The sequence below is a fragment of the Molossus molossus genome, unplaced genomic scaffold (genome assembly GCF_014108415.1).
Source record: "Molossus molossus isolate mMolMol1 unplaced genomic scaffold, mMolMol1.p scaffold_m16_p_8, whole genome shotgun sequence".
Taxonomy (NCBI): Eukaryota; Metazoa; Chordata; class Mammalia; order Chiroptera; family Molossidae; genus Molossus; species Molossus molossus.
In genome coordinates, this window is record NW_023425402.1 from 14,013,563 (window position 1) to 14,064,139 (window position 50,577).

The following is a 50,577-nucleotide window of genomic DNA, read 5'->3' on the forward strand; positions in this document are numbered from 1 at the left end:
GGCAAAAAGGGGGGAAAATGGGTAACATGGTTACAGGCAAGGGGGGAGGTATGTGGGCTGGGGGTTACAGGGGCCAGTCGCCAGCGAGTCAGTCACCGGTTCAGTGTTCTGATAATCAGACTGTTCATTTTTCCATGATGTCAGGTCGTCCCCCTTGTCCTCAGATTGGGAGAATGGACAGCATTCCTGAGGTCAGCTCCCAAGGTGCACACCTCCCAGCCAGGTCAGAGTACGCTTTTCTTTAATCAGAACAAAGCAGCCATTGCTTAACATTGCAAAGGATGATTAAGATTTCTTATAATTGCCCAGCTGGTGTGGCTCAGTGGTTGAGAATCAACCCTTTCACTAAGAGGTTGCCAGTTCGATTCCCGGTCAGCACACATGCCCAGCTTGTGGGGCTGATCCCCAGTGGGGGGCATGCAGGAGGCAGCCAATCGATGTTCTCTCTCATCGATGCTTCTCTCTCTCTCTCCCTATCCCTTCCTCTCTCTAAAATCAATAAAGAAAAAAAAATGTGTTAAGGTTTCTTATAATTATGGCCAGTACAGCGTTATGTCTAGTTCTCTACTATTATTCTCTCCCACCCCTTTTTTTTTTTATCCTCACCCAAGGACATTTTCCCATTTTTTTGTTCAGAGTGGGTGGGGGGAGAGAAACATTGATGTGAAAGGTACACATCGAACCCGCACAACCCAACCAGGGCAGGACACAAACTGCAACCAAGGTATGGGCCCTTAGCGGGAACCGAACCTGGGTCTCTCTAGACCGCAGGCCGACGCTCTAACCGCTGAACCAAACCGGCCAGGGCTCCCGCCTCTTTCAAATATACTGTGCTAGACACTTGGTGATGCCTGGAGACATTTTTGTCACAACTGGTGTGAGGGTGCTACTGGCTTATAGCAGGTAGAGGTTTGGGATGCTGCTAAACATCCTACAGTGCACAGCCCCCATAACAGAATTACCTGGCTCAAAATGCCAATAGTGCCAAGATTAAGAAACTGTTCTAAAATGAAAAAGAAAGGGAGGGAGGGAGGGGGAGAGAGAGAGAGGAAGGAAGGAAGGAAGGAAGGAAAAGGAAGGAAGGAAGGAAGGAAGGAAGGAAGGGAGGGAGGAAGGAAGAAGGGAGAGAGGGAGGGAGGGAGGAAGGAAGGGAGGGAGGGGAAACCTGTACTAGACCCTTTGGATCAGAGATGAACAAGGTCAGCATGGTCCCTGCCCTCCTAGTATCATGGGAAAGAAATGTAAAAAAAAAAAAAAAAAAAAAAGGCAAGCCCTGGCCGGTTTGGCTCAGTGGTTAGAGCGTCCGCCTGCGGTCCGGAGAGACCCGGGTTCGGTTCCCGCTAAGGGCATGTACCTCGTTGCAGTTTGTCCCCGGCCCTGGTTGGTCGTGCGGGTGGCAGCCACTCGATGTGTCCCTTTCACATCAATGTTTCTCTCTCTCTCTCTCTCCCTCCCACTCTATCTGAACAAAATATCAAAAAATGTCCTCGGGTGAGGATTAAAAATAATAGTAATAATAATAATAAATTATGCTGAAGGAATTCAGAGAAAGAGCCTAAGGTAGAGCCTTGCTAGCCCAGTTTAGTCCCTACATCGGAAGCATCCGCATCGCTTTGGAGCATTAAAAATGCCACTATCAACCCTAAGCCCCCTCCCCGTCCTGCATAAAAATCTGCATTTTAACCAGATCCTCAGGGGGCTCCTATGCGCATTAATGCTTGAGACGCGACGTTCTCTGAAGGTTTTCAGAACAGACGGGACGCGATTTTCCATTGCTTTATTAAGGCCAGGAGAGAGGGCAGCCCATTCCAGATGCTAAGAGGGAATGCTCTCCGATGAGAAATTTCTAGTTTTCGGTCCCACACTAATAATTGACTGCTTACGTCACTCTGTGCCAAGCGCTTTACATGGAGTAGCTCATCTAATCCTCCTAAGCCTATTAGGCAAGGTCCATTATTACACTTACTTTATGGGTAAAGGTAACCTCGGTACAGTCGAGGGCCCACTGATAGGGCTGGGCAGACGGAATCAGAGCCGCATGTTTACCATCCTACGTGGTCCACACCTCTGCTCACACGTGAGAGCCGAAGCCACAGCGCCCGGCTCTCTCCCCAAGCAGCTAAACAGGTATCGCGAAACTGCCCGTCTTCCCTTCCGCAGTCGGGCGGAAGCCGGAGGCGCGGCGCCCGCCCCCACCGGAAGTCGTAGGTGCATTGTGGGAAGAGTTTCATTGTTTATAGCCCAACCCTATGAGAATATAGCTTAAATGAAAAGGGCTGGGTTTTGAAGCTCACAGGGTTCTAAAACCCTTGGAAGCGGTGTAAATAAAGCTTTATGCGACTTCCGGCTGGAATCGGGGTTAGCAAGACCTCAGTGGTTCCCGGCTTCTAAGAGGACGCTCGCTACCCGTGTGGTGAGCTGGAGGACACGTCTCCACGGTCGAGTGAACGTGGAGCGGTTCCTCTCTCTCCCACGTGGTAGGACTGCGCCTGAGCAGTAGCCGCAGCGTTGGAAAGATGGCGGAGGAAGAGTGAGTATTTGCGACTTTGAACCTCTGAGTGGTTCCTAGAGCATCCGGTGCCATCCACGGGTTGGCGGAAAATAAGGATACTTGTAGACTGAAGGAAGAGAATAGAAAAGGCTCCAGATGACAGAGGATGGGGGTGTGAAGAGTGAGGAGCCGTAGGGTTCGGGATGGCCGGCGGGCGGAGGGGGCCGTGGTCAATTTCGGGTTACATGGAGGGGTGAGCATTGACTTTCAGGCCGCCGGCTGGAGAGTGTTGGAGTTGGGTTCACCCAGCCTGACTTCGGTGTTCCCTGATGCAGATGATCTGCACGCGCCCCAACCCCACAGGGTTTTACTACGATGCCATCGCTGCTAGTGTCTATAAAAGGCTGTAACGTTAAAAGCTGAGTTGACATTACGAGCAACAGCGGCCAAAGGGTTCATGACTTTTTTATGGCTTCCGGGGGAGGGAATCGTTGAGGCCCATTTTGAGGACTGGAGTCAGAAACCACGGGTTTCAGGGGAGTCTCAGTTCTTAGGATTTTGGAGACAGTAATGGTTCCCCAAGCCCAGGAAATGGTTTGGAAACCCATTGAAGATTAGTTCCTAAATATTGTCCCTGATCTCAATTTTCTGTATCAGGCAAAGAAAAAAGATCCCTTTGGTTCCAGAAAATCTCCTGAAAAAGAGGAAGGCTTATCAGGCCCTCAAAGCCACCCAGGCAAAGCAGGCACTTTTGGAAAAGAAGGAGGTAATGGTGGGGAACCAGGACGGTGGAATTAGAATTTGTATCTGGTAATTTTCATCTACATTTGGTATCCCTCCCCATTCCCCTAGCCCCTATCGGTTTGATTGTACCAGGTTGTGGTTTATGTCTTCACTCAGCTTATACCATCTGGGTTCATTCCAGGTGATTTTAGAGACCAGACGTGCTTGTGTACCTGGAAGAAAAATGTGTTTTCTTTACTATGCCAACTTTGCTATTTGCTAAACGTTTGGGGGTAAACACATATTTTGGAGGTAAAGAACAAAAGAGACTCATGCTTGTTTTGTACTTTATGATGCTTAAATGTTAGGTTCCATAAACGCTTGTTGGTAAACATTGGCTAACAGCATGTGAATGAATTTATCAGGGACTTTTCCAAGTAGTTCCCACGTTTTTCAACTACACTTTTACTTGTGTATCTCACTATATATATATATATATACACACACATATATATATACATACATACACACACATATATACATATATATATGAATAAAAGAGGTGATTTGCTCCCCTTTGCAGAACATAGGGGAATAAGCCCTGACTAATGCAGTACATTTTTGGAAGTACAAACGACTGGAGACACAGCATGGTGATGATGGTCTTCTTTCTTCTCTGTAGCAGAGAAAAGGCAAAGATCTCAAGTTTAAGCGACTGGAATGGTTCCTACACGATGCCTGGCGGCAACAACGTGACAAGGTGCGCCTCAGACGGCTAAAAGTGAAGCCTCACGGTTTGGAAGTGCCAGATGAACATTCCTTGGCCTTTGTTGTACGCATCCAAAGGTAAGCAACTTGCCAAATTACATGAGGCTGGGCCAAACTGTTGATTCAGCTTTAGACCCCTTTCTAGGGAGATGAGATAATAGGCCTTAAGGCAAGTTTTGCTAGGAAGTCAGAGTTGAGCACAGCAAATGTTTTGTCTTCGAGGTTAACGAAATTGATCTTAGGCAAATAGACATGAAAAGATAGTAAGTGCACCTGGCTGGTGTGGCTCAGTGGTTGAGCATCGACCCATGCACCAAGAGGTCACTGGTTTGATTCCTGGTGAGGGCACACGCCGAGGTTGTGGGCCCGATCCCCAGTGTGGGGCATGCAGGAGGCGACCAATTGATGTTCTCGCTCATCAATGTTTCTCTTTCTCCCCCCCCCCCCTCAAAATCAATAAAGGGAGAAGTTTTTCGGTACATGCCCCTAGCGGGAACCAAACCCAGGACTCTCTGGTCCGCAGGCCAATGCTCCAATCGCTGAGCCAAACTGGCCAGGGCAGAAAAAATAATTTTGAAAGACAGTAAGTGCTATGAGGGTCAGGTGCTGGATTATGGGCGGACACTGTGTGTGCTTGTTGAGGACAATCTTCTAAATCAGGAATTTGAAGCTGAGGCCTGCAAACATTAAGGAGTTCACCAGGGTTAGGGAAAGTTACAACCTAAATGCAAAAAGTCCTGAAGTGGGGGAATCAAGGTATCTTTCTAGGAACGGAACCAAGGATGAAGCGTAGTGCTAGAGCGAGTGAAATAAAAGCTTTTGCACATCTGGTGGTATTTTCCTTACCCATCCCTACCTGCACATAGAATTCTGCCTCTTCCTGGTTCCCCTAACCAGTCACCCAAACCAGAAACCGGTGGGTTTCAAGTGTTTATGAGCCCTACTACCATCGTCAGTAGTCTCCTTCCTGGACTGTCACCTTAGCTTCCTAACTTAGTTTCCTGCCTCTGGTGTCACATTCTCAGGTCTGTCCTCTGTACCCAAAAATAAAGCTGATCTTGTCTTCTTAAATGGTTTCCATAGCTTTTCTGCCCACAGAAGCAAGTCCAGCTCCCTCAGCTTGGTATACAGAGCCCTACACCCCACACAGACACCCCACAAATCAGGGACCACCTCTGTTCTCGGCGCCGCAGGCATCACTCCGTGTTATGTGGAAGGTCTACTGACGTAGCTGCCTCCTGGACTGCTGAGCCCTAAGGCACAGTCTGTCTAACTCAGGGGGGGGGGGGCAGTGGTGGCACACAGCTCATGGGTACTTGCTGGGCTGATATAAAGGGAACAGAGCCTGACTTCCTCTGCTGTTCATTTCAGGATCAAAGGAGTGAGTTCAGTGGTACAGAGGACCATCGCAAGGCTTCGCCTGAAGAAGATTTTCAGTGGTGTCTTTGTCAAAGTGACCCCCCAAACCATAAAAACACTGCGGATAGTCGAACCTTATGTGACCTGGGGGTAAGTAAGGCTTTGTGTGTGTGTGTGGATTCATATTAGATTGTATTTGAGCATGTTGAGAACGTTGGGATTCACGGGGTACTGTTCTTTTTTTTTTTTTTTAATTCCTCACGTGAGGATATTTTTCTATTTATCATCAGGTAGAGTGGGAGGGAGGGAGGGAGGGAGAGAGAGACAGAGAAACATCGATGTGATAGAGCCACATTGACTGGTTGCCTCTTGCACGACCCGACCAGGGTTGGGGACTGAACGGCAGCCGAAGCACATGCCCTTGACCGGAATGGAACCAGAGACTCACTGGTGCTCACTGGGCTGACGCTCTAACCACTAAGCCCAACCGGCCAGGGCCACAGGGTACTGTTCTTCAAGGCTCCTGTTGTTGTGTTGAAAGAACATTTTGCTGTGACCACAGTCACCAGAAATCAGTGGCCAGCCGTAAGAACCTTGGAATATGGGGCAGGTCGAATAGGAGATATCATTGCTGCTCGTCATGTGCCATGCACAGTACCATGAGGGCTTGTTCCTTTGCAGGCTATGGCTGAGTTAGGTAGAGCAGAAACTAATTTTTGGAGCAGTTGCTTGTATAAGAACATTTCTTCAACCATTAAAACTCAGCAAAGGCTTGGATTTAATTTCAAACTCTTGTACCTTCTTCAGTAAGGCCAAAGTCCTAGGCTGTAAGCCAAGACTTATTTTATTTTTGCCTAGGAAATAAATGTTTTTGCCTGGTAACATTTATATCCATAAATTTTAATTTCTAACTACTTAGGGCCATGCTGGTTTTTTACCCACTTTTTCCCTGTGTATGCCCTATGCCCTAGCATCCCGGCTGCGGAGTGATTGCGGGACCCTGTGGTGAGGAGCAGGGATAGTCAGAATCTCCCCTCAGCCAGGCTGCGGGACTGAGTGGCCAGTACAGTGCAGTGTGCCGGGGGATAGCCAGGTCTGTACTTTCTTCTGCCCCACATAGATTTCCAAATCTGAAGTCTGTCCGGGAACTCATCTTGAAACGTGGACAAGCCAAAGTTAAGAATAAAATCATCCCTTTGACAGACAACACAGTGATTGAGGAGCACCTGGGTGAGTATTGCATCTTAGGGGTCAGTTTTGGCAAAATGCAAGGGTCTTTGGTGGTCCTGGTTGGGATCTAGCTTATATTCTTGAGGCCCCAAGAACCTGCCAGAGTGCCCAGCTCTGGCACAGGAGAGCCTCTCGGTCTGTGCTGGGGAAATGTGGAATAAAGGAAACTGCCCTTGTGTTTCTTAGGGAAGTTTGGTGTCATTTGCTTGGAAGACCTCATTCATGAAATTGCCTTCCCGGGGAAGAATTTCCAGGTGATCTCAGGGTTCTTGTGCCCTTTCCATCTCTCAGTGGCTCGTCATGCCAGCAAGAATAGAGTAGGCTTCCTCAAGGAGGTGGGCTCACCTGGCTATCGAGGGGAACGCATCAATCAGCTCATCCGGCAGCTGAACTGAATCCAGGTAAGACAAGGCTGAGGGCTGCCCTTGGGCTGACTTTTTATGAGCTGTATGCCTTGCCACTTAAAAATTCTTTTTGCATTTACCAGTATTTGAGAGGAACTTTGGCAATGGGGGAGGGGGGTGCGAGAGGAGGCTGGTTTTTACAAGTCTAATGGATGGAGAGACATTCTTGGAAGGGTGAATGCCTGATTAGGGCTTGGGACTGTGTGTTCCAAGAGTTACAGGCTAGGAAATATTGGCGGGGGGGGGGGGGGGATCTCTGTATTGGTGTGGTTATTAATCTGGAAGTGGGGAGAGAATAATATTAAAAACTAAATTAGCATCAGCCTGTGCAGTTTTGATTCCAGGTCAAGGGGCACATACCTGGGTTGCAGGTTCTATCTCTGGCCACTGTCAGGCATGCGGGAGGCAGCCAATCGATATGTCTCTCCCCCCACTTCCTCCTTCCACTCTAATCAATGGGAAAAATATTCTCAGGTGAGGATTAACAACACCCCCCTCTCCCCCAAAGAAGTAAATTAGAAAAGATTTGAAGATCCAAACAGTATGTTTTGTTGAAGGAACCTTAACTCTGAAATTGCTCTTTTTTGTCCTTACTACATTTCTCTCAGGTGCCAAGTCACAGTCAATTTGTATTAATGAAATTGTGGGGTTTTTTCTTCCAGAATATCTGAAAGCACAGTGCATCAGAAGCATGTGTTTTTGTTTTTGGAATCATCCAGTATCTTCAAAGAAGATTATTTTTTGCTATATTTCCAGAAACTGGAGGGGAAGGGTCAGGGAAAAGATGGAGATGTTCCTGGCAGGCACTTCTCATCACAGCCCAGTTCCAAAGGAGAAGTCCAGTGTGTTCTCCGTGTTGGCCACTGCTGCCTCCTCTGAAATCAAGAGGACTCATGCTATCCAGGGGTGTAATATTAATGAATGGATACCCAAGCACGAATACAAGATGGCAGTGGACCAAGCCCAGGGGCATACTTGAACCTGGGGGTTCCTAAAGCTTGTTTTGGAAAGAACTTGAAATAACATTTCAAAGAACACAGAATGCTCACTTGTCTGTTGTGAGTCCATGTTCCAACTTCAGTGACAGCTTTGCAAGCTCTCGGGCTTAGCTGGCTCTATGTTTCTGGTGGCCTCCTTACCCCAGCTCAGGATTTTAACATATTCTTGGACCTTTGAGAAGGGAAGGACCATTTCCCCAAGAAAAGATGCTTACACTCCAATATTTACTTGGAAGTTCAGGGTGTTCATAGACTCTTCTCAGGGACCCATGCACCTAACGTGAGAAAGTCCTGCACTGTCAGGATTGGTTACCCAGGTCCTGACCTTGCTAATCTGGTTCCATGTCCTGTGGAAGACCAGCATTTACCAAGACGGCTTTTTCCCTTCAAGCCAATGGGTGTTTCCTATTAACAGTGGTACTGGTGTGGCTCAGTAGATTGTTGTCCCATCGACTGAGAGGCCCCAGTCAGGCCTCTCAGTCCCAATTGGGGCACATGCCCAGATTGTGGGCTTAATCCCCAGTAGGGGATGTGCAGGAGGCAAGCTGATTGATGTTTTCTATCCCTTCTCATCTCTCTAAAAATATCAATAAAAGCATATAAAACCCCAAATCAGTTAAGAATGAGCCGTTTTCTTGGTTTGGTGTGGATGATATTGGTACTATTTCGTCCTTTAGGCCTTGGGCGAGTGTAGTTAGACCCTTTCCTTGCACATTCTAGACTGCAGGCTCCTCCAAAAGTACTGCTCTCACCTGCTGGTGATGTAGGTGACCCAGCACTGGAACGGTAGGGCTCCAGGGATGTTACACTTGAAAAGGGGCTTGTGTTGTCAGTGTCCACCCCTGAGTCTTCCCTCTGTTCTGTTACTTGGTTGCCTCAGCCTGACATCTAAGCAGTTGGTGAGGGTGTGCCAGGCCCAGGTGAAGACTTGAAAATACGCTTAGTAATTGTGTCGCCTAGTCCCTTAAGGTCAGCTTTGCTGCAGTTTTGGCTCATGGAGCCCTCCAACATAGCTGTGAGATTAAGTTAGTATAAGTGCCTTAAAATGTGCCAGGTTATGAGATAATTAGGGTGGTTGGCTCAGGAGTTAACCTGCCAGGAATAGAGGTTACTCTTCCAACATACAGCATTGTGAAATCAGATTAAAAGTGATGTATCAAGAAGTCATGGGAAAAGCTGTTGTGTGGAAATCCAGGGTTTCTATCTCAGACCTGCCTTACACTAAATATGGAAATGATGTCTCCACTCTTTCCTAAAAAATGGGGCTATTACAGTCTAGCCTGCCTGCCACACATGGTTGTTAAAAGGATTAAGCAAAGGAATGGGTTTTCATTTAGAATTCTATATAAGAGATTATAGAAATTATGAATTTCTATATCATGTACCATGGTTTATCATTCCCTGAACAAGTGGGACTAGCTGTATTTTGGGGGAAAGCAAAGGAAGAGTAGATGCAGGGATCCCGTGGCCTGTTTTATTTTTTGGTATGTGCTCCTAGTGGGAACGGAACCCGGGACTCTGGTCCTCAGGCCAACACTCCCATCCCTGAGCCAAACTGGCCAGGGCCCTGTGGCCTGTTCCAACACTGCCTGTAGCCAGGTCCACCATGGAGTCTAGGGTTTGGTTGATTGGCTAATTCTTTTAATGCGTTTGGGATTTTATTAAATGTTTTGGGTTTTTTTTATCCTCACCCTAGGAAACTCATTTTGTTCAGATAGAGTGGGAGGGAGAGAGGAAGAGACAGAAACATCAACATCAACCGGAAAGGGACACATCAGTGGTTGCCACCCACACGACCAACCAGGACCAACCAGGGCCGAGGCCAAACTGCAACTGAGGTACCCGCCCTTAGCGGGAACGACGCCTTAACCGCTGGGCAAAACCGGCCAGGGCTGTTTAATGTATTTTTTAAAAAGTCAATCTGAGGCCAAGTTTGATCATCAAACCTTTTATTAACTAGAGAATGGCTATCTAAAATCAAAATGCCACGTGAATCCCAAATTCACTTGCACAAACATCAGAATAAGCCGAAGCAGGAGATAAACACACGTCTCAACCTTTCAAAGAAGTCCCCAGTGGGTCAGGCCCCAGTGTGTCCCAAGTTGCATTTTCAAAGTGAAAACACCTATGCATGGCAGATGGTATGAGATTTGTTTCAATTACACTTACGGCCTTTTAACATTTTTCATGAGTATCATGGTACGGAAATACCGACACAAAGCCACCGAAAGGTTAAATCCAGTTGAGACAGGTCAGGGCGAAAGTACAAAAGATGAGGAACTGGTCAGTCCTCCGTTTTCAGTCCGAGTTTCTGCGGGGCAGTCAAGCCCCCGGCACAGCCGCAAAGGGTGTCGAGACGCCGGCGCCCGCTCCCCCATTGCGGAAGGCGCAGTCCCGGTCCGCCGAGCCAGGCTCCCGCACGTGCTTCCTCTTTCCGTCGGCGGCGAGGGTGGGCGGGGCTGCGGCCCGGGCTAGGGCTGCGGCGCGCGGGCCTCGGCCGAGCCCGCGGCCTCCCAAGGCTTGGGTCTCCGCGGGAGCTGGGACGCCGTGGGTTCGTCGTGGGTCGCCGCGATCTGAAGCCTTTCGAGGCCCGGGAGCTGCCGGCCCCGCCGGACCAGCTGCAGGAGCTGCGCCAGGGTCATCACAGCCGGGGCTGAGCCCGCGGGCCTGCTGCTCGGACTGCCGGCCGCGTCCATGTCCGAGAGCGCAGCCCACCGGCGTGTGAGGCAAACATTTCCCGGAAGTATGGGTGCAACCACCATCGGAGGGTCCACAGACCATACCAAGCCGGCCCAGAAAGGGGGGGCACTGAGAACCATGACCGGCTCAGCGCAGGAACGCTTGACACGCGCGTACACAACGTAACCCACCCCAGAGCCTCCAAAGTGGAAGGCTAGAGGACACGGGAAGGCTTGCACTGGTCTGAACGTGCATGCGGACACGCGGGTGCGGGCCCAAAGACCCACGTTTGCGCGCGTACCTCCTTCCCTGCACACGCACAGAAGTGCGCGCGTCCAGGGAGGGACACACGCTCGGGGATCTTCTCCGCCCTGGGCTCCACGGCGCCGGACAGAAGGTAGCGGTGGAGCCATCACCAGGGGCCTGGGGAGAACTGGGACACCCCTGCGGAGCCTGGCCGCTCCCTTCCCGTTTCCTGTCGTCAGGACTCCCTGGTGTTCCCAAACCGGATGAGAAAAGTCGAAGCCAGGCCAGGTGTGCCACTAAGCCCCTGGCTGCTTAGAGAGCCAGGGCCAATAATTCTCAGGTTTCTAAGTTTATCGAAAGATGAAGGCGTCTGGCTCAGCGGTTAGAGCGTTGGCCTGCGCTCCAGAGAGACCCGGGTTTGATTCCCGCTAAGGGCGTGTACCTTGGTTGCAGTTGGTCCCTGGTTGGTCGTGTGGGAGGCAGCCACTCGATGTGTCCCTTTCATGTCAATGTTTCTCTCCTTCTCTTCCTCCCACTCTGTCTGAACAAAAAATGGAAAAATGTCCTAAAAATGTCCTGGTGTGAGGATTAAAAAAAAAAAGAAAAGATAAAGTCGTTCTGGCAAACACCACCTTAACAACGTAATCAAAGTTTAATTACTATTAACAAGACAAATAGCACCTTGTGTCTCCCGATGTGATGCACAGAGAAGGACACTGCAGAGGTAGGCATCTCTTCTGTCTGTCCCTGCCAAAAATGTTTACTCTGAATCTAATCTTGAGGAAATGAACAGACAAACCAAAGTGAGACTGGCCTGGACACTTTATAAATGTTAATGTCATGGGAGATAATTCTGGATCATCTGGGTGGGCCAGATACCATCACACTGGTCCCTAGAAGAAGGAGGAAGGAGGAGATGCCATGATGGAAACTGAGTTAGCCGGATTGAAGATATGTGCTGCCAGCGTCGAAGCTGGAGGAAGGAGCCGTGAACCGGGGAATACAAGAGGCCTCTGGAAGCTGGGACATGCAAGGAAACAGAAGGAATGCAGCCCTACCTCCCACCCCCTTGATTTTAGCCCAGTTTCACTTTAGCCCAATTCAGACTTCTGACCTCCATATTGTGAGATTACAAATTGGTGGTGTTTTTACATTTTTTTGAATGCCATATAAAAGAAAGAAAAGGGAAAGACTGAAGAACTGTGTCAGATGAAAGGAAATATGAAAAATGCAGTGTGATCCTGGATTGGATCCAAGGTGAGGAAAAAATCAGTCATAAAGACATTTTACCCTTGGGAGAATTTGAATATGATAGCTATATTAGATCCTAGTGTGACAGTGGCCCCCCTTATCTGCAGGTGGATGCCTGAAACCTTGGAAAGTATTGAACCCTATACATACTATGTTTGTCCCATACATACATACATACATACCTCTATACCTCTGATAAAAGTTTAATTTATAAATTAGTCACAGTAAGAGATTAACAATAATAACTAATAATAAAACAATGATAACAACATATTATAATAGCCCTGGCCGTTTTGGCTCAGTGGTTAGAATGTCAACCTGCAGACCAGAGAGGCCCGGGTTCGGTTCCCACTAAGGGCACATACCTCGGTTGCAGTTTGTCCCCAGCCCCGGTTGGGGTCATATGGGTGGCAACCACTTGATGTGTCTCTCACGTCGATGTTTCTCTCTGTCTCTTCCTCCCTCTCTCCCTCCTGCTCTATCTGAAGATAAATGCAAAAATGTCCTCGGGTGAGGATTTTAAAAAGCCCAATATACTGCCCTAGCGGTTATAGCGTTGGCCTGCGGTCCGGAGAGACCCGGGTTCGGTTCCCGCTAAGGGCACGTGCCTCAGTTGCGGTTTGTCCCTGGCCCTGGTTGGTCGTGCGGGTGGCGGCCGCTTGGTGTGTCCCTTTCACATCGATGTTTCTCTCTCTCTCTTCCTCTCTCTCCCTCCCACTCTATCTGAACAAAAAATGGAAAAATGTCCTCGGGTGGGGATAAAAAAAAAAAAGCCCAATATACTGTAATAAAAGCTATATTAATGTGGCCTCTCTTTATCCGATAACCCATCTGACAAATGAGACAGCTACTGAGTGACTAATAGGCGGGTAGCAGATCCAGTGTGGATACACTGGAAAGAATGACTTACATCCTGGGTGGGTTGGCCCAAGACAACTGGAGATTTTATCACAGCTACAGCTGGTGATTTAAAACTTGTCTCTGGAATTTTCCATTTAATATTTTTGGACGCTGGTTGACATCTAGTAACTGCGACCACAGAAAAGGAAGGGGGGACTACTGTATAGCGATGCTAAATTTGAGTGCAGTCACTGTGCCTTGGTTATATGGGAGAATGACCTTGTGTATACAAAATACATGCTGACGTATTTAGGGGTAAAATGTCATGATGAGAGAGAGAGAACAAATTGTGGTAAAATTGCCACAAATAGATTCACCATTGGTGAATCTAAATGGTTTGAAACTTGTCAAAATAAACAGCTGGAGGGGGCCCTGGCTGGTTTGGCTCAGCAGTTAGAGCATCAGCCTGTGGACCGAAAGGTCGACCCCTTTGAGGGTCAAACCACCCTTTCACAGGGGTCGCCTAAGACATAACAGAAGCAAAATTACAGTTATGAAGTAGCAATGAAAATAATTTTATAGTTGGGGGTCACCACAACTAGAGGACCTGTATCAAAGGGTCGCGGCATTAGGAAGCTTAAGAACCATTGGCTAGGCTTTGATTCCCTGTCAAGGGCATGTTCCTGGGTTGCAGAGTCGATCCCTGGCCCCTGTTGGGTCACATTGATGTTTTGTTTTGTTTTGTTTTGTTTTGTTTTGTTTCCTCTCTCTCTCTCTCTTCCCTTCCCTCCCTTCCACTCTATCTCAAAAAAAGAAATCTGGAAAAATATCCTCCAGTGAGGATTAACCAAAAACAAAAGCTGGAGGGAGAGGGATTTGAGAAGCCATTCTGGAGGAAACTGATGACATTGTTATATTAGAAAGAATTTGACTGACCATTGCCCCTTGTTCCTGGGAGGGAGGCTAAATCCTTGGAATTTCCCAAGTATTAGGAATGATATCCATGGTGGGCCTTGATAGTTTATGCCAATAATGTGATTCATGGTGGCCCCTAAAAAGTTTCGGGTCTGAGGCTGGCCATGCCAGAAAAACCAACCACGTGATTAGAGGGTTGGAGCTTTGGGCCTGGTGAGGTCTAGGGAGAAGAGGGAGCCTGGAGATGGAGTTCAATCGCCAGCCAATAATTTAGTCAAGCATGCCTATGTAATGAAACCCCAATAAAAACTCTGGAAGCAAAACTCAGTGGTGCTTTCTAATTGGTGAAACCTGGTGGTGTCGGGAGGGTGACATGTGATGATTCCACAAGGAGAAGGCACAGAAGCTGTGCGTTCAGGACCCTCCCAACCTTGCCCTATGCGCCTCTTCGTTTGGCTGGTCCTGCTGATTTATGTCCTCTCTAATAAAATTAATCATAAGAATGGCACTTTCCTGCCTGGACCGTGTGGCTCAGTGGGTTGAGCATCACCCCATGCACCAGGAGGTTGCCAGTTCGATTCCCCGTCAGAGCACATGCCTGGGTTGTGGGTTCGATCTCCGGTAGGGGGTGCGCAGGAGGCAGCCGGTGGATGTTTCTCTCTCATTGATGTCTCTATCTTTTTCTCCTTTCCCTTTCTCTCTCTGAAATCAATAAAAACATGGGGAAAAAAAAAAAAAAGAAGCCCTGGCCGGTTTGGCTCGTGGTTAGAGAGTCCCGGGTTCGGTTCCCACTAAGGGCACGTACCTCAGTTGCAGTTTGTCCCCGCCCTGGTTGGGGTCGTGTGGATGGCAGCCACTCAATGTGTCTCTCTCACATCAATGTTTCTCTCTCTTTCTTCCCTCCTCTCTCCCTCCCACTCTGTCTGAAGATAAATGCAAAAATGTCCTCGGGTGAGGATAAAAAAATAAAAGTCTCCCTCAGCCCACGACTCTTTCCTCACCTCACTATCCGCACGTTGTGTACAGATTAGACCGCGAGTCGCCCTCATCGAGCGTCCTGTGTGCCTACCCTCCCATCCGCACGGACCTGTGGTGCTCAGAGAATGTCGGCTGGGCGACTGACGACCGAAGGAACGAAAGGCTGAGTGCAACTCCACGCAGGCACCGACTCGCAGCCTGCTCGGGCGCGCACAGCCGAGTGCCTGGCACGCAGATCCCGGTCCTCAGGGGGCCCAGGGACAACGTCCCAGAAGTACATTATTATAATTATGGTATAGATACTTATATGCTATAGATAAATCATAAAATGTACTATGTAAATAATATAGTGTGGTGCCTGATGTGGTTATGGGCCATGTGAAATAAGCGGCCTACACATTATACTGGTTTTTATTTTATTTTATTTGTTTTGTTTTGTTTTGTTTATTTTACACTGTACTTCCCCCTTCAGTCCTCACAGCCCACAGGTGAAGAGGCTGGGCAACGGTTTGAGGCTGCAGTTCACTCTGGCATGGGTCACTGTGAGGCCCACAGAGAGGCGCCCACCATGGACCCATTGCCATGCTCTACCTGGTTTTTGTTTTGTTTTTTTCTTTATTGATTTTTATTTATTTATTTATTTTTTTGTCCTCACCCGAGGACATTTTTCCATTTTTTGTTCAGATTTTTAGAGATAAAGGAAGGGAGAGGGAGAGAGAGATAGGAACACCGATGAAGAGAACATTGACTGGCTGCCTTCTGCATGTCCCCCACTGGGGATCAGGCCCACAACCTGGGCATGTGCCCTGACCAGAAGTCGAACCGGCGACCTCTTGGTGCCTGGAACGACATTTAACACTGAGCCACACCGGCGGGCCCTCTACCTGGTTTTGAAATGTATTTGATCTTGGCACACACGTGTATGAGCTGCTCTTGTGGTCAAGTTGTCAGCCTGCAGGAGCCCTGGCTCTGGAGCCCAGGTCCTAGTCCCACCTCTGCCACTTACGAGCCATGGGACTTTGGAGCAAGTGATTTCCCTTATCTGCGCTTGACTTCCTGCCTTCAAGTAGTGGCCGTGCCGCCTCATAGGACTGTCCAACAGATTCAATGCGAAAACGAGCGCTGCCCACAGGCGTTGTTAATATTCATCAGCCGAGTGGCATGCCGGGTCTCTTCTGCTGGCCCCTCCAGGTCCTTCCTCTCGCTACCCTTGTCCACCAGCCTCCTGGACAGAGACATCCACAGATGCCTTCAACAGGCTCCCTTACCTTCTGGCTTTTGGGTTTGGACAGTGGGAGGCCCAGCGGAAGCAAGGGGAAGGAGGAGGTCAGGGTACTTACTCCTCAGTTCCTCTCCCTACAGAACCACCACTGGCTGCCCGGCCCTGCACACAGCTGTCTGCCGTGGCGCCCCCCCCGGCCCGTTAGTGCCAGCTACCTCGCTGTCCCTTGAAGTTTCCCTTCATGATGCCACACCTCTGGAAATAGTTCTGTTATGAAATTCTCCTCCAATTACCCAATGGAAGCGTGTCATCTATTGCCTGACTGCTCAGCAATACAGGAACTGGCTCCAGGAGCAGCCTCAGGACACTGAGATGGGATAGATCATAAATTCGACGGGTACAGGGGAAGCCTCCTTGCAGGGGGGATGCACCTAGTGATCCACCACATGCGGAGGCATCACCATGACTCACGTCATCACGGAGGGTGGCATGGGATGAAGTGTCGCGTCCTGCACTGCTGGGGTGGCGAGCTGGGAGGTGGGATGGCTGTGGCTCTTCTTCACTAGGGCACAGAGTCACCTGGCTTTTGGTGGCCACAAGAACATGTGCAGGGGAAAGGAGAACGGGAGTCTTCGGTGTCCGATGGGAAGTGTGGGTGAGCAATCAGCACATCTTGATGGCACCTGAAGGAGTCTCTGATCCCTATGGGCAGAGCGGGCTCACCCCTGAGGACTGGCCCCAGAATGTCATTGTGAGAGTTGCCAAGTTGCAGAGCTGGCCAAATGCTTGGCCCTCTAAGTCTCTTACACTAAGATAAGGGCATCGGTGGGGAATGGGTGAGACACTGAGATGGGATGGGGACATCTGGGCAGACATGGATGAGCCTGAGAACTCTGAATCTCCGAATTCTCCTGAAACGGTCTTGTCTGTGGAGACATCCTCCGTAGGGCTCCCAGGACTTCAGCCGCGGAACCCTTCCCGCCTCACCCCTCCTTGGCCCCAGGCCGTTGGTGAGCTAGATCCCAGCACAGTCCGCACAGGGCCCGCGCTCAGAGGAGACCCAGACAGAAGAGTTACAGGCCCTGCCAAACTGCCTTGGCAGGAGCCACCGGGACGTGTGTGGGAAATAGACCCAGGAGGGTGGAATGTAAGGCTCAGCTTGGCCAAACTCATGGCCATGGATGTTCATCAGCATTTGGGGTTTAATATATTGGCTCGAGCACCTGGGAGAGGCATTAATAATCTGCTGCGTTGCTTAATTAAAGCCTGAACATAATATTAGCTTGTAGTTAATAAACTTGAAATGCCAGCATTTTCCTGGCATACTATGGATCAGAGGTTCTCAACCTGTGAGTCGCGACCCCTTTGGGGGGGGTCAGACGACTCTTTCACAGGGGTCGCCTAAGACATAACAGTAGCAAAATTACAGTTATGAAGCAGCAATGAAAATAATTTGATGGCTAGGGGTCACCACAACATGAGGAACTGTATTAAAGGGTCGCGGCATCAGGAAGGTTGAGAATCACTGCTATAGAAGAAGGAGTGTAAAATCTTAAAGAGATGGGAACATTGGAGTGGATTTGTTACATGCACTCTGCTTAGCCCACCTGTAGCCACTTAGTTTAAGGGGGTCAGCAAAACACTCCCTTTACCAAAGCATTAAGCAACGCATCGGCGAGGGCACCAGCATTCTGGACTTGCTCGGACGGCTGTCCTCTTAGGCTGGAGACGCTAGCGGGGGTGGGGGGCAGAAGGATCACTGGAACTGGATTCCCTGATCTCAGCGAGAATAATGGTATCCTGGGGGTGTAAAGGCCAGGGGGTGAAGTTTAACAGTCAAAGGTAATGACATGATCCACAATAAAGTGTGGGAAAGAATGGTCATCGGGTGGACACGATGACAGCTCTGTTGACCATGGTCAGCCTCCTTCCCCAGGCACTCCAGGGCTTGTTCTGTCCACCACGGGGGCAGGGACGGAAGCTACGCTTTGTCTCCGTGACAGTCTTCCCCTCTCTGGGGCTATTCTGGCTGTAGCCAGTGCTGAGTGTCCTTCCTACTTACAGCCCAGTGCTGAGTCCCTGACTGGGCACCAAGCTCACCCGGGTGTAGGTTGATTTGATCGGGCCCTGCTAGCACGGAAGGGCTGTGCTTTATCTTTGCCAGAACAGACACGTTCAGGTATGCACTCACCTCTGCCTACTTTGCTTCTGTCAGCACCACTATTCATGGCCCTACAGAACACCTCATCCATCACCACGCATGCCACTTAACATCTCCAACCAGGGCGTATGTTTTATAGCCAAGGAAATGTACAAATGAGCTCATGCCCAAAGCATTTACTGGTCTTACCGTGTGCCATGACCCAGAAGCAGCCGGCTTGATGGAACGCTGGACTGGCCAGCTGAAGGCTCAGCGCAGAGCTGAGAACCTGCCCCCGCCAGGTGAAGGTGCCACCCTACAGGATGCAGAGGAGTCTTTCACCCAAAACCATAATCAAAATTACATGCAACCAAGAGGTTGGGGTAGCAGCAGCCTTCTCACTATTATACCAAAAGTCTATAATTTTTGCTACCCATTTCCATAACCTTGGACTCCGGAAGTTTGGGAGAAAAATTTCCACCATGGGACAGTCATAGTATAGATGACTTGGAAGCTGAGAGGTCCCCTGGTCATTTTCATTTCTCATACTACTGAACCAACAGGCAGAGAAAGGGGTCACTGTAATGTCTGGGTTGATTAATCCCAAGTGCCAGAGGTTAGGTTGCTACTGCACAGCGGAGGTCGGCACTAGATCTGCAACCCAGGGGCCTCTTAACAGTCCTCTGCTCAGGAGTCCTGGGTAACAGAAAACTTCAGCAACCCAACAAAGTCAAGGCCACCGAGGACTCAGACCCTATAGGAATAAAGGTTTGAGTCACCCTCCAACTAAAGAACCCTGTCCAACCAAGGTGCTGGCAAAGGATGAGGAGACTGTGTCCTTGGGGTGCAAGCAGGTGGATACGATGATCAATTCTGGCCTCATAACCCCACCTCCGCCTGCCGACTTCTGTGAAGAACTCTGGTGGCAGCCAGGTTTCAGCAGGAAGAGTGCCCGGTTGGCATCCCCTCCCAATGACATGGTAGCTGCTGGGACACTGTGTTGCTTCTGTGCTGGAGACAGAGATTGTTTTTATCTGGACCAAGGATAAGAGGAGCTTCCCTGCCCAGCCAGTGTGGCTCAGTAGTTGAGCATTGACCCACGCACCAAGAGGTCACTGGTTCAATTCCTGGTCAGGGCGCATGCCCAGGTTGTGGGCCCGATCCCAGTGGGGGGCATGCAGGAGGCAGCCAATCGATGTTCTCTCTCATCGATGTTTCTATCTCTCTCTCCTTCTCCCTTCCTCTCTCTAAAATCAATAAAGAGCCCTGGCCAGTTTGGCTCAGCGGTTAGAGCATTGGCCTGCGGTCCAGAGAGACCCGGGTTCGGTTCCCGCTAAGGGCACGTACCTCGGTTGCGGTTTGTCCCCAGCCCTGGCTGGATCCTGTGGGTGGCAGCTACTCGATGTGTCCCTTTCACATCGATGTCTCTCTCTCTCTATCTCTTCCTCTCCCTCCCTCCCACTCTATCTGAACAAAAAATGGAAAGATGTCCTCAGGTGAGGATAAAAATAATAATAATAAAATAAAATCAATAAAGAAAAAAATTTTTTTAACAAGGAGCTTCCCTGCAACCCTCTAGATTCCCCCTCCTCCGCCCCGACCCCAGAGGCCCTGCGCCCTGGTGACCGCCTCAGGGTCTCACCACCACCTGGACTCACCAGTGGGGACTCCAGCAGGATCGGAAGATGGGAGGATGGTGAAGTCAGGAGATGTGTTCTCCTTTTTCTCTCCCTGCAGGGTCAACGCTGACTATGTCCACTGACTGCCGGTCACGGCTACTGTCAGGCCACCTCTCCACACAGCTCTCTCCGGCTCTGGGTTCCCGTAAGTGCTCCCTCCCCTCCCCTGTCAGACCGAAGGTACGGACACCCCACTACTACTAGCCTGGGTGCTGGAGCAGCCGCGGTTTCTCTGCGCCCTGCCCACACCTTCCTAAGCAGTGGCTTATTCAGCTCTCTTCCACTCACCCAGCTGTGCTCCTGCTAAGACCCTGCAACATGCAGTATGTGTTTTAGTCAGGATTCACTTAGGAAGGGAGAACAGGAAGGTCGAAATAACAATAGCACACACACGATAAAAGCTCGGCTTTCTTCTATCAATTAAACTTGGTGTTCAGAAACCCCAAAGCCGGTGAGTCAGCTCCATGAACATACTACATATGTATACTACATGTACTTTTTTCACCCTTTTTGAATGAACATCATAAACGCTTTCCAACATCATTACGAACTCTTCAGAAAGAATCAAGACTTCCCCACTTCTAGGAATATACCCGAAGAAGCCTAAAACACCAATTAGAAAGAACATATGTACCCTCATGTTTTTAGCAGCACTATTTATAATAGCTAAGATCTGGAAACAGCCCAAGTGTTCATCAGTAGACGAATGGATAAAAAAGCTGTGGTACATATACACAATGGAGTACTATGCAGCTGTAAGAAAGAAAGATCTCTTATCCTTTGAGATGACATAGAGGGACCTGGAAAGTATTATCCTAAGTGAAACAAGCCAAGCAGAAAAAGACAAATACCACATGGTCTCACTTATTTGTGGAATATAAGGAACATAATAGTCTGAGGAATAGGGTAGACCCAGAAACATGGAAGTAGGGTACAGACTGACAACCTTCAGATGAGGGGGTGGTGGGGGAAGGGAAGAGATAAACCACAGAACTTATATGCATGTATGCATGACCAATGGACATGGACAACAAAGCTGGGACAAGCTGAGGAGGGAGGAGGAGGGAAAATCAGTGGGGGGAAAAGGAGAAACATCTGTAACAAAAATTAATTAATTAATTTAAAAAAAAATCAAGACTTGGCTCAAGTCTCATCTTCCAAAGCACTTCCTGCTGCTCACTCCAGCTCTGGAAGAATAATCTCCTCCCAGGACCCCACTCTCTACCCCTACACACACACACACACACACACACACACACACCACCCCACCCAGCCCTGGCATCTCTCACAGTCCAAGTGCCTTACCTGTTTATGCGTCTGTGTCCTTCTTTGACTACAGGAAGCATCTCTTTTTGTCTTATCCTCAGCCCCAATTCCTGTCACAAAACAGACACCAGTGAATGGGTTTGAATGAAAGCACATTTTAAGGCCCACTTTCTTTGTAATTGATTTTTTTTTTTTATTCTCACCCAAGGACATTTTTGCATTTATCCTCAGACAGAGCAGGAGGGGGAGAGAGAGGAAGAGAGAGAGAGAAACATCGACGTGAGAGAGACACATCCAGTGGTTGCCACCCACATGACCCCACCTGGGGCCTGGGATAAACTACAAGTACATGCCCTTAGTGGGAACTGAACCTGGGACTCTCTGGTTCACGGCTATCTAACCACTGAGTCAAACCAGCCAGGGCTGTAACTGATTGTTTTAGAGAGAGAGAGAGAAATGTCAATTTGTTGTTCCACTTATTTATGCATTCCTTGGTTGATTCTTGTATGTGCCCTGCTGGGGATCGAACCCGAAACCTTGGCGTATCCGGATGGTGCTCTAACTAACTGAGCCACCCAGCCAGGGCTGGGCCCACATATTTTATCACGCAGATACACCCTAGTTTATTTAGCTATTTCCTTATTTAACATTGAGGTGATCTTTGTTTTTTATTATAAATATTTTATAAACACATTTTATTTGACCAATAAATAGGTGCCCCCGTCGGTGTCCCTGGAAGAGACTTCTTGGTAATTTAGCACACACACTTGCTGACCCCTGTTTGCCCCTCTGGTTACAGCCTTCTAATTGGAAATGTTGGATGTAATATCCACGACCTTCTCTAATAAGTACTGCTACTTTTCCTTCATTTTCTTTTTCACATCTTATGTGGCTCATCTCACTTTAACAAGGGCCCTCGGTTTTCTACCTGTGCAGATAAAAAAAAAAGGAGGGAGGGCATCAATAATCTGCCAGGCAGTCAGATGGGCATTCATATTTAATTTAATTCTCCCCAAAATCACATGAAAAGAGCGTTGGAGAGAGACAGACCAGTGAACACATCCCAACTCCACCTCTGGCCTGTTGGAGAATCTTCAGGATGTAGCCTGAGCCTCACTTTCTCCGCCTGTAGAACGGGTGAGAAGCCCAGATGACGGTGGCTGTGAGGATTAAATGGGTGTCTGTGAGCAGGCCTGGCTCTTGGTAGCGGGTAGCGGGTCGCAAGTGGCAGGTTCAGCCCGAGCTCAGCGAAGGGATTCAGCTTGGGGATCTCAGGCCACCGTATCACGGCATCCTCACTGCCCTGGGCAAGGGTATCTTTAGGACCAGGACCAGACGGAGGGAGGGAAGCCGCGTGGGAGCAGACGAAGAAAGCTCCCAGCACACCTGTGCCGGGGGCTGGAGTGGGCCAGCGGCTGGGTAGCTGCAGGGCGCGAGGTGGCCCAGCGAGCAGTGGGGTCTCCACCTTCTCCCTGGGAAGGTCTTGAAACCCAAAAGAGGCCAGAAGGCTCTTCCCCATCTGTAATGTGGTAACGGGGCCGGGGCCAGCACCCCCCCAGGCTGGAAGGCGGGAGAGTCGTTAGGGACACCTGCCTCCCTCCCTCCCCCTCCCGGCGGGAACCCGCGGTGACTGCGCACCTGCGCGCGGCCGCGCCTGGGAACACGTGGCGCCCCAGGCTTCCAGGCTGCCCTGCGGGGAAGGGGCGGCAGTGAAGCCCCGGCTGGAGGGGGTTCCCTCAGGACATTAGCGAGGGATTATTAAAGTAATCAAAGGGAAATGGGGTGAAGCTGGCACCGAAATAAATCAGAGCCGGAAAGACATAAACCCGTCAACATAAAAGACGTTAACGTAATAAAAAACATTTCCCAAATAATGGGGACAGGAAGGATTATTCAATTAATAATCCTGGGATAATTGGTAAGCTCTTTTTTGGGGAAAAAAAATAGGTGCCTATCTCCTATCATACACCAAAAATAATTCCTGATGGAGTTAAATGGGGGCGGGGGGGGGGGTGCCAAGAACAGGGATTAAACTACACAGGCACAAAGGGCAACAGAAGTGACTGCGCCCTGGCTGGTGGCTCGGTTGGTAAGAGGTGGTCCTGATGCGTCAAGGTTGTGATTGGATCCCTGGTCAGTGCACATACAAGAAACAACCAGTGGGTGCATGAATTAGTGGAACAACAGATGGATGTTTCTCTCCTGTCTTTTCTCTCTAAAATCAATTACATATAAAAAGAAGAAGTGAGACTATATTGGTTCTCTAGAGGGAAGAGGATTTTCTAGGCTTAAAAGGCATGAGCTAAATCCCAATAGGGAAGGTGAATATGTTGGTTCATACAAAACAAAAAAATGCAGGTTTAAAAAACAAAGTGAAATGAAAAGTAGACAGTGAATTGGGAAATGGTCCAGCCAAGGCAATATACAAAAGGTTGGTATCTTTTCTTTTAAATATGTTTTTATTGATTTTAGAGAGAGAAGAAGGGAGAGAGAGAGAAACATCCACGGGAAATTGACTGCCTCCTGCATGCCCCCCACTGAGGATGGAACCCTGGAAACCCAGGTGTGTGGCCTGGCCCCGAATCCAACCAGTGACCTTTGGTGCATGAGACGATGCTTGATGAACTGAGCCATACTGGCCAGGGCCAAGTGTTGGTATCTTTATTTTATTTTTCTTTATTAATTTTAGAGAGAGAGGAAAAGAGAAGGAGAGAGAGATAGAAACATTGATGAGAGAGAACATCGATTGGCCGCCTCCTGCAGGCCCCCCACTGGGGATTTGGCCCACAACCTGGGCATGTGCCCTGACCAGGAATCGAATCGGCAACCTCTTGGTTCATGGGTCGAAGCTCAACCACTGAGCCACACCAGCCGGGCAAGGGTTGGTATCTTTAACACATGAAAGCTCTTACAAAGACAGGGACTACAGGATCATAAACAGACAATATAATGAAGGAAACAATTAAGTGGGGAAATAGTGTTGTGATCAGAGAAGTGAGAGACTCTTTTTAACTGATTAAATTGGGATTTTTTATTTTTTCAAGAAATGCCATCTGCTGACGGGGATGAGATGGGCCTTTCATGGTGGTGGAGTATAAATTAGTATAGCAGATGTGTCAGGGAGCTTTAAAATGCAGAGGCCTGGTGCTGCACCAATGATTAGGGAAATGCAAATTGAAACCATTAGGGTGGCCGTGATCACATTAAAATTAAAAATAAAATTACCAAATGATCTAGCAATTCCACTTGTGGGTATATACACAAAGAATGGAAAGCAGGGTCGCAACCACTGAGGAATGTCCATTGAGAGATGAATAGATAAGAAGCAAAATGTAGTATGTACACACAATGGCATATTATTCAGTATTAAAAAAGGAAGGAAATTCCGACACATGCTACAACATAGATAATGACCCTTGAGGACATTATGCTAAGTGAAATAAGCCAGGCACAAAAAGACAAATTCTGTATAATTCCACTTTCATGAGGTCGTCAAATTCACAGAAACAGAAAGTAGAATGCCAGTTGCCAGGGGCTGGGGGAAGAAGGAATGAAGAGGTAGAGTGTTCAGTGAGGACAGAGTTTCAGTTTTGTAAGATGAGAAGATTTCTGGAGCTGGATATGGTGATGGTTGCACAATAAGGTGAATGTACTTAATACACTCAACTGTGCACTTAAAAATGGTTCAGATGGGTTGCAGTTTGTCCCCGGCCCTGGTTGAGGTCGTGTGGGTGGCAACCACTCGATGTGTCTCTCTCACATTGATGTTTCTCTCTCTGTCTTCCTCCCTCTCTCCCTCCCGCTCTGTCTGAAGATGAATGCAAAAAAAAAAAAAAAATGCCCTCAGGTGATAGTTTCTACTTAGATTTGTATCCTGTTTGTCTAAACTTTCTGTGTATGTAACTATGTATATACACATACATAGAAAGAAAGAGAGAACAGCCCCGGAGTTGGAGTATCCTCCTGTACACCAAAAGGAGGTGGGTTCAATTCCTGGTCAGGGCACATACCTGAGTTGTGGGTTTGATATCTGGTCGAGAGACATGGAAGGCAACCAATCGATGTTTCTGTCTCTCTCCCTTCCTCTCTCTAAGCATGTCCTCAGTGAGAATTTTTTAAAAATGAAAGAGAGAACATTTATGACTTCTTCCTATGACCAGTAAGTCTTCAACGTCAATTGGTTCTTGGAAACTATGACTTTAAGCAAAAAGATGTATAAGGAAACTAATTTTTACCACAGGCTAATTGATATAAACAAGAGTTATGTTCTTACAACATATTTCTGGTCACAAAAACATCACGAAACTTTTAAGACACAAAACACTTCTAATATTAAACATAGAAATAAATGCGAACTATGCATACATTTTTAAAAGATTAATAAAAACAAATAAGATAATTAATTTCCAACGTGCTCATTCCAGTTCAGGGTCACAGGTGGCCGGAGCCCATCCCAGTGGCCCAGGGCACCAGGAGGGCACCCACCCTCGACAGGATGCTCTTCTGTCACAGGGCACATCTCACACAGCCACCTCACTCAGAGTGGGACAATGCAGACACCTAATTCCCCTCATCTTTGTCTGCGAGGAAACGGAGTCCCTGGAGAAAACCCAGGGAGAGGTGGGGAGAGCCTGCAAACTCCACGCAGACAGCGGCCCCGCCAGGCATCGATTTTCTTTCCCCTTCAATGTTATAAGGAAAAAACATTAAATAAAACTACATTATTCAAAGATTAGCTGCATAAAGCATGGTGCTGACCCTGCTTCGTGGTTTACCTTGTTTCCGTATCACAGGACCCTGTTGTGGTGTTATGATTCTCCCTGTCCCTGAGGAAATCGAGAATTAGGGAAGGAAGAAATTCATGGAAGTCACACACTCCTGAATGACCTAGTCGGGCTTGAAAACCTGGCCTTCTGCCTTCACAGCCCACTCTCGGAACCGAACCCTGGTCTGTACCCCGTGTCATTGAACATTCCTTAAAAACATCACTTGGAGATCTGCTGCGTAATGTTCACTAACACAACGCACCACATGAATGCATTTAACCCTCTCCCTAGCACTGACAATTAGGTTGTTTCCTACTGTTATTGTCTTGTAGGTGTAAGACCTCACAGAACATTTGTGTGCATAAACCCTTTTCTTACAACGACTCTCTTACTATTGCATTAGTGTATACACCTAGATGGGAAGTTTCAGGGTGCAAATGGCACCTAGCTAAAATTTAGTGGAGTCACGAAAAATGGCATTTATAAAAAGTTGGGTTTTTTAAATTAATTAATTTTTTAAAATCGTCATCCAAGGATATTTTCCCATTTATTTTCAGACAGAGTGGGAGGGAGGGAGAGAGAGAGAGAGAAAGATTGATGTGAGAGAGACACATCGATTGGTTGCCTCCCACATGACCCCGACCAGGACCAGGGACCAAATTGCAACCGAGGTACGTGTCCTTGACCAGAATCAAACCCACAACTCTTTGGTCTGTGGGCCGATGCTCTAACCACTGAGCTAAACTGGCCAGGACAAGTTGGTTTTCTTTAAAGGGGGTTTTATGTGACAGTGCAGGGAATATATGGGAAATCTTTGAACCTTCTGTTCACTTTTGCTGTGAACTTGAAACTGCTCTAAAAAAACTAATTCTATTTAAAGGGGCAGTGTAACCACACGGAAATAAGTTTATCGGGCGTTTTGGGTACAGTAAGAGCAGCTATCAGGAAACAGTTCAAGCCCTACCTCTGCTGCCTGCCAGCTGCGTGGCCTTGGGCAGGCCACTCGATCTCTCGGAGCCTCTCGCCTCACCTGTGAGATGGAGCCCCCGCGGTTATGGGTGGACTGAAACGCTGTGCATTGAGCCCTTGCCATACCGCCTCGTGCTCTGTAGCCTGTGGATGGACGGCAGGGCCAGTGACTGTGAGGTGCTCTTCAGACGGGAGGAGTGTGGGCACCCAGCTCCTGCTGTGGGCGTGGCCCCCTGAGTCCTTGGTCCCAAGACAAAGGATCGGGTTTGGGAGCCAGAGTGGAGTGGGCGGGGCCCCTCACGAGGGAAACGGCTCCGTGGTGGAGCAGCTGAGGTGCAGCTGGGCCTGTGGCCTGGGAGGCAGTCTTGTGGGTGCCTGCTCCCCAGCCCACACCTCAGGTCTGCAGCTGTGTCCTGCCTCCTCTCAGCTGGGCCATGGCCGGGACGTGGCTGCTGCTTCTCTTGGCCCTCGGGTGTCCGGCCCTGCCCACAGGTGAGTCCCCACCCTGCTTCCCTCTCTGTGCCCCTTTAGCCTGCCCCAAACCACTCTCCCTCTGGGCCCCCGGGGGTGGGTGAGAGGCGAGAGGCAAAACACAGGCATTTGGGCCCCCTGGGAGGATCTCATCAGAAGCCCACCTTCCCCTCCCATGGACTCTACCTCCCAGCTCCCTTGCTCTGGGTCCAAGTCCTGGTCCCCTGGAGCCCACAGTGTTGGGAGGGAGAGCAGCCACCTCTTGGAGGTATAGAGGAACGAAGCAAGCTGGCTGGTGTCCACAGGGGTTGGGGTGGGGTAGCCAGGGCTGTAGTATGTAATATGGGGTGATGGGACACGGGTAACATGGTGAGGACTTTGCCTGTCCAGGTCTCCTACCTCAGGGCGCCCTATTCCAACATGGCTCAGAGTGTCTCGTGTTCACTCCCAGCTCCCCCTTCTCAATGGGCTCTCAGAAGAAGTCCCAAGGCCCCAGTTACTTCCCTGGTGTATTTAGCTCCAGTCTTCCAAAGATCAAGGCTGGAGCCAAAGGAGTTGAATTTTGAGAATTCCAGCTTCATCTAGAAGCATGTGCATACGGCCCTAGCGGCCCTGGCTGGTTCTGCTCAGTGGTTAGAGCGTCAGCCCGCGGACCAGAGAGTCCCAGGTTTGGTTCCTGCTAAAGGCACATACCTCGGTTGCGGTTTGTCCCCCGCCCCAGCTGGGGTTGTGTGGGTGGCAACCACTCGATGTGTCCCTCTCACATTGATGTTTCTCTCTCTACCTCCCTTTCTCCCTCCTGCTCTATCTGAAGATAAATGCAAAAATGTCCTCAGGGGAGGATGAAAAAAAAAAGCATGTGCATACGTATTTGCGTGTGTGTGTGTGGGGGGGGGAGTCCTTGACCTTTGAATCAGGACATCTCCTTGAGTTAAGCTGGCCCCAGTGCATCACAGCTCTGCCTCCTAAGGAGGTAAACTAGACCCATGTGGATGGAGCAGGGCGTGCCCATGGTAGGAGGCTGAGCTCTGGAAGGAAGCCGCCAGGGTGAGGAGGAGCAATCCCGGGAGGTTTGTGAGGGAGGGAGATACTTAACCTTGGAGAGTCTCTGTCTGTACAGCTGAAAAGGCTCAGGAGGCTGTGGTTCCTGCAGCTCACCCCCAGCCTTCTCTGCTCCCTTTGTTTGTGATACCTTATTAATATCAGTATTGATAATAATACTGATACTCATCTGCCACAGTGTTTTACATTCATGAACTTTATTCCTCACAATTTTGTGGGGCAGGTGTTATTAACCCCATTATATTGATGGGACAATTGAGACTCAGTATATTATTATTATTATTATTATTATTATTATTTTTTATCCTCACCCGAGGAGATTTCTCCATTTTTTGTACAGATAGAGTGGGAGGGAGAGAGAGGAAGGGAGAGAGAGAGAAACTTCGACGTGAAGGGACACATCGAGTGGCTGCCACCCGCACGACCAACCAGGGCCGGGGACAAACTGCAACCGAAGTACGCGCCCTTAGCGGGAACTGAACCCGGGTCCCTCCGGACCGCAGGCCGACGCTCTAACCACTGAGCCAAACTGGCCAGGGTGAGACTCAGTATATTAAGTGAATGAGACAAACCAACTGTGTCTGAGGCGACATCCCAGGCTTAGTCCATTGTGTCACATAGTAAAATCTTAGTCATCCTTCCAAGTGGGGTGATATGTCGGATTTAGAGTCACAGAGATCTGAGTTCAAATCCTGAGTGGGCTACTTACCATCCACGTGCTACAGGTCAGTTATTTTACCTTTAAGAAATCTTACATGAGCATCCCCCACCCCTACATCCCCACAAAATACCCTGGCATCCTTCCCTGCACCCTGGGCAATTTTTTGGCCTGGCTGCACTTAACTTAGTTTTAATTTGTTTGGAGGTTTTAACCTTTGAGATTTTACTTATATTAACAAATATCTAACTATTCGAAAATAACATTTTGTTGTATATTAAATGAGTCATCTTAACTGAAAAGAATAAGTTTGTAGAAAATTAGGACTATTCTGAAAAATATAGGACAGATGTTTGCATGTGACTTATTTTTATTTTGTTTTTAATTATGAAATAATATAGGCATACACTTTAAATAGGTGACTTATATGGTACATGAATTATATCTAAACAAAACTGTTAAAATAAACCACTACAGACTTATAGAAAAGAATCTAGTATAATACAACAAACACCTGTGCATTTTCCACTCAGATTAACAAATGGTTAAAATCTTGCCATATTTGAATTAGATTTTCAAAGAAACAAAAAGTTACAGATACATTTGAATACCCTTTAATTTCATTCCAGATCATATTTCCTTCCCTCCCTCCTCAGAGGCAACCACTCTCCTGAGGCTGACACCACAAGGTATTATAAGTGTTTGTTTACGAATCTGCTGTCTTTCCCAAGAGACTGACATCTTTGAAAGCAGGGACAATATCTTAATTAATGTTGTATTCCCAGTGCTTTGCACAGAAAGGTTCAGATATGAGAGGTGATGAAAAGACGGATGGATGGATGGATGGATGGATGGATGGATGGATGGATGGATGGAAGGATGGATGGAAGGATGGATGGATGAATGGGTGGGTGGATGGATGGATGGATGGATGGATAGATGGACATAAAGATGGGAAGTAGAGAGAATAGATGTAGGAAACGTGGATGATGGAAGAAAGGATGGGTGAATCAAAGGATGGAGGGGAAGAAGGGTGTTTAGATGGGTAAATGCAAGGAGAGAGGGACGGCTGAGAGGATAGGAGGATAGATGGATGGTGAAAGGACAGATGGAAGCATAGAAGCCTACAATGAGACGCTGCTCTGGGAGGGCACAGACAGATCTAGTCCCCCACAGGTGTATACTCTCTTACAGGTGTGGGCGGCACACCCTTCCCTTCTCTGGCCCCACCAATCACACTGCTGGTGGATGGGAAGCAGCAGATGCTGGTGATCTGCCTGGTTCTTGATGTTGCACCCCCCGGCCTTGAGAGCCCCATCTGGTTCTCAGCCGGCAATGGCAGTGCACTGGATGCCTTCATCTATGGCCCTTCCCCAGCTGCAGACGGCACCTGGACTAGCTTGGCTCAGCTATCCCTGACCTCTGAGGAGCTGGCAGCCTGGGAAACCTTGGTCTGCCACACTGGACCCAGGGCTGGGGACCATAGCCAGAGCACACAGCCCCTACAGCTGTCAGGTGGGGATGGAGCCTGGGGCCTTATGGATGCTCCCTGCCCCTTTCACACACCCTGGAACCAGGATATGGTGGGAGGGAAGGCAAGCCCAGACCACGAGGGCATGAAGGGTTTCCAAGTGCTGACATCTAGGTGAGGTGATGCCTGGGCTCAGAGCAGGGTCACTGCAGGGCCCTGAGTCCTGGGATTTGCAACTGTGATATCTCATTCAAATCCAGGCTCTGATGCATGACTTCTAAGAGGTAATAATGCTTCCTCCCTCCTAGGATTGAGATATATATATATGTATATCCCATTACCTAGGGTTAATATCTATATATACCTAGGGTTAATATCTGTATATCACCCTGTAAATGACACCCTACCTATTAGAACCAAACAATAATTAAATAATAAATTGCTGTCACTTATTTATTCAGTGTTTACCCTGTGCCAGGCACTATTTTAAAGACTTCACATTTATGAAGTAGGTCCTATAATTTTCCTCATTTTACAGGCACAGAGAAGTTAAGTAATATGTCCAAAGCCAGTTATTAGTATTACTTTATTAATAACTAGATGACTTACTTTCTCTTTTGGGATCATGTTAGTTTTGTCACCTTCCAAATGGGAATGCTTGTTGAATAAACACCCTGCCTTCCAAAGAAGGCTGTTGAGAAAATCGAGTCCTTGTCTAAAAGTGCTTAGGCACCTCAGACTCCCCAGGACAAAGAACAGGGGACAGCAGGGAGTGAGGGACATCTGGGCCCCTAGGAGGACTTGCAGCAAATGGGCTCAGGGTTCCCACTGTTGGTTCATTTGCCCATTTATCCAACATGCCATGAACAGCTGCCCTGTGTCAGGACCTGGGCATAGCACTGGGGTGGAGGGCAGGGTCCAACCCAAGTCTCACTTCCTTCTCCTTGGCTGGCAGGAGAGCCGTCCTCTGCTAGGACCTGCCTCTGGGGACCTCTTCGGGGTGAGTACTGGGGACCAGGATCTTAGGCTCTGTTGGGCTCCAGCCTGATGGGTCCTACTGAGGGTTGGTAGGTGTTCCCGGAGGACGCCGCCTTGCTGGGTTGGTGCACTGGACAGCCTGGTTCTCTGTCTACCAGTGGGTAATATCCTCTGACCCCAGCCCAATTCCTGGACACCAGTTGAGAAGCACAGGTGAGAGCTAACAGAAGGGTCCTTGAAGCTCTCCTTGGGCAGCCCAGATGAACCGTCTCAGCATCAGAGCCTTGAAAGACTCTTGGAGTCTTGGGAGATTGTCTGGGTGGTGGAAAGTTCCACCACCCGCGGGACAGTGGGTCACCAGTCGGGTTCTCTTCCTGACCAAGTAGAGACCTTGAGCTGGTTTCTCTCTGCATTTGATTCCTGCCTGGTTTACATCCCTGGTTTTGGGGGAATAAAATAAAATGAAAGCTAGGCAGGTATTTGTTATTACCAGTAAGAGTTGAGGTTAGACACAGGAAGGACTTCCCCCGAATTTGGCGGACGACATGGAGGAGGAATGGCTAGGGCAGAGGACAAGGCCCCTTTTCTCGGGTGAACCTTCGACAGCGGGGGGGGGGGGGGGGGGGCCGGATGGGCCTCCGGGCCCCCAGCCTGCTCCTTCTCCCTCCGCAGGGACGCCGGGCCAGGCGCTGCGGCTGGGGGCGCTGCGGCTGCTGCTCTTCAAGCTGCTGCTGTTTGACGTGCTCCTGACCTGCAGCCGCCTCCGCGCCCCGCCCGCCGCGCGGGGGGACCCGGCCGCGGAGACCCGGCCGCTGGACGCCAGGCTCCCTGCGCCGGCCACGGGCCCGCAGCCTCGGCCGGTAGGAGAGCCGTCCGCCGCTACCGACTGCAGTCGCCGCAGTGAGAGGCCAAGGGCTCGGACGGTCTGCCCCGCCGGTATTGCAGCCCCGGGCCGGCCGCGGGGTTCACACCCGCCCTCCGGGTCCCGATCCCAGAGGGAGCCCAGTCTGGGAGGAGGGGACGCCCTCTACCCACCCAGCTTGGGCCCGGGGCTCAGGACCCGCCCTCAGTATCCCGGCCTCCAGCCTTGGAGGATGTGTCTGTGACCTGCCTCCTCCTGCGGACGCGGGCTTCCTGGAGGCAGGGTTGTCTCCCCCTTCGACTGAGGCTGTTCTAAGGGGCAAGGCTGCGCCTCCCCCGTCAGTCTGGGAGACCCTTGCGGGTGGTGATTGACCCAGGCACTGGGACATTTGAGGTGCAGAAAACTGAGGACAATTAAAGGAGAACTTAAATGACACAAGCAAATGAAAATTGTTTTAATTCATGTCTCCTCTGGGAGGAGGGAATTTGGCAGATTTAGAAGAGGCAGAAATCTGGGAGGGCTGCAGTGAAGAAGAGGGCTTCCTGAGGGCAAGACCCTGGGACTTGCCCAATGGGTCTGGGGCTGAGGAGGACACAGTCTCACAGGCTCACCTGTCTCCATAACCCACAGCCAGGCATGGGGCAAGGATCCTCTTCTATCTCCTCACCCTGGCCCAACCTCTGAGGTCAGGGCACCGAGCCCAGGAACCCAGGAAGGTGGGGTGCTGGGCCTGATGTGAAGTCTTGTACAGACTCGACAGAAGTGAACAGGGTCAGGATCCCAGAGAAGCAGGAGCATGTCCAATGCCAAAAGCACTGATGGTAATTCCAAACTTACACTTATTAATAAATTAAGGGTCATTATTCATTTCACAAACATTCACTGAGCATCAACTTTGAGCCAGGCACTAAAGAGGTTTTTGTTTTGTTTTGTTTTGTTTCCTGAAAAGGGTTCTTGCACAGATAGACAATGAGGCTCCCATGATGGAGTGTAGCATACACTACAAAGAAAATTAATGCATGAACTTTTTAGTCTGCTGGATAAGCTTCAATTTCATTAACCTTTTTGAACTTTCCAGCAACAGGCAAGCCTCGAATGGCCTCTAGAAAGGTCAGTTAGTATCATACAGCTGGAATCTGAGGCTCAGATAGGAAGGAATGTGTTCTAGTTCTCACTGGGATAAATCTAGGGTCCCTGGGAACGAAGAAAACTGTTTAAAGACTGGGGACTGTTTGACTTGTCCTGGTCTCACCCAGAGCGCCTACTATAGTGGCTGGCAACAACAACAACAATAAAAATTAAAAACAGGTGCTCAGGCCCAGCTGGTGTGGCTCAGTGGATGGAGCATCCTCCCATGGACTGACAGGTCCTGGTTTCATTCCTGCCCTGGCCCGGGTTGCGGGCTCCATCCCTAGTCGGGGGTCGCAGGGGAGGCAGCCGATATATGTTTCTCTCTCATCGATGTTTCTCTCTCTCTCTCCGTTCTTCTCTCTTTAAAAAACATTTTAAAAAATAAATAAAAACAGGTGCTCAGTAAGAGCTCCCTGCATTATGACCCCAGGAGGGAAGTGACGTAAAGGAGGCGGAGAAGGCAGTGAAGACGGCCTTTCCCACATCTTCTGGGACCAGCGTGCCGCACCCCCTCTGACTTGGCCCAGCCGCTGCCTCCCCCACCCCCAAACCCCCTGTGCCCTCGTCCTCCCGCCCCTCCCAGGGGTGGGAAAAGATGTGACCATTGGTCACTGAGGACACCATCCTCTCTCTCATTGGCCCAAACAGAAAAAAGATCATCCTCCCACTTGCTGGAGGGCGAACCCCGAAAAGCCCATTGGCTGCGCCGTCCGCGGGCCCTGGTCGGCTCGGGGCGGGCCGAGGCGGCCGGAGGAGCGAGCGGGCGGGGGTTCGCTGGGGCCGGGTACGCCGAGGCACGTGCAGTCCAGGAAGCAGCGCGGAGGAGCTGCCCAGCGCGCGCACTCGGGGAAGCGCAGCCCGCCGGCTCGGGGCCGCTGGGCCATGGAGCCACTGCCTGGGCCCGCGCCGCGGCCTGGGACCCGCTGGCTTCTGCTTCTCCCCCTGCTGCTGCTACTGCCCCCGGAGCTGGGCCCGAGCCAGGCCCGAGCCGAGGAGTCGGACTGGGTTCGCCTGCCCAGCAAATGCGAAGGTGAGGGGGCGGGGCCCACGGGGGTTCCTGCTGGAGGGGCCGGGCTTGCGGAGAAGGCTCGGGGTGGAAGGTCCTGGCTCCTGAGCGGGACGCTGGGACACGGGGGCGGGCGAGGGATCGGGTCTCGGTGCACCTGGAGCTCACGAATCGGTAAAAACAAGCAGTTATCAGGGTAGCAGATGCCGTGATAGACGAAGTGCAGGGTTTGGGGGTGCGGGGCGGAGCAGCTAGTCTCCCAGGGAGACGGGACAGGCTGGGCGTAGAGGGAAGTCAGGAAAGGCTTCGTATAGGAAGCAGAAGAGTAGGTACTTGTTGGCCGGGTGAAGAGAAGTACAGAGAGGGTCCCACTCAGAAACCACAAATGCAAAGGCCAAGTTTGAGGAACTGAAAAGATTCGTATGTCTGGTCCGAGGGGAAGAAGAACCTGAGACTCAGCTCTTTGTGCCCTCACTGCAACCTACTTTGTGTAATTGGCTGTCTCCCTCACTAGCTGCGAGCTCTCTGAGGACAGAGACCGTCTCTCAGATATTTTTGGAATAAATATAAATAAACGGGGGCTGTGGGTGTGTGTGGAGGAAGGAGGAGGGTCTGAGACTTACCGGCTCACTTTGGGAGAAGAATGAAGCCTGGGAGAACTTCGTGAGGGAGGAAGATTTTAGGAATATGGAAAAGAGAGCATCCCAAACATAAGGGCTCACCTTTTCTTCCTCCCCTTCATTTCTCCTCAGGCCTTTACTCCTTCCTTCCCACCTCCCTTACCCCAGGCCACCTGGAAAGTTGGCTGTAAATCTGTTTCATCCCAATTCAAAGCCTACAGTAGGCCAGATGTTCCCTAAACCCTGGGAAGTGGGGGTGGGGTGGTTTAGAACACACAGTCCTTCCCTTTGAGAGATTAAAGGTGAGATGCTTCAGAGATGGGCCTACTCACTGGTGGGTCTCCCATTATGCAGCCCAGCCTGTAGCTTTTCCCTCTCCCTTGAATAGACAGAGGGTTGTGATACTTTCCCTTCACTCTTCCTTTAGTCCTAACCAACATCCTTTGGGGGTTTCACTTCCTCTTCTGTTTTCTATTCTGATACCAAAAAGTCCCTACTGTTTCTCTTATTATTCTCATAGCTTAAGAAGCTCACATTTCTTTTCCTTAGCGGCATTCACAGACTCATAGAAGCATAGGACTGGCAAAGGATCTTTGAAATCATTCCAGTCCAACCTTATTTTGTACGTAACTAATACAGATTACTTTATTTTTTTATCCTCACCCAAAGACATTTTTGCATTTATCTTCAGATAGAGCAGGAGGAAGAGAGAGAGAAACATCGATGTGAAAGAGACACATCGAGTGGTTGCCATCCATACGACCCCGACCGGGGCCAGGGACAAACTGCAGCGGAGGCACGTGCCCTTAGCAGGAACCGAACCCGGGGCTCTCTGGTCCATGGGCCGACGCTCTAACTGCTGAGTCAAACTGGCCAGGGCTAAGGATTACTTTAAAAGGATTTTCAGTCATAGGATGGGTTGGTGAACTCCAACTCTTGGGTTCCTCTTAATAGTGTATTTCCTTTTATTTGTCACTGTTACACCTTTGTTATTAAATGCTGACTGTGTCTAGCCCACAAAACCTGCCTCCTGGCTCAGTAGCCTGAGTAGAACAGGGTTTGGCACAGAAGAAGGAGAACTTGCCCAGAAAAAGAGTAGGTGGGTGTCCATGAGGTCTAGGGTCTGTGCCTGTGTCTCATCCAAGTCTGGTTGTGGGTGGGTGGGATCCCTAGAGGGGCTTTTGAAATGCTAAGGTTTGGAAGAGTTGAGAAGCAAGGTTTTGGCTGATGAGTATCAGAGAGATGGGTTGATGGGTTCCAGCCTCCTGGGCCTGGAGTACTACACATTGAGAGCAAGGGAGATGGGGGCAGAGGAGCCAGAAGAATGTGACCTTGCACAGAGTACAGGACAGAAAAGGGGAGAGAGCCCAGATGGGCCTGGATGGAGAGCCAGGGAGATGAGACGCCCTCGATTCATTGCAGTCTGAGATCACCAGCTTATATTTTGGAATTTTTGTGTGTTCCAAGCCCTCCAAGCCATCTAGTAATGTATTTGTTATAAAATTTCACCAAGCAGGCCTCCAGGGATGTATTTGTTTTGGTGGTAATCAGTTTTCTACCAAACTCTGCTGTCAGTGTTATAGCAACGCTGATGGCATGTAGCCTGCAAACCATATTCTATTCAAAGGCATCAGAAGCTGCTCAACCAGAAACACAGTCTCCTCAGCAATATTTATCATGTATCCAACACATGCCGAATTCCAGACTACAGGAATACAGGAAAAAATCCAGGACATGAACTCAATTTGGGTAGTCTTGTAGTCTAAATGGCCCTTAGAGCACGGATCCTGCACAGTCCAGGATGAAATCAAGAGCAGGTGGGATTAGCCCTGGCCAGGAGGCTCAAGTAGCTGGAGTATCGTCCTGTACCCCAAAAGGGGGTGGTTTTGATTCCTGGTCAGGGCACATACGTAGATTGTGGGTTTGATTCCCTGGTTGGGGTGGGTATGGGAGGCAACCAATCAATGTTTCTCTCTCTCCCCTTTCCGCTCTCTAAAAATAAAAAAAAATAAAAATAAACAAAGAACAAACCATATTCTCAAGTGAGGATTAAAAGAAAAGCAGGTGGGATTAGTCTAGAAAGGCTTCCTGGGGGAGGAGGCTTTTTTTTTTTTTTATCCTCACCTGAGGACATTTTTCCATTTTTTGTTCAGATAGAGTGGGAGGGAGAGAGAAGAAGAGAGAGAGAGAAACATCGCCGTGAAAGGGACACATCAAGTGGCTGCCTCTCACAAGACCCAACCAGGGCCAGGGACAAACTGCAACCCAAGTACGTGCCCTTAGTGGGAACCAAACCCGGGTCTGTCTGGACCGCAGGCCGATGCTCTAACCTTGAGCCAAACCGGCCAGGGCAGAGGAGGCTTTTTTGTTGTTGTTGTTAATTCTCACCCAAGCCCTGATCAGTTTGGCTCAGCGGTTAGAGCTTCAGATCTGCGGTCCAGAGAGACCCGGGTTTGGTTCCTGCTAAGGATATGTATCTCGGTTGCAGTTTGTCCCCAGCCCTGGTTGGGTTGTGCAGGAGGCAGCCACTTGATGTGTCCCTTTCATGTCAATGTTTCTCTCTCTCTCTTCCTCCCACACTATCTGAACAAAAAATGGAAAAATGTCCTCAGGTGAGGATAAAAAAAAAAGTCATTAAAAAAAATTCTCACCCAAGGATATTTTTTTAATTGATTTTTAGAAAGAGTGGAAGGGAGGAAGGGGGAAAAAGAGAAAGAGAAAGAGAAACATCAATGTGAGAGAGACACATGGATTGGTTGCCTCCCACACATGCCCCAACCAGGGCTAGGGATAGAACCTGCAACCCAGGTACATGCCATGCTGGCCAGGGCAGGAGGAGGCTTTTATGGTGAGGTTGGGGAATGGTCAGAAAACCCCCAAAGACCCTTGAAGGCAATAAGCACTTTTCTAAAGCCTGAGGCATTTCACACCTAATTGGTAGCACCCCTTATGCAGTGAGAATTATTTATACTTCTTTCTGCACCATTAGACTATCTGGAAGGGAGGAACCTTGTTTTTATTTCTGTATCCCAGGAAGTGCTCGACACATAGGAGTTGTTGATAACTATTTGAGGAAGAGTAACGGGAAATGAGGAAATAAATGTATGGGAACAGTAGAAACAAGGCCTCTGGAGAAGACTGAGGAAATTAACTTTGCAGGAATATGTTTGGCACAGCATATGAAATCCAGTGATGAAATGGTTATAAAAAACATTTGGGGGACAATTGGGGAAATTTGAATATGGACTAAGTATTATTAGCATCAGAATTTTTTTACAGTTAGGTAGGAGAAGGTCCTTGTTGTCAGGAGATGTGTGATGACATTTTTAGGGGTGAAAGATCATAATGTCTGCAACTTACTTTCAAAATGGCTTAGCAAAAACAATGTATACCAAAAAAACACACCAATATATACCGGTGGGGGCAAAAGTAGGTTTACAGTTGCAAAACACAGTTTATTCTTGTATTATTTATTAATTAATGTATTATTTGTTTGCAATGACTGTAAACCTACTTTTGCCCACTCTAAATTGTTGAGATATGGTATCACATTGTTTTATGTCATGGAGAGAGCTGTTGGTGAATCATTAACCACTGTTGAACGTGTATGGAAGGTGTATATTCATTGTACTCTTTCAGCTTTTCTATCTGTTTGAAAATTTTAGGAGTAAAATGATTGTGGGGGGGGCAGGGGGACAGGAAGGAGCTGGGAGAAGTGAAGTCAGTGGGATAAGGGCCAAGAGTGGACACAGGGCAGTTGATCTTGGAGCCAAGTGTTACCCAGTGAACTCCATTCAGTGCTCTGGTGCTGACTCCTCCTCTGCCCCGAGCATTGACTCGCCCGGTCTGGAACGTGGATGGACTTGAGTCTGATTGGCTGGGAGCTGGCTCCCAGCAGACAGGTGCACTCAGTGGGCTGTGCTTTGTCTTCCTCCCCCAGTATGTAAATATGTCGCAGTGGAGCTGAAGTCAGCCTTTGAGGAAACTGGCAAGACCAAGGAGGTCATTGACACAGGCTATGGCATCCTGGACCGGAAGGCCTCCGGAGTCAAATACACCAAGTCGTAAGTGAATGGGGACCCACTGGCCTGGCCTGCTTCGTTCCTCAAGGCTTCAGCACCTGGAGTTCCCTTCTCCCTTCTAGAGCCAGGCAAACCCACCAAAGGGAGGTAGCTCTAGCTGAGACCTCAATTTGCCCACTGGTTCTACCCTCAACTAATTGGGTGGCCTTCCTGAATCCCTTAACTGCTCTGGTTCGTCTGTAAAAGCTAGACTGTGATTTCCAGACACTGGGATTTCATGGACCAATGCCATTTTAAAAATACTGGTAACATATGATTACCAGCTTTTAATTTTGCCAGGTATAAATTTTTTTTTTTAAATACAACAAAAAACCTCCCAACTTTTTGATCGTCCTTTCAAAATGAAATATTTTAACATCAAAATTTTAAACATTTTGCTTTATAAAAAAATCTGAATCATTGAACTTTATTAAAAAGTTCCTTCCCGTAGAGCTGTTAAAATTTTGTCTCTCTGGTCTGTGTTCCAGCATTTCAGAGCACCCAGACCAGATGACCTATCTTCCTTCCAGCCCTGACTTCCCGTTGGTGAGATGCGCAGGTGTCGGGTAGCAGGGCTGGAGGGACGGACTACTTACTGAGCCACTGGGGCTGGGCAGGGAACTCAGCCCCTATCTTGCTGCTGTCTCGGCAGGGACTTACGGTTAATCGAAGTCACTGAGACCATTTGCAAGAGGCTCCTGGACTATAGCCTGCACAAGGAGAGGACAGGCAGCAACCGGTTTGCCAAGGTGGGACTGTGCTTGTCCTTCCTCCCTGCTGGGGCCGGGCCTGCGTGTGGCTAAGTGTGTCTGCCGGTGTGCATGTGATTTGAAGATACTGCCCTAAGAGCTTCCCTCTTCCCATTCTTCATGGACTGCTGTTTGCCCTCCTCTCCTGGGTGGCCTGACTCTTCCATGGCAATAGACACATTCATAATGGCGGGGCCTGCCCATCAGGGTCCTGCCTCGGTCTGACAGGCAGAAATGCTCCAGGGCACAGCCCCCAGGGGGGCCTAAAGCACTTGTGCAGGGAGAAGTCAGGATGTCAGGCTTAGAGGCCATGTCAGAGACTTTCAGGGAGTGGTGATGACCCTGTCCCTCCTCTGGGCCCACAGGGCACCTATCTTGGCCTCCATCAGGGTGCCTCTGTGACATTAAAGGCACTTAGGACAGCACAAAATACTTTTCTCCCTGGAAAAGGAGCTTTTTACAAAAAGACCCACATTTCTTTGTCTCTATGTCTTCAGCACTTGGCAAGTTGCTCACCGAAGTCACCTTCCAGCAAAGAAGATAGTCAGTACCCCCTGGGCAACCTAGAGGGCTGGTGGCAATCCGCAGAAGTCTCAGGTTTTATCTTTAAAACTTGTATGAATTTTGTACTCCAGTTGGTAATAAATTCATGTTTGGTTTAATGTAAAAACGTTAAAAGTTATTTTCCGTAACAAGAAAATTAGAAACAACCTAACCATTCACTAGTAGGAGCATGGCCAATACAGGGATTGGCTCTTCCGTGGACTGTCACACAACTAAAAAACCAAGAATGAGGCAGCTCTTCACGAATTGAACTAAAATTATTTCTAAAGTGTATTACTATATAAAATAGACCAGGTGCAGAATAGTGTGTGTGATATTACTGCTTGTGTAAAAAGTGGGGGTGGAGGAGAGGAGGATTGTTTGTGTGTTTGCTTGCATTTGTATGCATTTTTCTGGGTGGGTATGTTAGCTCTGTATAGATAGTCTGTTAGCTCTAGGGAGAAACCTAGGTAGCTGGTGGAAATATTTGTTATAAAACAGAGTCTTCCCTGCCTTGCCTATGCCCTCTTCCCACCAAGGAAAGACACAAGCCCAAGGAAGAACCCGAGGCAGGGACTGGCCCTGGCTGCCGGGGAGTGAGTGTGCCCAGCAGCAGTGCTGGGGCAGAGCCAAGATGGACTTACTTCCTGGGAGAGGAGTGTATGTTCAAAGGGCCTGAGGCAACAGCAGACCTTTTGGAAAGGACGAGGTGTGGGGAGGTAGGATGGTGTGTGTGAGGTAGGCCTAAAAGAGGGAAAAGGAGGGTGAGGTCAAGTGTGAGAATCCTTAGAGGGTCTTGGCCCCTCAGAGCTAGGTCCTTGGGCCTCCAGCACCACCTGGAGAGGAGGCAGGAGGAAGAGAAGGGACGCGTCCTCTCACGCCTGGTTGCCTCTTCCAGGGCATGTCAGAGACTTTTGAGACACTACACAACCTGGTACACAAAGGGGTCAAGGTGGTGATGGACATCCCCTACGAGCTGTGGAACGAGACCTCGGCAGAGGTGGCTGACCTCAAAAAGCAGGTAGGGGCCCTTCAGCTCTCAGAGGCCGCTGTGCCCCCCGGGGTTGGGGATGGTTCTGCTGCCGAGGAAGGCCACCAAGAGTCGAGGGACTTCGGCCCTCACCTGTCTGGCTTCAGTTTGCTCAGGAGAGTCCCAGCCACCCGCCTGTCTTGCGGTGGGCTGTGAGGTTCTACCGAGCTCCGCGAAGTGAGCCAGTGCCAGGGCTTTGCCAACGCGAGGCGTTGTGATTAACAGTGCGACGTGCTGGTGGAAGAGTTTGAGGAGGTGATCGAGGACTGGTACAGAAACCACCAGGAGGAGGACCTGACTCAGTTCCTCTGCGCCAACCACGTACTGAAGGGCAAGGACACCAGTGAGTCTGAAGGAGGGGGAGGCAGGGCGGGTTGGCCCTCAATTTTGTTTGCGCCCCCTCATGGAGAGGTGGGGAGGGAGACCATGGAAAAGAAATAAAAAATAGAGGGTGTCGTAGGATCTTTGCCCTCAGGGAGTTTGATGTGACTGGGCAGGGTGAGAGGCACCAACCCAGGTGCCGAGAACTCAGACGCCCCCGGAGCGGCCTGGGGGCCACAGCGAGGCGGCAGACCAGGGCTTCGAAGTGAGGCACCGATTCCAGTTGCTACTCCCAGCGGCTCCCCAGGCCGTGCTCCTCACCCAGCAGACCAGCCCACTGAGGGTGTCTCTCCTCCTCACCCAGGTTGCTTAGCAGAGCGGTGGTCTGGCAAGAAGGGGGACACAGCTGCCCTGGGGGGGAAGAAGTCCAAGAAGAAGAGCAGCAGGGCCAAGGCGTCCAGTGGCAGCGGCAGCAAACAGAGGAAGGAGCTGGGTGGCCTTGAGGGAGACCCCAGCCCCGAGGAGGAGGAGGGCATCCAGAAGGCATCTCCCCTCACGCACAGCCCCCCTGATGAGCTTTGAGCCTAAGCCAGCATCCCCTGAGCCGAGACCCATGCCGTGGAGGTTGAAGAATCTGTGGCCTGGCTCTGGCAGGCAAAGACAGCTCTCCTGGCCTCGGGTCACCTGCCTCGGCCGTGGCCTCTTCCTGTTGGGGAAAGACACCGGATCAGCTGCAGTGAGCCCGTGCGGCCTTTTCCCGGTGCCAGGCATTTCCCTCCTGGCAGGGCTCAGGCAGGCCCTGCGACCCGGGCTGCCGAGAACCTCAGTGTGAACTCAGGAGCAGCAGGTGTCGCTGGGCCCCAGGACTGGAGTCCCTGTGGGGAGGGCACACCTGGCCTTCATATCCCCTCACTCCTGCCCCCACGGGGAAGCAAGACTACAGGCCCCAGCTGCTCCTCTCACCCTCCTGCGGACACCTTGTGCTCTGCCTAGCCCTCTCCGGGGTTCACCGAGTAAAAACCTTTTGGCCTTTTTTATTCTGATTTCTGAGTCAGCTTCAGCCCCTCAGAGGGGCCTGGTGTCCTTGTTGCTTTTCCCAGCCCTTCACCTTCCAACCTTGGGGACTGAGGGTGGGGGGACCCAGGCTGTTTGAGGGTACAGGGTGGACGTGGCATGGGGAGGCCCAGCCCGGTGCTCTGGCCCCTCCCCTCAGCTGCCCTTGGTCTCCCTGAGCTCCCCAGGCTGGGAGGGGCCTCATCTGTGCCCTGAACACCTGGCTGCCCTCATTCCCTTCCTCCCACCTCCTCTTTCCTGCAAGGCCTTCCCATTTGTGTAGTTTACTGGTGACTCCGCCAACCCCTGCCCCTGCCCCTCATTCCACCTCCGTCAGGCCCTGCCTGTTGGTCTTGAACCTTGTTCCCTGATTGATCACTGCTCTAGCTGTTGTCCCTGGAGCCTGAAGGGGAGGACACCCCAGTCCCTCAAATGACAACTGGTTACATCATGTTCTCTGGGAGCAAGGGAGGAATGGGATGGCTGGCTCCTGGGAGAAGGGGTGCGGTTCAGGCACCTGCCCAACCTGTCCGAAGGGCAGGGATCAGGGTGGTCAGTAGCAGCAGAGATGACAACTGCACTATTCAAAGTGCTTTGCTTTGTGGACTGGGTGCTGTTAACCTCATTTTGTCGAAAAGGAGACTGAGGCTCGAGTCACGTGACATGCCCAAAGTCCTACTGTTATTAAGTGGACAGCTGGTGCTCCGACTGGCGTGCAGCCGCCGTATTTCCGCTATCCCACAGCTGCCAGGGCCCCGTGCCCCTACGCCTGGCACGGGCAGTGTGGTTCATATTGAACTCTTTGGTTTGGTTTCTTGGCCTTAACCCACCTCCACCAACAAGCCTCTTTTAAAAGGAAAATAGGAAATCAGCTGTTGCTTCTTAGGAGAGAATGGTGGGAGGTCCTGCCAGCGCTGCACCCTCACCAGGGCCCCCGTGAGCACCCACACTGACTCCCTCGCTCTCCCGGGGCCGGGCCACGGCAGGAGGGGATGCACTGCTGAAGTGCCCCAGATTCTTCAGCTTCTGGTGAAGAGGTTCTGGGGTCTGAACTGAGGTTGAGGAGCCCCCTCATAGCCTGGGCTCAGTCCCTCTTCTCCTTTCCCAAAGCCAAGGTCATAGAGAGTAGAACAGAATAGGATGTTATTCCTCTGTGCAGTGAGGCTTAGAACAGGTCCTTGAAGGATGATGCTTTTTCGGTCTAGCCCCCCACTGCCCCATCTCCAGGACTGATACTGTTCCCTGTTAAAGGGGCTGTGTGATTCCAGCCTACACTCAAGTTCCACCCTCAGCTTTGAGCATAAGAAATGACGGGTTGGGTTGGGGCCAGCCTCTGATTCCCCCATTCTGTCACTAACCCGAACCCACAGCACTTCAGTGCCTGGCTTACGTCTGTCCCCAAAGCTTTATTGATCCTTAGGGTAGGATGAGCTAAAGATTTATCCTCTTATTGGGGTGTTGGCCCAAAGGCCCAATCCCAGGCCAGGCCCAGATCAGAGGGCAGACAGCTCTGTGACTGCTTTGCTCTTTGACCTGTGGCTGCCCTCTCCTTCCCCTGCCCCCACAGGGTAGGCATACTGCCCACTCACCAGCACCCTAGCAGGCAGCTTCTCCCCAGACCCAGCCTAGAAAAGGCAGAAGGCTGCCCTGGCCAGGTAGCTTAGATATGCCAAGGTTGCAGGTTCAATCCCCGGTCAGGGCAAATACAGGAAGCAACCAATGAATGCTAAGTAAGTGGGAAAACAAATCTGTTTTTCTCTCTTTCACTTCCTCACTCTCTCTAAAATCAATTTTAAAAAAAAGAAGGTAAGCGCTAGCTTCCCAGGTTTTGTTTTTAATCCTCACCTGAGGATATTTTTCCATTTATCATCAGGTAGAGTAGGAGGGAGGGAGACAAATCGACTGGTGGCCTTCAGCATGACCTAACAGAGCCGGGGACTGAACTGCAACTGAGGTACATGCCCTTGACTGGAATCGAACCCACGACTCATTGGTCCACGGGCCAAAGCTCTAACTGCTGAGCCAAACCAGCCAGGGCATCCAGCTTCCCAGGTTTTACTTTTCCTCTCCCCACCACAAATAAAAGCCCATATAAGCCTTTTTGTTTTGTTTAATCCTCTCCGGAAGACATTTTTCTTTTTTTGTTGTTCAGAGTGGGAGGGAGAGAAAGGAAAAAAGAGAAACATTGATGTGAAAGGGACACATTGAATGGTTGCTTCCCACACGACCCCAACCAGAGCTGGGGACGAACTACAACTGAGGTACGTGCCCTTAGCAGGAACCGAACCCAGGACTCTCTCTGGTCTGCAGACCGATGCTCTAACCACTGAGCCAAACCAGCCAGGGCCATATAGCCTTTTTGAACTTAAATACTGCCTCCCACTTTCTCTCCAGAAGGTGAAGGAACTGCCTGCTCAACTTAACCTGGTTTCAGCCCTTATTAGAAACCCTATTAGAATAGGGTTCCCTACACTCAGCTGGACATGAAAGTCACCTGGAATTGCTTGTTAAACACAGATGTCTGGGCCCACCTCAGATTTGCTGGTTTGGAGACCTAGGAGCCTGCATGCTTAACAAATACAATATGGTTCTTAAGATGAAGCCAGCTAGAACCCACTTCACCAGGAGAAACTCAGGGTTTTATGTTAAGAGGAAGCAGGGCTTCAATGAAGTCACACTGTCAGGGTCTTATTCTCAGAAACATGACTTGTCAGAACCCGAGAGGATCTGTCTCTGTTGATGATTTCCATCATCCAGAATCACAAAGGCTGATGGACAAAACCTGAGGCCAGTTTATTCCAATTCAATGATTAAAGAACCATAGGGCCCTGGCCGGTTGTTCAGTGGTTAGAGCGTCGGCACATGGACCAGAGAGACCAGGGTTCGGTTCCCGCTAAGGGCATGTACCTCAGTTGCAGTTTGTCCCTGGCCCGGTTGGGGTTGTGTGGGTGGCAACCAGTCGATGTGTCTCTCTCACATCGATGTTTCTCTCTCGCTTCCCCTCTCTCTCCATCTGAAGATGAATGCAAAAATGTCCTCAGGTGAGAATTAAAAAAAAAAAAAAGAACCATAGGCCCAGGTAGTGGAGTCTCAGTAGTTGGGCCTCTGTGTATTCATTTTAAAGGGCAGCCCCAGAAGGCAGACTCCTCCCTTCACTTCTAAGTCCTAATACCCTGGGTAGTATTTCCATGCAGCATCCTTTTGCAAGTTAGAAAATGGTGCTCTTCACACATTTGACTTTTGTCAGAAAGTTGTTTTAATAAAAATTTTGTTAGAATTAAACACTTGATCACCAGAATTTCGGCCAGAAAATCATAATACACAAACCCATGAGGTTTATGATATGAATGCCAGCCCCTTAAATATGGAGCCCTTGTGCAGTGCACAACCTATCCAAATGTAGACAGCAGCTCTACGTCACTTAGTTTGCAAGTGCTAACAGAATTTCTCTTATTTTTTATCTTTAAAAAAGAAAGCACATTTTTCATGACAGAGGCACGAGCCATGCCTAACCGGTTTATGGGAGAGCTCTGGGAACTAATCTTAGTGGCAGAGCCAGCTGAATCTCTTGAACATCCCCTGATGGCCTAGTTTGCTTTATTAAAGGCGTTTCACTGGATTAATAGTAGCCACTTTCTTTGAGCGCTATGTGGCAAGCACACAGCTCTGCATGCTTTACTTAACTCATTTAATAAAGCTGTGATTGCCACAGGACATAGATTTTCTAAAATATTGGAAACACATATATAGAAAAGTGCACATAAATGTACACAGCTCAATAAAATTTTAAGAACACCACCCAAGCCCTGGCTGGTTTGGCTCAGTGGTTAGGGCGTCAGCCTGCAGACCAGAATTCCAGGTTGGGTTCCTGCTAAGGGCACATACCTCCCTTGCAGTTTGTCCCCAGCCCCGCTTGGGGTTGTGTGGGTGGCAACCAGTCAGTGTGTCTCTCTCACATCGATGTTTCTCTCTCTCTCTTCCCCCCTCTCTCCCTCCAGCTCTATCTGAAGATAAATGCAAAAATATTGTGTGAGGATAAAAAAAAACCCCACCAGTACCCAGATCATGAAACATTATTACCATCAACCCGAAACATCACCCCCCCCACACACACACTCCACAAAAAGAACAAGGATTTTAGTCTATTTTGTTCCCTGTTGTATCCCAGCACTTGGTACAATGCCTGGCACAGAGTAGCTGCTAAATAAATACCTGCTGAATGAATGAAGCACAGAAAGGTTAAATAACTTGTCCAAGGTCACACATTTAGTAAGTGGCTCAACCAGGCTGCACACAAGTGGAATGGCTTGTGTCCTGGGTTACTGCCATTATGCAGCTAGTTTATTTGGACATCATCCTCCCCTTATATAGCTTTCTTCTAGAAGGCAGACCAGCTGCTGTCTGCTAGTCTATTTATGTCTTCAGAATTTAGTGTTGGGAATGCAATACCAAGTTAACCTTCAAGTCTTTTTCCTTTATCAAAATTTACATTTGTGTATAGCTTAAAGCCAGCTTGATCTTTAAGCTGCCCTGAAGGGCTGGCTTTCCTCTCTTTACAATTTAAGAGGAATCCAATGTACTCATTCTTTCTCTAAAATTGCACCCTCCATCTATTAAGGTTGTTCAGGCCAACAGAACTTAAAATTCCATAGTGACTGTGATTGTGTATAGGGAGGTGTTGCTACACATTGGGAGGAGAGAAAAGCAGGCTGACCCCATCAACAGTTCAGAATGGAGGGGCAACATCTATCACTACCAACCCCCCCTTCCCCCCCCCAAAAAAACATAAAAGGTTCTGGCCCAGAAGCTCACTTGATTAGAGCGTCCAATATGCCAAAGTTGCAGGTTCGATCCCTGGTCAGGGCACATACAAGAATAAACCAATGATTGCATAAACAAGTGGAACAAATCAGTGTGTTTGTTTCTCTCTCTCTCTCTAAAAATCAACTGAATACAAAGCAAAAAACATGTTATTTTGTTAGGAATTACTTACCAAAGTGTTCTTGGTGTTTTACTCTCCAATTCATCCAGATGTGATGGCATGTGCTAAGTCACCTGTTTGATGAGCAATGCTTAGCCTGTGACCAAGGCTCAAATAGTGGGTCATTTTTATCTGGAAAAACAGCTGAGGGCAGATTGGTATACAGCACACCTTAAAAGTGCTTTTAACTAAGGGTGAAATGATCAAATTGAACTTCTCTTCATATATATATTGGTGGAATTCTCAGATGCACAAAGCTCCACAGAACGTAGACACCATTAATTAGCGTTATAACCCAATGATATAGGGACCAACTTTACACTCACTTAATAAACTCACTTTATTAAAACAGATTGAGTCTTATTTGGTATATTAAAAAGTCCAAAAAAGGATCCGTTGTGATAAATCTGCTAGCAGAGTTCATGGGGGTGGGTGGCTTCCCACTCATCCTACAGCATCCCAGTGTTCAAACGGGGTAGGCAGTCAGCTGAAGAGTTTTTTCAGCAGCATAGACTGGAGTTCGGAGTCCATCATCTGAAAAATGAACTTCTACCTGTGGTGATTTAAAAACAGTGAGGATGCCCGGCAGGTGTGGCTCAGTGGTTGAGCATAGACCCATGCACCAAGAGGTCACCGGTTCTATTCCCAGTCAGGGCACATGCCCAATTTGTGGGCCAAATCCCCAGTAGGGGGGTGCAGAAGGCAGCCAATCGATATTCTCTCTCATTGATGTTTCTCTCTCTCTCTCCCTCTCCCTCTAAAATCAATAAAGAAAAACAAATTTTTTTAAATAGCCAATATGCCTTCCATTTGTAGTTACTGTATACATATAATTCATAATTCTAGGATTTTAATGTGTCCTCAAATAGGAACTGCCTTCAATTATTTCCTGTGGCGGCAACAGTCCCAAAATAAAGTCTCTGTGTTTGTGTTCCTTTTATTGGCTCCAGACAATTTTGTGATGGGAAGGGATGGAGCCAACCAGGGGTGGGTGGGTTCACCCACATGCCTAAAACATGGCTAACACCTTAAGGGCTGTCCAAGAGAGGATGCATCCCTCCAGGGGTGTCACAGTCCTAAACTCGGTGTCAGGTGGGGGGACACCATTAGATTTGGACCTACAGGTACCGAAGGAACTGGTGGTTGGGGGGACAAGAGAGAAACTGAGTCCCTTGGCTGAAACCCTGGCTGATCCCACCTGCCTCAAGGACATTAATTTTTGTCTGGTTGTTCTCTGGTTGGTGTCAAGGCCTCCTGCCCCAACCACAGGCTGGAATTGGACATATGACCCTTGACCTAGGTAAAGGCCTCAGTTGCTGCTGCTGCTGTCCTCACTATCCGAATACGCACCCAGCTGGCTCAGGGAGGAGGTGCCGGGGGCCCTGGGTGCAGGGTCTGCCGCCTTTCCGTTCTTCACAGCGCCCAGGGTGGGTGCTGGCTGGCCCTGTGGGGTGCTGCAGTCCAGGTTTGTTTTCTTCACCACAACAAGGCCTGACAGCTGGGACCTGCTGCCAAGGGTGCCCACACTCCGCTCCCAGCTCTCCACCTTCCTCCTCTTCGCCTTCGGGGCCTCGTCTAGGATGGCGGTGGGGTTGGGCAGGAGGGCCGGCTGGGGCGGGGCAGGAGCAGCAGCATCCTCTTCCGAATCAGAGTCCTCCAGCAGTCTTCGTTTCCTGGCTTCTTCCACCAAGGCTGCCGTCTCCCTCTCATCATCCTCCTGCTCCTGCTTCAGTCGCTCCTCCTCGGACAGGCGGTGCTGCCGCAGCATGGCCTCAAAGTCTACGTGGGCCTGCCGCTGGTTCAAGTCCTTGAGCTCCTGCAGGTTCTCCAGTACCTCCATCTCCAGCTTGGAGTCCTTGGTTCGGTTCTCCAGCACCTTCATAGGGTTGTTCAGCTCCTCATCTTCCCGCTCCTTCTGCACTCTCTTCTCCTCCTCCTCCAGGAGCTTCTCGGCCTGGAAGTTCCGCGTGGCTCCGTGCTCCATAGTGTAGTCTGTGTTTTCGGGGTCTGTCTTGAAGGTGATCTCTGCCAGGCAGCGCGTGCACTTGATATAGAAACGGAAAATGGGCAGGCCCAGGTAGACCTCGTTCTGCACCGTCTCTTTGCGCGCGTTGAACTTCTTACCCTTGTAGATGTATTCTCCGCATGTCTTACACCTCATATTGAAGGGGGCCATCAACCGCACCACGTACTGCCGGTCTTTGGGGAGCTTGAGCTTGGGGATCTTTGACGGGTCAAAGTCGGGGGGATAGTATTTGTTTAAAACTTTCCGCTCCGACATTTTCGCCTTCTAGTCTCACTCGCACGGGAGAACGGCTTAGGATCGGGGTCTACCGCACTTCCGCGACCATCCCGCAGACTTCCGTTGACGTCACTCTTCCTGCCTCTATTATTGGCTGCAGCATTCACATCTTGCCTTTTTCATTAGTTCCAGTCCCCGCCTGTCAAGGTCCGAATCCTTCTGTCTTTTCTTCCGAGTTGCAACCTCAGTACTGCAACGAAGGTACCGGGGGCGGTTTGGATTTGGGGAAGTTACGAGGAGACGCTGCGCTAAACTTTTGTCGTGATACGACGTAACTGCGGGTCGCGACACTCCCTGTTGTTCGTTCTTTTATTCAGCAAATAGAGCGCTCAGTGTTGATCGTTAACCTCGTGT

The 50,577-nt window shown here is 49.6% G+C and overlaps 5 protein-coding genes and 1 non-coding gene across 7 annotated transcripts; 3 read left to right on the forward strand and 3 right to left on the reverse strand.

Moving 5' to 3' along the window:
* The first annotated feature begins 2,247 nt into the window (after positions 1 to 2,247).
* On the forward strand, positions 2,248 to 8,519 carry RPL7L1 (ribosomal protein L7 like 1). The gene is made up of 7 exons (XM_036249433.1): positions 2,248 to 2,530; positions 3,149 to 3,257; positions 3,897 to 4,060; positions 5,354 to 5,491; positions 6,462 to 6,571; positions 6,758 to 6,972; positions 7,638 to 8,519. The coding sequence occupies exons 1-6, from the start codon at positions 2,517 to 2,519 to the stop codon at positions 6,964 to 6,966; spliced, it is 744 nt and encodes a 247-aa protein (XP_036105326.1). The 5' UTR covers positions 2,248 to 2,516; the 3' UTR covers positions 6,967 to 6,972; positions 7,638 to 8,519.
* Positions 8,520 to 10,444: 1,925 nt separating this feature from the next.
* On the reverse strand, positions 10,445 to 10,704 carry CUNH6orf226 (chromosome unknown C6orf226 homolog). The gene has a single exon (XM_036248685.1). The coding sequence runs from the start codon at positions 10,667 to 10,669 to the stop codon at positions 10,445 to 10,447; it is 225 nt and encodes a 74-aa protein (XP_036104578.1). The 5' UTR covers positions 10,670 to 10,704.
* Positions 10,705 to 15,334: 4,630 nt separating this feature from the next.
* On the reverse strand, positions 15,335 to 15,468 carry LOC118622123. Its single transcript, XR_004957942.1, has one exon. It is a non-coding gene; the product is annotated as a small nucleolar RNA SNORA42/SNORA80 family (small nucleolar RNA).
* Positions 15,469 to 27,358: 11,890 nt separating this feature from the next.
* PTCRA (pre T cell antigen receptor alpha) lies at positions 27,359 to 32,670 on the forward strand. The gene is made up of 4 exons (XM_036248686.1): positions 27,359 to 27,416; positions 30,310 to 30,630; positions 31,542 to 31,586; positions 32,237 to 32,670. Exons 1-4 carry the CDS (start codon positions 27,359 to 27,361, stop codon positions 32,668 to 32,670), a joined length of 858 nt encoding a protein of 285 aa, XP_036104579.1.
* A 1,701-nt stretch (positions 32,671 to 34,371) lies between these two features.
* CNPY3 (canopy FGF signaling regulator 3) lies at positions 34,372 to 42,941 on the forward strand. 2 transcript variants are annotated; one of them, XM_036248829.1, is made up of 7 exons: positions 34,372 to 34,587; positions 39,124 to 39,247; positions 39,733 to 39,805; positions 39,862 to 39,993; positions 41,435 to 41,557; positions 41,792 to 41,909; positions 42,252 to 42,941. In XM_036248829.1, exons 1-7 carry the CDS (start codon positions 34,440 to 34,442, stop codon positions 42,467 to 42,469), a joined length of 936 nt encoding a protein of 311 aa, XP_036104722.1. In that variant the 5' UTR covers positions 34,372 to 34,439; the 3' UTR covers positions 42,470 to 42,941. The 2 variants fall into 2 exon arrangements, with proteins under 2 accessions (XP_036104722.1, XP_036104721.1); XM_036248828.1 differs by lacking the exon at positions 39,733 to 39,805 and having other exon boundaries at positions 34,384 to 34,587; positions 39,897 to 39,993; positions 42,252 to 42,937.
* A 5,714-nt stretch (positions 42,942 to 48,655) lies between these two features.
* On the reverse strand, positions 48,656 to 50,259 carry YJU2 (YJU2 splicing factor homolog). Its single transcript, XM_036248825.1, has one exon. The coding sequence runs from the start codon at positions 50,200 to 50,202 to the stop codon at positions 49,231 to 49,233; it is 972 nt and encodes a 323-aa protein (XP_036104718.1). The 5' UTR covers positions 50,203 to 50,259; the 3' UTR covers positions 48,656 to 49,230.
* Between the last annotated feature and the right edge of the window lie 318 nt (positions 50,260 to 50,577).

What these genes read in the sequence shown, in the direction of transcription:
- CNPY3 (XM_036248829.1), top strand. Translation starts at nt 34,440, where the DNA reads ATGGAGCCACTGCCTGGGCCCGCGCCGCGGCCTGGGACCCGCTGGCTT. An exon ending in CCTGCCCAGCAAATGCGAAG is followed by an intron (nt 34,588 to 39,123) that starts GTGAGGGGGCGG and finishes TTCCTCCCCCAG; the next exon opens with TATGTAAATATGTCGCAGTG. An exon ending in ACTGAAGGGCAAGGACACCA is followed by an intron (nt 41,910 to 42,251) that starts GTGAGTCTGAAG and finishes CTCCTCACCCAG; the next exon opens with GTTGCTTAGCAGAGCGGTGG.
- YJU2 (XM_036248825.1), bottom strand. Translation starts at nt 50,202, where the DNA reads ATGTCGGAGCGGAAAGTTTTAAACAAATACTATCCCCCCGACTTTGAC.
- CUNH6orf226 (XM_036248685.1), bottom strand. Translation starts at nt 10,669, where the DNA reads ATGGACGCGGCCGGCAGTCCGAGCAGCAGGCCCGCGGGCTCAGCCCCG.
- RPL7L1 (XM_036249433.1), top strand. An exon ending in TTTGTTGTACGCATCCAAAG is followed by an intron (nt 4,061 to 5,353) that starts GTAAGCAACTTG and finishes TGTTCATTTCAG; the next exon opens with GATCAAAGGAGTGAGTTCAG. An exon ending in GAACCTTATGTGACCTGGGG is followed by an intron (nt 5,492 to 6,461) that starts GTAAGTAAGGCT and finishes TGCCCCACATAG; the next exon opens with ATTTCCAAATCTGAAGTCTG.
- PTCRA (XM_036248686.1), top strand. Translation starts at nt 27,359, where the DNA reads ATGGCCGGGACGTGGCTGCTGCTTCTCTTGGCCCTCGGGTGTCCGGCC. An exon ending in ACAGCCCCTACAGCTGTCAG is followed by an intron (nt 30,631 to 31,541) that starts GTGGGGATGGAG and finishes CTTGGCTGGCAG; the next exon opens with GAGAGCCGTCCTCTGCTAGG. An exon ending in CCTCTGGGGACCTCTTCGGG is followed by an intron (nt 31,587 to 32,236) that starts GTGAGTACTGGG and finishes CTCCCTCCGCAG; the next exon opens with GGACGCCGGGCCAGGCGCTG.